The 72,089-nt window shown below is 36.3% G+C and overlaps 1 protein-coding gene, 3 long non-coding RNA genes and 1 pseudogene across 4 annotated transcripts; 2 read left to right on the top strand and 3 right to left on the bottom strand.

The window, feature by feature from the left end:
- Positions 1 to 14,814: 14,814 nt before the first annotated feature.
- On the bottom strand, positions 14,815 to 17,399 carry LOC113332369. The gene is made up of 4 exons (XR_003351461.1): positions 17,041 to 17,399; positions 16,340 to 16,428; positions 15,537 to 15,756; positions 14,815 to 14,990 (listed from the first exon to the last, which is right to left on the bottom strand). It is a non-coding gene; the product is annotated as an uncharacterized LOC113332369 (long non-coding RNA).
- Positions 17,400 to 17,830: 431 nt separating this feature from the next.
- On the top strand, positions 17,831 to 21,737 carry LOC113332313 (annotated as a pseudogene).
- Positions 21,738 to 40,992: 19,255 nt separating this feature from the next.
- LOC113332410 lies at positions 40,993 to 41,715 on the top strand. The gene is made up of 2 exons (XR_003351497.1): positions 40,993 to 41,182; positions 41,447 to 41,715. It is a non-coding gene; the product is annotated as an uncharacterized LOC113332410 (long non-coding RNA).
- Positions 41,716 to 55,008: 13,293 nt separating this feature from the next.
- On the bottom strand, positions 55,009 to 55,629 carry LOC113332411. Its single transcript, XR_003351498.1, has 2 exons — positions 55,393 to 55,629; positions 55,009 to 55,302 (listed from the first exon to the last, which is right to left on the bottom strand). It is a non-coding gene; the product is annotated as an uncharacterized LOC113332411 (long non-coding RNA).
- A 9,953-nt stretch (positions 55,630 to 65,582) lies between these two features.
- LOC113332314 (thionin-like protein 2) lies at positions 65,583 to 65,885 on the bottom strand. The gene has a single exon (XM_026578869.1). The coding sequence runs from the start codon at positions 65,883 to 65,885 to the stop codon at positions 65,583 to 65,585; it is 303 nt and encodes a 100-aa protein (XP_026434654.1).
- Positions 65,886 to 72,089: the final 6,204 nt, after the last annotated feature.

Raw genomic sequence — 72,089 nt, forward strand, 5'->3', positions numbered from 1 at the left:
CATGATAGTTTTCCCAACAAAAGTATAATCAGAACCATACACCCCTTCGTCAGTTACCACCCAAACATATGCTCGAAAAAAAAGAAACAAGAGCAATATCAAAACCCCAAAAGCATTCTCCAGTTGTTTTGTTTTGGTCGTTCAGTTTAAGTACGTGGTTGGGGAACTAGAAAAATCTCATGAAGATTACACGCTTAATTTCATTTCTCAGCTTAGTCTTATAAACCAAAGCGCCTTTTATGTGTGCTTATGGAGTGTGGATGATGCTTATGGAGTCATGGACCTCAAATTGGCCCAGTAAACTAAAACTACAAAATGTATGCCCGTCCACGAGCTCTTAAAACCAAGGTAGTTGATTTCGAATTTCGGTTTGTCTCGGTCCCGAGCGAGACACTGGTACAACGTTGTCTCGGGAAGATTCCGTTTTCTAATCTCGATGTAATTTCGGTTCCAACTTTTATACATATAATTTCCAGATATGTTAAGATATAATGAAATAATATCCAAAAGAAACAAATATTCATTAAGAAAATACAAAAGTGCGAACACTTTACTGATTATTCCTAGAAGTCTGTTTTGAACCAAATAGAAAACAAAAGAGAGTACTGATTGTTCCTAGAAGTTTTTTTTGAGCAAAAAAGAAAACAAAATAGAGAGAAGTACCACAAAGATATTACAATTCTAACCAAGATAATTTGAATCATCATAGATATCATCATCTAGAGTAACTCCATCATTCTCGACACCACCGAGTAACCCGTTTTGAGTGTCCAACATCAATTCATCAGTATCATATCCATCATACTCCGAGCTAGTTGGATACATAGACTTACTTCGAGAGCTACTAGCACCTCTACTACCAACAGTCCCACGTTCTTCACTAACTGTCTCTTGCAAATCATCAAAAGTTACATTATCACCATGCACCTCCAAGTCATCCAAATTTCGTAACTCCAACCATTCATCATTTTCATCATGCTCCTCCAGAAAAATAGGATCATGAGCTTTATCATTATCGTCATATCGTTGGATTTCTATGTAACAACGCTGCAACCATTCATCATTTTCATCTGCTGTGTTATGCGATTTCGTTTTTTCGAGTGCAACTGAAATACATAAGTATAAGATAAGTAAGTAATTCAACTAAAACACTAAATAGTAAGCACAAGCTAATTTGTTTGTTGCTTGTTGTCATAAGAACATAGGGGTCTGTGAGCATGTTATGTTCCTAGTTCAATCGACCTACTATACAGAGCACTTAAGGGCAATAAGTTATAGTCAAGGCTAACAGTAATACAACACTCCGCAATCAAGTAATTCAAAATATAAGTACTGGAATTGCAGGGTTCGTGCATATTCAGAATATTATTAATCAGTGTAAAAGATTAGAATACTTACATTTTGAAATGTGCTCCAGTTTCGCTCACATGGGGAAGCAGAACAAGTGAGACTCAATACTTTGATTGCAAATTTTTGTAGTATTGACCCACATGTATCAAACACTGTCACAACTCTGAAGTGAACTCAATCTCTAATGACCTCATCGGCAAATCAACAAGAACCCATGAAAAACAAATTCAGTAATTAAACAAAGAAGACTTCAATTGAAATTGAAAACCCTAATCTCAGATTAACACCACAAAACCTAATCTCAGTAGAACTCATAGTATGATACAAAAGCATAGAAGAGTTCTCAAAATATACAAAGATATCTTCGATTAACACCAGAAACCCAAATCTTAATAAAAATATACAAAGTTCTCAGTACATACCTTGCTTCGATCATGTGAGGGAGACTGAAGAGGAAACGAAGTGAAAGTGAAAAAGAAAATGACGCGATTTAGGGATTATAGAATTTTCTACCGTAGAGTTTACTGAAATACCCTATATCGGTTGAATCGTACGGACTGAATTTCGGCCGGGACAACCGATATTTCCGGCGGAAATTACATGTTTCGCTGTGCTTTAATCCGAAACCGGAAATATCGGGGGAATTTCGGCCGAGATGGCCGAAATTGACTACATTGCTTAAAACCTAATCTTGAACACTCAATCACAACCGTCTACATTAGATCTGCCCGTCCACAAGTACGGTCAGTCAAAGCACATAAACCACCCGTTGGATCAATAAATCGACGATGGGCAATTAACCCTAGTTCACCCCGGGCAGATTTAACCCATATAAATAGAATAGTTAGCTATTGCGTTATCATTTCCGCCTCCATCTCCTTTGTAGAAGGAATGAAAGGAAAAACCCAACCCTTCAAAAGATCTGCTGTGGTGCTGATGATGCAGATCCAACAAAATCATGGCAGCAGACTGGGATTCAATAGCTTCATCGACAACAAAATGTATTATAAAATTGATCGGAGAATTGGTCTTGTGTGGAAGTTTTAAAGAATCATAAATTCATTCACTTGTTCTTCTTCTATATATCACTATTTTCTTCTTCGTTTGCCACTTCCACTTAGTCGGGTATTGTAGTTGCGTTTTTTATATCTAGGTGAGAAATCTGTAATCTTATTATTCTGATCTTTTTTTTTCTTTTTTTTTTTTTTTTTTTTTTTTTTTTTTTTTTTTTTTTTTTTTTTTTTTGCGAAATTGTGTCCAAGTGTTAGTAATGCTATAAAAGATACATGTGCAGATAGATCAAATTGTAAATAACTTACTTGGAAGATACATGAATGGATGTGCTTTCTTTTATCGAAAAATTTACCGAGTGCAATACTGTTATTGTTCTAGAATATATTGGAATGCACCTAGTCAAGATTCAAAGTATGCTGCCAAGTCTAAGAACAAGAGCCTATGGGGAAATATGAGAAGGAAGCTGATTCTGGACCATATGAGTTGTCGGAGACAGTGACTTGTGCTTCCCTTGTGGCACTGAAGTACATTCCTTTCATTTCGACTTCTCTAATTCAGCATTCACAGTAGTAGAAGATAACTATGTCACTGATGACAGTGGTAATGGTGTTATTCACTGGGCTCCTGAATTTGAAGAAGAGGATGAAAAAACACAAATGTAGCAGTTGATGGCTATGGTTTCTTTACAAACAGCGCTTTTTATTTTTGTGGGTAAGTCAAGGATGCAGATAAACGCATTGTCATTGTTGCTGTGAAGGCAAAGGCTTGTCAACTCTCAGACAATTACACATTCTTATCCTTTCCGTTGGATTACAAAGAGACTTACAAGGAAAAAAGTTTCCAACCGGCTGGAAAATACAAAAGAATGGGCTGTAAGCAGAAGTAGATTCCATGCGTTACTGCTCTTCCTATCTCGATTAGTTCCTTTTTATCAACTCACATTCCAGAAGTCATCAATTGTTTTGGATCATTAGATTAACTATGGGAAGTCTAGTTCATTTTCTGCAAGAAATGGAGGCATCGGCAAGAAATGGAGGCATATAGGTTATACACGGTGGTACCTTATCTCTTGAAGTTCATCAACAATCGTACGAATAGCTATGTAAGAATATCTAACGTACGAGAGCGCCACAACAAACACTATCGAAAGCACCTCTTAGACAGATGGTGGTTATCAAAACTTCTGGAAAGCTGAGAGAGTATGTGCTTCAGGAGCTAAATATATAGTTTGTTGTTCCATGCCTGTAAGATATGCTTCTTTGCTTGCAGAACCTGACTTCAGTGGTTTAGGTAAACGACTAGGAAAATCCATGAGAATCACTAAAGATAAGGTTCAGGCATTGACTCCTGCAGGCAGACATTTTAAGCTTTGAGAGTGTTGATGAGGTTACTACTGATGAGCACTGCTTAAAGCTTACTGATATTAAGGTTACCCAGGTCTTCAAGCGTCCAGAGAACATGGGTGATGGATGCCACCGCAGACAGTGATGTCTTGGATATCTTGGATTTGTGCCCAAAAATTAAGAAATAGAGTTTGTCTAGAACCCATGGATATGGGGGAGATGTACTATGAATTATTATATTAGATGATGATAAACCATTGCAGAATGTTGTCAACTCGCTCTATATCAGGGGTGCACTAGGTTCTCCTTTGCTTCCTTGAGATATTACCCTGCTGCATACTGTCATAATTGGTGAAGAAAGTTTTCATGATAGTTCTGAGTCTGCATTTGTTATTCAATTGGTGAAGCACTGGTGTTTCATATGCCATTGCTACTCGATGCTCTGAAAATGCTTTGAAGCGAGGCAACACTGACATGAATATGCAGTATATGCTGACAGGTTAGTGAATTTCTTATGTATGAAACTGTGAATAGATAATCTATATTAAAGGGCATAAGTTTTGTAGCTCCTTTACGAATAATTGTATTATGCTTGTGTTTTTTGATGGTGGAAGGAGTTTCTATTTTGTAGATATTGCAAAGGGATTCTTTTATGCTTGGACTCTGGATGGAATGCTCAAGTCCACGACCTCTAACCTTGATACTTTGGTCTACATCGATATTTCATTGACTAGCCATCGATATTCCAGGATAGTTATAAGTACTTTGAGTCCATCGGAAACTAACCTTGTAGCCTGCTGCACAGTTATGCAATACTATGTGACCCCTTAAAAATCTTATCTTACACTTCAGTCAGTGAATACGGTACTGTCATTTGATGAAAAAAATAAAAATTGAAATCATCGGTGATACCCTTTTGTTGATGGTGGTTTTTGAACAAGGGGTAAAACCGTAAAACCTCACGTATAGCATGACGTCACCGGTGACGCTAGCACATTTATTAGAGCATTTAACACGCTTATGTCAACATTATCAGGGTACCCTTTTTCAAATACTAAATTAGGGTTTCGATGCGCGAAACCCTAAGTTCACACATACCGCACAACCATTACGCAAAATGCATGGCAAACATGCCAAATGCACGTAGAACATCGCGTAGAACATAGCACGTACCGTGCAATCACTGCGCAAAAGCATGGCAATCATGCCACTCACACATGTCACGCAACATGCCAAATGCACGTATCGTGCAAACATCGCGCAAAACATAGCAATTGCACGTACCATGCAATCATTGCGCAAAAGCATGGCAAACATGCCAAATACACGCACCGTGCACTCATCACACAAAACATAGAAATTGCATGTACCATGCGATCATTGTGCAAAATATGGCAACCATGCCAAACCTACAAATAACGCGCAACTGTTGCGCTAAATATGGCAACCACGCCAAACCGCAAAGCAACGCGCAATCACCACGTTAACCATGCCAAAAATCCAAAACACACCACCATTGCAAAAAATGGCAACCATGCCAAAAACGCGCGCCATTGGCACATGCCATGCAGCCTGGCATGCCAAGTCGTGCAACTTAGGGCCAAAGCCGCCACACGCGCCATTGGCATATGTCGTGCAACCCTTGCAACCTGGCATGCCAAGCCGTGCAACCTAGGGCCAAAGCCGCCACACGCGCCATTGGCACATGCCGTGCAACCCTTGCAACCTAGCATGGCAAGTCGTGCCTAGGGCCAAAGCCGCCACACGTGCCATTGGCACATGCCGTGCAACCCTTGCAACCTGGCATGCCAAGCCGTGCCACCTATGGCCAAAGCCGCCACACACGCTATTGGCACATGCCGTGCAACCCTTGCAACCTGGCATGCCAAGCCGTGCAACCTAGGGCCAAAGACGCTACACGCGCCATTGACACATGTCGTGCAACCCTCGCAACCTGGCATGCCAAGTCGTGCAACCTAGGGCCAAGGCATACCATACATGCCATTGGCACATGTCGTGCAACGCTTGCACTTCGGCATTTTCACTTTCACCCGACGTGCAACCTAGGGACAAGGCATACCACACATGTCGTGCAACCTAGGGCCAAGGCATACCACACATGCCATGCAACACTTGCACTTTGGCACTTCCACTTGCACCCTACGTGCAACCCAGGGCCGAGGCATGCCACATGCCGTGCAACCCTTGCACTTTGGCATGCCACGCCTACATCAAAGGCCACGATTCCTCTTATGCAAAATCTCAACCGTCGAAGGTTGCCACTGAGCCGGCAAGTCTCTTAAGCTCAACTTATCGAACACCAGCGACATGCTACATGTTTTCCAAGAAAAACACTCGAGGCATCAAAACGTATGTCACAAACTGGGGGATGCTCATTATGGTTTTGGTTTGGCGGCCTACATCGCGCGGGATACACAAATGCCCGTTTCAAGAAAGTGTAATAAGAAAAAAACGGTTAGTAAATGCAGGAAGTAATGGTGAAATGCTCTTTCATTATGGAACATCAATTCCATCAAATTCCATCAATACCAGGCGTTACCACCTCTTCCCATTTAACTCATCCGTTTCTTTTCTTACGGGGCCAGAGTACGTTTCACTTGGACTTGTATAAATAGGTTTTACCTATTTCCACCAAGACACAAGTTTTTGGTCAGGGAGAAATACAACACTCAGAAAAGCAACTCTTGCTAGCTTTCTCAAAGCTTTCATCTTCTGATACAAGTCAAGTACTACTCTTCCAGAACTGCTCTGGTCTCAACACTCTCTTCTCTTCCCTCCCTAAACCAGCCCTTCTCCTCCTCTTTGTGACCGAAGCAAATCCGGAACGACCATTTCTTGGTTTAGGCCAGATTTGTGCAGATTGATCTCTCGAATCTAAAGTACTCCCGAGCAGTACATTTGTTTAGGGTTTAGATTTGTTTCTCACCCACTCACCGAAATTACCAAAATCAGCAGAAACGATTTTCACCCATAAACACCTTTAAACCTTGTTGGATAGACTAATTTGTAATCTAGATTTAACTTGCGAAGTGTGAATCAGGTTTTGTACTATCAATTGTTGGAAATGTCTAGAGTAAACTAGAGTAAGCTAAATCTAGAAAAGTCTGTAATGTGAACAGATGTGAACCTGGTCATTTGTTTCCAGAGTTATCTAGTCTACTCGGTTAAGTAAAAGATAGAGATGGTAAGACCAGTCAAAATAGTGTAACGGAGAATTATCTAGAAACTGTCCAGGTCGGTAAATGTAGCCTATAAAAAGGCAATGAATGTATCTGTAACAAACTGAGCAAGAAATGCTAATAAAAAAAGAGTTTACAGAAAAATTAAAGTCTTGCTCCAATATCCAAGTACAACTCTATCAAACCATGAGAGTTCCAAACATCTAAATCCTTCAGACCTAAATCTTTTATCTAACCCTTAGTGCTAGTATAGTTTTCATGCCTCCAATCCAAACTATGCCTCCCTCCCTCCTTCACTCATCTGTGGTGTAGAGCAATCCTCCTAACCCTAAATACAAATAGCCAAAACACGTCTTTTATCACCGGCGCAAAATCTTAGACGGCTTTGAGTGCGGTATTTTAGTGGTCAGTTCAATGTAGAAAGACATAATGAGGTGATCTACTAGTTTGATATGTTAGTATTTTTCATAAGAGTAGATGCAGCACTAACAACGTTCTGAAAAGATTGAGTCCTCCCAAACCTGAGGACTTTTGAGTCTTACCACATATTACAGCCAGATTAATCAGATCTGAATTGTATCTTGGATTAACAACCTTACATGGTTTATGCATTACATTTAATTTTATGGATTATGTGACGCAATTACCAATAAATAAATAAAATTATCAAGTAGCGGAGAATATGTGGATGTGATTTTTGTTCTTTCTTTGTTTCATTTTTACATTCGTGAAGTGTACGGGTAATCTGGATGTATGTGTATATCTAAAGCCAGAACTTATTTCAATATATTCGATTTGGAAAACAGATAGATACCCAGCCATATAATTCAATAAAGCAGCACCTGATGGGTGAGAAATGAAAAAAGAAAAAGTTGTCAACAAATTTGCCTTAGAAATGGTTGATCATCAAGCTGAGTTCCATGAAAAAAGATACCAATGTTATCCACTACATACACGATTTGGTTCCATGAAAAAAGGAACCAGTATTCTAAATGGTAATATTCACGCGACATTGCTAATTAACAGCCATGGTAATCATGATTACAACAAATGACAGCACCACCTTGAGCAAGCTAGTGCCTACATTAAACACACTACAAAATACTTTAAGTACGAACTATTTCGAAATCATAAATGGAAAATGATCATTAAGTGTCCCTTGAGAAACTTAATCAACAGCTTAAATGATTAATTGCTTTCCAATAGGATCAGGACCGGACACGCTCAATTTTAGCTTAATCTTGTAAACGTAGCATCATTTAAGTGTGGATGATGGTCACCGAGTCATGGTCCCCAAATTGACCGTGTAACTCAAATTACATTAGGACAAACTCTTCGAAATTTTTTTTTAGCCTTTTAATACTCTCTAAGAAAAATCCATGAGACTAATTAAAGACAAGGTTCAGGCAATAGGTTATCTAGATCTTAAGTCGTCCGGAGAACATGGTGAGAAGGTTATGGATGCCGCCAGAGACGGTGATGTCTTGGCGATCTTTGATTCGTTCCCAGATAAGTCGTCGTTTGAGGCAGTAGTTATTGTTATGAACAGAATCCAAAAATTACGAAGTAAAGCTGGTCTAGAACCCACAGATATGATGGGGGTGTACTATGAATAATTTGATGATGATAAACCATTGCAGAATGTCACATTGCAGAATGTTGTGAACTCACAGGAGTTCTATATCAGGGGTGCACTAGGTTCTCCTTTGCTTCCTTGAGATGTTACCCTGCCGCATACAGTCATAATTTGTGAAGAAAGTTCTCATAATAAAGTCATAAGCCTGGTGTTCAACTCAGATGCCATTGCTATTCCATGCTCTGGAAACGCTTTGAAGCGAGGCTACACTTGCATGAGTATGCAATATGCCGATAGGTTCGATGAATTTCTTATGTGTGAAACTGTGAATCTGTAATCTCTATCAAACGGCTCAAGTTTTTGTAGCTCCTTTTCGAATCGTTGTATGATGCTTGGGTGTTTTGATGGTGGAAGGAGTTTGTATTTTGTAGATTTGTTAGCGAAAATGTCTTTCAGAGGGATTCTTTCTATACGAGACTTATATAACACACTTCTCTAAATCATTTTCTTTACGGCCTCTAACCCTGATGCTTGTTGGCCTTCCGTATATATAGCTATTGCAACACACACATCGACTATCTCGTGAATGTAGTTGCCCTAATGAAGCCTTTTAAGTGGGGAAGTGATTGTTGTTTTTCATACAGTTTCATGCACCCTTTTCTGTTTTTATGACGCATTGATTTGGTGAGTGCAGGAGCGATGTTTTATCGAGACTGTTGGATAGATAGTTCGTCAATCTCTTTCCAGGATTGTTCTAGTAAATAAAAATAAAAAGGTTGAGTCCATCAGAAACTAATCTTGTATCCTGCAAAGTTATGCAATACTATATGACACCTTAAAATTCTTATATTGCACATCATTCAGTGAATACGTTACAGTCGTTCGATGAAATAAATAAAATTGAAATGAATGGTGATACCCCTTAAACCTAAATCTTCTAACCCTTATAAATAGTACTGCTATAGGTTTCTGTCTACTAATGCCTCCAAACTGCGCCTCCCTCGTCTGTGTACAGAAAAAGCAAATCCTAACCCTAAATCATGGAAGAAAAAGTGGTTCAATGCATCATCACCAACAAGAAGCATTATGACTTCTACTCTGAAGATCTAAATCTTAGAGGAAAAAGAAAGGCTAGAAACATTCTGAAATAATAAGTCCTCCTGAGGAATTTGGGTCTTACTACCTCCAACCAGATTAAGCAGATCTAAATTGTATCTTGGATTAACAACTTTACATAGTTTATTACATTAAAACCATAAATTAGTAAAATTATTGGTAGTAAAGGAGATTGGATATAATTTTATTCGTTATTTATTTATTTTACATTCATGAGATGTAACCTAAATGAACTATCCCTGATCTTTCAATCTGTCAAACTTTGCTTAAAACCATCCCTCTTTAATGGTATAAAGATCGGTTGGAATGTGTGGTGATGATTGAAGATAGTGGTGCAAATGGCGGTAATCCACAGACGTATTCAAGCTGCGGCTTCAGTAAAAGGGCTGTGAAATTGTGTTGGTTCTCGATCTTGGAAGATTAAGCTATTTTGAGCTTAGTTGGGATGCTTCGTCGGAGACTTTTTCAGGCAGGATTATGCAGCGGCAATGCTAATGCTCGTAGCAGTGTTCTGAAAACCGGCCCGGACCGGTCGGTCAGCCCAATAAACCGGTGACCCAGTCATCTTTCTGGACAGGTCCAAATAGGTTGACAGGTCCGGGTCGATTCTGAACGGTTCTCAAATGGGCTGACTCGTTTCTTTTCTTGCAAAAAGGATTTAGTGTGAGTAGGGAGAGTTGATCCCGTGACGCGACCAATTACTCCTTCAAGTCACCCCTAACCACTGAGCCAACTGTTTTTTGATGATTATTATGTATATATATATATATGATATATAATTGATTTAAACAACAAAGCATGAACAAAAACATGTACATATGTGACCCGTGAATCCGAGTTGAACGACAGGTTGAATCATTTGACTCTAACCCAGTAACTTTTCTGGTTTGAAGTTCGGGCCGGTTTTCAGAACATTGGCTCATAATGGTGGTTTATAGGGTTTGTGAAAATTAGGCTTTGGGCATGGGCTCAATTTTAGGTTTCGGGTAGGGTTAAGATAAGGATATGTGTTGAATTGTGTAATTGACCAATTTAGCCTCCGGTGTAGGGTGGGTTTTCCATGTTGTACTCATTTATGGGTTTGTAAATGTTAGGCTTTAAATTAGTCGGGGGATATTTTGATGGATATCTTTCTAGACAGTTTTTTAACTGTCTTTTAGTGGGTTTTTATGTTTAACCTAATTCCACCAATAAATGGGCGAGAAATTAAAATGTTGTCGCCGAATTTTGCCTTAGAATTTCATACAAGTTGCTCAGAAATGCTTAACATGAGGAGTATTATCAGTATTGCTTTAGCTTCTTCATTACATTGTTCTACATGGACAAAATAGATAGAGTTCACATACTATAATCCTTAAATTTCTTTGCCTATAAAATGCTGAAAGCCTAAAAATTTCTCTTTCAGTAGTGCATTAAACTTGGAAATCTAAATTGCTTAATGCTGCTTTTCGATGGACAGAGCTTCTCCCTAGACTCTCCAACCAACTCCTTGCCATTCGCACTATCTACTCCCGCCAGAATTTCTTATAAACAGATTTGCGTTAATTCACTTTACCAATGTGGGATTAATTATTTTACCTTATTCACATTATAAATGAATATGGTAACTAACTTATTCGGGCTAGATTTTGGTGCGGGCCATGTACACGGGCCTCTCTTTATTCCACAGGCCCAGTTATCAAAAATAGAACCACAATAACTTGCCTCGCCTAGGGCATCTGATTATTTTCTAAGATGACGTTGCGTTCATGGTTCATGCAACACTGCGATTAAAACTCTGTCAAATGGGTTCGTTAGTAGACTTTCTTTTAGTTGATGAAATGGGTTTCTTTTGGATTCGCACAAAGTCGGAAGTTGAAATCTGATCTCTGCTCAGCCTTGTGCTGTCAGGTATGGGGTTTGGACAACTTCATTGTGGTCTAAACTAAACTAGACTTATGCTCTGTCTAGCGTTACTTTCTATGGTTTTAAAATTTCACCGGCAGGCATGTTACTCCAATGGAGTAAAATAAACCAAGTGTTTTCTGGTTTGTGCTCTCAATCTGTCTATAAATGGGAAGTTCCAAAAACTGAGATAACATCAACACTCTTCTTTTTATCAAAACCACACAAGAAAAAAACAACGATACAAGAATCAATTCATTCACGGAAATGAATAACCAGATATACGACGGTGATGAGCCCATTCTAGAGATTGATTCCCAAGGTAATAATTAACAGTTTTGTGTAAATTTATAGCTTTATTTTGTTTTCCTACAAAATTTCTGAATTATATTCTGAATTGCAATTCTAAAGATACTACTAGATGAAACATGGCTTAAAACAGATGAGGAAGAAGCAGATCTTGAACCAGATGGTGGAAAAACGGAGGCGAAAATTATTAACAAGCAGGAGGCTCCGATGGAAGAGAGCCCATTTGAGGTATTGCTGGAGCTCGAGGATGAGCGTGGATCTTGTGACAACCTTGGATATCAGTGGAAGCATGAGCGGAACTAAATTAGTAAAAATGAAACCTGCCATGCAATTCTTGGTCCAGAAACTTAGCCGTACTAATCGTTTATCTGTCGTCACATTCAACTCTAACGGCAACAGGTTATGCCCACTACGCCAAATAACTGAAAATTCTCGAGCTGAGATTACAGATCAAGTCAACGATTTAGTAGCCAGGTCTTCCACATACGGAAGCTGGCCTTAAAATGGCCTTAAATATAAAATGGATGTAAAAATTTACAAGTGCAGCAGCTTTTTGGTTCAAATGTTAAACATCAAAAGTTGTTTCTCAACTGATTACACTCTTGGATAACATTCTGAGACATAGCAAATAAACTACCACTAGCTAATTCATGTACATTCTTGAATAAGTAACGTAACATTGCTGTGCACAGCAATTTGTGTAACTATAAAATGAATTAATGCAAAATTCTGGATTAATGCGAGCAGGATAAAACATGTGCAAGGACAACAGATCATTCGGGATTAATGAACTCATTGAAGCAAGCACATAACTATCACATAACAATCCATTCCAAGACACTCGGATAAACTTACTAGAATAAACATCTAAATCATCCTTCACTAACATCCCTAAGCATTGCCACAGATAATCCGAAGTTAATTATAACCTTGGAAGTTGGCTGACAACTCATGTCGATCCAAAATATAAACGCCTGAACTACTTAGCAGCATCTCTGCACAACAAAGTCGTCAAATACAGTAGTCTAAAATCAATTCTGAGAAGAACTCCAAATTCTGCCGTTGGAGACAAATCAAGATCATGTGTAGCTAGAAGAACTTCAGTGTTCATATAATACGAGCCAAACCATCTAAAATTTCAATGTTCCAATGTGTTTCATTAGGGAATTCCATAAATCCATAAGATCCAAATTTCTGAAATCCTCAAATTGTGTATAATAAAGACATGTGGTCTCCTCATAAGAGGGTACACATGAGATGTCAGGACCATATGGAAGCTTCCGATAAGCTCATGGGTTTAATCAAAAATCTATTGGCTGCATTCACGGCCAGTTTCATATATCCAGTAACTAAACATATAAGTCCAACATTAGTATGCTCGGGCTTTCAGATCAAATCAAAAATATCAGTAGTTAACCAGGTGGTACAAAGATCATGCAAAGCCAAGTAGAATGTCTACCCACCACGAATACACTATCATACCATATTAAACGGCAAAATAACTTACGTACCAATGTCAAATTTTCCCAAGTCTGAAAATGATAGTAAACAGCTCCAATTCCTCTCTGGCCCTGGATTACCGGTGTCACGAGGATCTCGGCATCCAAGATCGAAAAACTTCAAACTTGAGTTGTGAGAGGGATAACGAAATTTTACAAGAATCCATTATCTGAGTTTTTGAAGGAAAATTTGAGTCTGAACTATAAAATGTCTCAAGTCTCCTGACGGCTGAAGAAAGATAGGGTAACTTATACTTTTAGTTTTAGGGTATAAAGAAGATCCAACGGTCAGATATGTTTGAGAAAATACCGGTTTTTTTTTTTATGTTTCAGACCTTGTTTCGGCCCATATATCCGTTTTATCACTTTCCTGAATGCGGATTTCCCTACTTATTAGGGAAAAAACGGGTGTTTTTCAAACCTTTTTAATTAGCAAGTGCTTCAAGAAGTTACTCTTCTCTAGAATTGTGTACCCAGAGCCAGGGCATCATAATTCTCAGCAAAAAAGTTCTTTCTTTTTGTATACCTTTTCTATAAGAAACATGAACACATTTAACATTTTCTTTATTGGATGGAGAAAAGCTTCTCAATATTGCAAGAAACTGATAAATAATTATTGGATGGAGAAAAGCTTCTCATTGCAGGGAACTGACAAATAAAACAGCTTCAACGCCGAATAAACTTATTGAACTAGAGGAAGTCATTCTTCAGCTTCCTAAGAATGGTCAAGAGCGCATTATGAACTACTTGACCATTTCTATGAATCCATTTTGATACATTTGGTAAAACAGGGATTTCCCCAGTGACATCAATGAAGCAGCAACAAGTTTGATATATGCTTCTGCAAAATGTGGTGGTGATCTGCCTGAGTTGCCAAAGCTAAGTAGTTTGGGGACCAATATGGAAACAGGTTAAATCTCGGTTAATTCAAAAGCTTTCAGAAATAGCTTGAAAAAATTGCCTTGAAATGGATCCTCCTTTACAAACTGATATTAGGTGTCGGCATAATCCAAGAAAGAAACAAACGAGTTATTTATTTTATTCGACAATGCCGAGCAGAGGAACTTCAATTTGAGGAGGAAATGGGGGACAACTTTCAATCTCAGCAGCGTGACAGCACCGGTTCTTCCTCTTCTTGCAGCAGCTATGTCCATCCAAACCTACCCCAGTATGATGATTTAGTGGCCAAATTCTCAGCCATCAAGACTGTTGGATATATAATCCAAACACGACTTTAGTGAATTAAGAATATGATTGTTAGTTAACTGTATAGTTAATCCTTGTATTCAGGATATGGTGAATAAGTTTTAGATCCTACCTACAAGTTAGGAGTTGTGGTTACATGAATGACCACGTTTTAATATTGCATGTAGTTAGTGTCCTAGTAATTAGGGAACCATGAAGTTGCGCCTGTTAGTGTGGTGAGGAAATGCTTAGCCATTTGTAAGCCTGTAAAAGGCACCATCAATGTTAATGAAAATATGCAGTAGAAATATTTTAATCAAAATGTAGTTCCAATTTGTTTTGAGTGTTTCAATCTCTCTCACTCCTCTCTGTGCTATGTTGGGATTTTCCCACGGAGACAACATTCAGGAAGTAGTAGCAGTTCCTCCTCTTCTTGCAGCAGCCATATCCATCCAAAACTTCCCACGATTTAGTGGCCAAATTCGCAGCTATCAAGAGACAACATTCAGGGAAACTGAAATGTTGTAGGAGTAGTCATTTTCATTATGTTGTAAACTATCAAAGACATCTATAAATAAGCGAATTTCAATGGATGAATTGCTGAAAAGCACCATTGTATAACATCACAAAAGGAACAAATAAGAGAAGACAATAACATAGGTGGAAACTAACACAACTCTTAATTACTCCAACTACCAAAAATCATAACTGGGTAGGAAAGGAGTTTCATGGAGAGTCGTTTCTAAAGGGGTTAAACGTCCATGTGAGAACCAACCTTCACTCTAACGTGGTGGAACTTAACTTTCGGAACAGGACAAAATGAACAATGTAATTATGATACAGGGAGGGAGACAAGATGCAGTGTAGTGTATGATTGATCTAAGAGAACTTGATCTAGATGCTAGTATACCTCGATGTGACATTCATATACACAGAACATGCATTCATTTATAAATATCTATGCAATAAACAATTGGTCAAGAGGATGGTCGGTGAAAGATTCTACAAAGAAAAAAATGTTTGTGCAATGTAATACAAATTAGATATGGAAGTTGCTCACCATAAAAGTTGACTATCCATCATAAAGCACCAAGTAACAGCCTTCACCATCCATCGCCGCCATGGTGCAAACTGTCTGTCTCCAGGGAGGTCCTTCTGGTCCTTGAAACCAATCTTTATAATGGCAATGACGAAAAATAAAAAAATTCCCAAACTCACGCAGCACAACATCAGTTTCAAACTACTCCCTCCCTTTTTGGAGCCTGGTGAAATGATCAATCCTTAAAACAAAACAAAACAAAAAAATAACCAACAATGATGGTGTACCCCAAATTACAGAAATTTCAAAGCTAATCACAATTTCACATACAACATCAAGGCTATAATAATAAGTCACACAATTCCTTCAAGAAACCCAATAATCATAGAGTTAAATAAAACATGGGGTTTTCCCCATGAGCAGCAACTTCTCTGAGGACCCATGAAACAATAAGAGAGAAAGCAAAAAAAACCACAATAAGCAACCCGAGCATAAATTGTACTGATACAACTGTTCTGCAATCTGCCAGTGCACACGCTGCACAGCATGAATCCAGGCAAGCACGATGCTGCCCACATATTTATTCTCTTTAATTTAATTCCCCCTTTATTGAAAAAATCCAAACTAAAACAAACCAGAACCCCTATGGGGCGCAAAATTTAGCAGGTTGTTTTCGAGAGGTCAGTGAATTGCACTTAGGGGTGATGCTGGAGAATCATGATTCTCATGAGAATGAGAGGTGTGGCTGTGTGCAAAATTTATGGGTGCTCGGAGAGTGTTGTGAAATGCGGACAAGCATGGAGGAAGGTTAAAGAGGAAAATACCTTTCCAGAGATATTTTTTTGAGAAATCTTCAATTATTTGAGCCGATACATCCACATCAACCAACAATTTATTGTGGGAGTTCTTTAACCTGAAGGAGACAAAAAGAATAACATTTCATCAGGAATAATCCAATTGTTATCACAATACTCTCATTCTTTCAGAGAGATTAAAATAAATGTACAAATTACCATGGTAAATCTATAATTAGAACTCTGTTCGGAAATGCTTCACTTAATATAGCCCTTTCTAAATACATGGATTCGTTAGCAATCAAAACCTTACACACCGTTAAGATATTCATCAAAATTTTGACCATAAGCAAATGTAAGAAGCTTAAGAGCGTTACAAGAATTAAATTGTACATATTCGAACAAGTACCTAATTCTCATTTTGATAGAGAGCTCCACTGGACTCTACATAATCTCATAAATTTACAAACCACAAATTTCCCTTTCCTAAACTGCCAGCTTGTGCTTTTCTACAACTGAAATTCTAGATTAACAAAGAGTTGCTAGTAACAACTACCCCATTCAAAATCACTGGGCATCTGGTAGTAAGCAAAAAACTAACACCCATTTGATTCACAAGGTGATCCATACTCCCCAATATCTTCTTCTTCTCAGATTGCCTTATCATACAGATAGGATATCACATAAATGCATATTGAATTTTTTCTAAATTTAGTGAATGATGTGAATACCTGAATAGCACTAAGAAATGCAGTGTTTGTCAGGATCAAAACCCATACCCTTATTCTCTGGTACAAAAAGCCCTTGATTGAAGGGCACCTTGATTGGCTTAAAACCTTAAACCCAAACTTCAATATTTCTCAATTAGTTCTGAAGGAAGAAGTATCTGTCACTAACAACAATGTTTTTGATGAAATTGAAATTATCCAGTTTTGATTTAAGGATTTTATAAGTATCATCATATGAAAGGATCAGTGGAAGGCGTAAGAATCTACAAATGAAGAAGAAGAAATGGGTTTTGTCATGTGAGCATGGAGAATCTTTATCTCGACACCTGATAGAGAACGAAACATTGATGAAGAAATTTGAAAATTTAGGGTTTTGGAATGGCAGCTCAACTCCTCTAACTGAGAGGATATGATGGAGAAACTGAGAGGATGCGACGAAGAATTTTGTGTGGCAAAAGATCAAGGACCGAACCGGGCTTGGAAGTTTTATATGGGCCTGACTTGTTTACAGAAAACCCGGGTCAGCAATTACGGTCAGAAATAGAATAGGAGACGTGAACCTTATATCCAAGTGATTTCCTCATTCTGTCCAAACCCTAACCCTAAAACATAACAGGGGATATATAAGAAGCAGTCTAAATGACTTGTGTCCAAACACTAACCTAAACAATCAACATAGGCAGCAACTTTAACAGGTCTCCTCATTTTTTTTCTTCAAATTTCACAGATCTCCTCATTTTTTATCGCTACTACTAGATCTCAGAAGGCAAAATCTACTGTTGTTATACGCACTATGGAGTCATCACACGAGATTCAAGAAACATCAGTTAACCAAGAAACAATTGTAGATCACTCACCAATAGTAGAAGCAGAAGAAACAATTGTAGATCATTCACCTATTGAAGAAGTTCAACTAGTTGTTCCTGAAACAGATGACCCTTCTTTACCAGTAATGACATTTAGGGTATGGGTTCTTGGTACACTTTCTTGTACCATACTGATTTTTCTAAATACATTCTTCACCTATAGAACTCACCCTTTAGTAATATCTGCAATCTTAATGCAAATCCTAGTCCTACCAATTGGTAGATTCATGGCTAGCGTACTTCCAAAAAGGAATATATCAATTTTAAGAAAAAAAATAGTTTAAATCCAGGACCTTTTAACATGAAAGAACATGTTATTATCACCATCTTTGCAAATTGTGGTGTTTCAAGTGGTGGTGGTAATGCTTATTCTATTGGTGCTACTCTGATGAAAGCTTTTTATAAACAAAACATGAGCTTCCTTTGTGCTCTTCTTATTGTCTTGACTACTCAGGTATTTTCATTCCTTGTCTTATTTTCTTGGGACAATATTTTTTTTTCTTTCCGTTTAAATTTGGTGCATGTTGTCTTAATCTTCTTTTGGTTTTGGGATATTATTGTATTTAACTAGCTTAAATGCAATAATTGTACTTTGCTGCAGATATTGGGGTATGGATGGGCAGGGTTGTTGAAGAGGTATATGGTAGATCCAGCTGAAATGTGGTGGCCATCAAACCTTTCTCAGGTTTCTTTATTCAGGTACTCGGTTCCCGCTTCAAATATGAGACGCTTTATAAGAAATTCATGTTTGATTTGCAGATCTGTTCTTTTTTGCTCATATAATTCTAAATATTTGATCACAGTTAAAAGTTACTAATTATAATTATTACTAATTCACATAGCTCTTCATGAGAAGGATCCAAATTCCAGGGGCCTAACAAGAATGAAATTCTTCTTCATTTTCATGGCGGCAAGTTTCTTTTACTACGCATTACCTGGTTATCTTTTCAAAACCTTGAGTTTCTTTTCCTGGGTGTGTCGGGTATGGCCCCATAGCATTACTGCTCATCAGATTGGATCTGGTCAAAATGGACTTGGTATAGGTGCTTTCACTCTTGATTGGGCAGGAATTTCATCTTACCATGGAAGTCCACTTATTACACCATGGGTTTCAATTCTTAATATTGCAGTTGGATTCATTATGTTCGTTTACATAATCATTCCTATCTGTTATTGGAAATATAATACATTTGATTACAGAAAGTTCCCTATGTTTTCAAATAAACTTTTCACTTCTACTGGTCAAATATATGATACCCACAAGATCCTGAATCCACAATATGAACTCAATGTTGCGGCTTATGAAAATTATGGCAAATTATATCTCGGCCCGTTATTCGCTCTTTCAATTGGGTCCGGATTTGCAAGATTTTCAGCTACTATCGTTCATGTTGCGCTCTTTCATGGCAGGTATATATATATTTTACGTAGTTCATGGGTTTTTTGCCCAAAGAAGCTAATCTACTGTTTCGTGATTTCCTATGTTTTCAAATAATTTGATGCTTCTCTATCAAATTTATTGTTTCGTTTCATGGGTTCTTTGCATAAATAAGCTAATCTGTCGTTGTGTTGTACAATTCTGGTATTTGTATCTTGTACAATTCTGGTATTCGCATAAGAAAGCTAATCTGTCAGTTGTAAAGACTAAGCTGGTTTCTGAGCTTCTTAGAGTTTCAAATGTACTCAGGACTAGGAGTAATCGCTAAGATGATTCATTGCTTTCAATGTTTTAACAATTACTAAGCCAAAAGAATATAAAAAATTACTAGATTTTTGTTTTTGCACTTGTATTTGTATCTTGTGAACTGAAATTGGCTGATTCTACGTAGTTTCTTTTTAATACTTTTGTATCTTGTGAACTGAAATTGGCTGATACTTTTGGCTGATTCTAATATATTGTTGGTATTTTATCTCGACTGATTTCCAATCTTGCAGTGCCATTTGGAAACAGACACATCAGCATGGAAAAATGTGAATGTGAGACTGGACATACATGCAAAACTAATGAAGGCTTACGAAGAAGTCCCTCAGTGGTGGTATCTCATTCTCTTGGGAGGAAGCATTGGTTTGTCTCTCTTAATGTCTTTCATTTGGCCAATAGATATTCAGCTTTCTTGGTGGGGGATGATTTTCGCATTCGTATTGGCATTTGTTGTTACCTTACCCATTGGAGTCATTCAAGCAACTACCAACCAAGTATTCACTTCCCTTCTCTTTAAAATCTTCCCTTTTTTCCATTGATTTCCGGTATAAAAAATAAGACATCAGTAAAACCAAATCTTGCACTAACTATTGGATGTTTTTGTGGTTATGTTGCAGCAACCCGGATACGACATAATAGCACAATTTATGTTTGGCTATATCCTAAAAGGACAACCCATTGCTAGCCTTCTTTTCAAAATATATGGCCGTATTAGTACTGTTCATGCACTCTCGTTTTTATCTGATCTAAAACTTGGTCACTACATGAAAATTTCACCTAACATCTTGTTTGTTTGCAGCTGACTCTGCGTCTGGATCTGAGTCAACCTCTGACTCGGGCCGAGTCAGCAGTCAGATCGTTTGTTTTGTATTTTGAGTCAGATCTGACTCGACCTATGACTCAGACATAACCCCTGACTCGGACCCATTTGAGTCAGGTAACAAAATACCCCTGACTCACGGGACCAAACCACTGACTCACATTTTTTTGAGTCAGATGAGTCAGATCTGACTCAAAACAAACATATCGAGTCAGATCCAGATGAGTCAGGTGATTTCACTCAGATCCAGATGACTCAGATCCAGCAACCACCAACCAAGTATTCACATTCAATCTCTTTTAGATTTTCCCTCTTTCCATTGATTTTCAGTACAAAAAATAAGACATCAGTAAAATCAGATCTTGCACTAACTATTGGATGTTTTTGTGGTTATGTTGCAGCAACCGGGATATGACATAATAGCACAATTTATGTTTGGCTATATCCTAAAACAAAAACCCATTGCAAGTCTTCTTTTCAAAATATATGGACGTATTAGTACTGTTCATGCACTCTCGTTTTTATCCGATCTAAAACTTGGTCACTACATGAAAATTCCACCTAAGTGTATGTACACCGCACAGGTATGAAACTTCAAGCATATCAGAAATAAGGCAATGTTATAGTGTGTGCATAATGTAAAAGCTTTACTAACTAAAGATGTCTTTATATGATGAAGCTTGCTGGAACAATTATAGCCGGTATTGTGAACCTGGGAGTTGCATGGTGGATGCTTGAGAATATCGAAAACATATGTGATGTTGATGGTCTGCATCCAGATGGTCCATGGACTTGTCCAAAATACAAAACCACCTTCAATGCTTCTGTTATATGGGGTCTAATTGGACCAGAGAGATTATTCGGACCAGGTGGAATGTATCGAAACTTAGTGTGGTTATACCTCGTTGGAGCTGTTTTGCCAGTACCAATTTGGGTGATGAGCAAAATCTTTCCTGAGAAGAAATGGATTTCATTGATAAATGTACCGTTGATATGTTATGGATTCGCTGGCATGCCTCCAGCAACCCCAACAAACATTGCTTGTTGGCTAATCACAGGGATGGTATTCAACTACTTTGTGTTCAAGTGCAAGAAAGGATGGTGGCAGAAATACAACTACGTTTTGTCGGCAGCATTGGATACGGGGACAGCCTTCATGGGCGTGCTAATTTTCTTCGCACTACAAAATCGGAATGTGAATGTAAAGTGGTGGGGAACTGGAACGCGAACCGACCTTGATCACTGTCCCTTGGCTACTTGCCCAACTGAACCTGGTATTGAGGTTATAGGGTGCCAGTTTTTAAGTAAGTAGGTTAATAATACTTTGGATGATCAATGAGCTTTATATTGGCTTTATCTTTAAATTTGAATGGTAGTAAGAATAGGTTAGTGAAGTGAAGCAGAGTCTTCGCCTTGAACATTGATTATCTATTAGTTTGATTATATTTGTTTACAAGTAATACTTTTTATGAAAATTAGCAGTTTATAGAATGGTTTGGACTTTACAATTCATCCCTAAATTTTCAAACTTCTTCTATTGTTTGTTGCCTTTTTAAAACTTTAATAGTGATACAAGATCCACAAACTGTATAGCCAAGCAATACAACCCGTCCAAATTAACATCATGATGTATTCTTTGTCGATAAATTATAATCAAACTCAGCTATATGAAAACATAAACTCAAAATGTAGGCATGAGTTCGTTAATTAAGCTGATCACTCCATTTGCTTGCTTTCACACACAGTTCTCCTTCAACAGTTTCGAAGGTGAAAGATTTTTTCAACTTTTTCCTCATCTCAGCAGTCAATTTGTCATAAATAATATCTCCCGGCTGCATACGTGGATGTATATGGACATTCTTGTTGGTGGGATCAGATTTACTAAGAGATAATAAACTAGTCAACTTACAATTTTTCAGCAAAAAAAGAGCAGATCTTAGACTGTATGCTCTTTCATGCCTTATCTTCCAACCATTTGTCGGCGTTTAGCAGATAGGGTTGCGTTGTCTTTAGCTTCAGATTATACTTGTGCCGTTCACTCTTGAAGTGTTTATGACATTGCTTAGTATCCCCTAGGCACATATGCATCACAGGCGCGATATTTTCAACTCCTGCACTGCTCTTATCGGCTGCATTTCCTGTGGAAATCGGCAGTGTCTGTCATACCTAACTTTATTTGATCTCATCCAACTCTGCAGTGTTTAAGTGGTACTGGATGATGATGAATTCGTTAAGTAGTCATCATAATTGACTACAAACGGGAGAAGTCATTTACTAACATTACAGAAATTACTTAAGATTATTAAACTTACGAAATAGAAGATGAGATTGATGAAGCACTCTAATCATTCAGTGAATGTTTTACAGGCCAGACGCCTTTTTGAGCAACAACTGTTAGATAGTTGAACTGAATTGTCAGCTGGCATTGGATGAAAATCTTCACCAAAAAAAGAAAAATCCCCTACTGTTGCCAGTTAAATCTTCTTGTTCAAAAGAACACAAAAGTTTTTTATTTATTTTTTTATTTTTTTGATCAATAAGAACAAAAAAGTTAGTGGTGGTGGTGGGGGTTCAGGTTCAGGGCTATTTTAATACGACCCGGGCTTCTCTCTCATGGTTTCTCCGGAGATTTTTCCCCGGCGTCTGAAACCCGGGCTTGATTTCCAGGATTACCATGATCGATCTAGGAGCTTCTGTTGGTTTTTATTTCGATTTGCTTTCCTGCCTTGATTTTCCTCTTCTTCTTTTTCATTATTTGAGCATTATTTTCTGTTTTTGCCTAGGGTTTTAGTTCCTTTTTCCTTTTTAGGGTTTATTTCTTTTCTTCGATATCACTATGTCCAGGGCTCCTAGACCCCTCGGACTCCTGCAACTCCATCGTGTGCTGGCTCTTCATCAAGCACGGACACAACAAGGTAGGGGTTCTGCCATTGCCCTTTCAAGACCTACCATAGTTGTGGAGATGGCGTAAATGGCAGAGGGTATGCCAAGGGATCATTTGCGAAACACTTATTGGACATGCATCTATCTTCTGAAGACAGCAAATCATTTTGCAGAGATTTGATCTCCAATAACCTGAATGTATATCGTGCGTGGGAGAAAACTCTCACTTGTCTTCGTATGTGGATGTGCTGTAAGTGTATGCAATTACACGCTTGGAAGATGCCGTGCAAAGGCAGGGATGGAACTGTGCATGGTGAAGTGATCGCTGGCCCTCTCAACGACGCTGATGAAGCTGAATTTCTCCTCCATGGGTTTGTTAAACCAGCCGAGGTAAGTGATACTTGTTTGGGTCCTTCAACTGAGGTTGTGCTCATCGACACTGAAGTAACCGGTCCTCAGCAGTGCAGTAGTAACGTTGCAGTCCTTTCCACGGATCTTCTAAATTCTATGTTGCAAAGGCAGTTTACCACTGTTTCAAGTATCCGCATAAGTGCAGGTTTGCTTTCTCGCGTGAACTGAAGTCTTGCCTCGATAGAATCATCGTCAGCCCGGCAATCTTTCGGCATGGATTCAGTTGCTGCTCCTTCCAATCTGTACATTGTCTCTATTCCGTCCAAAGAGTTCTGCCGAAGCAAAATCAGGAAATAGGAAGAGGCTGCAGGTTGCTGCCATCAACCATGCACTGGCAGTTTGAAAAGAGTCCGGTGGATGCTATGCCTTGTCCCATAAATTACTACAACAGCCTGTTCATGTTGGTTCTGGGAAGACGGACTTGGAGATAGACAAGAAACAGGGAGCTACCAATGTGATGGCCTGCCGGAGAAAGATAGAATGTGGTCACTTTGCAGCTGCTATACGGGTGCTTTCCTCTTCTGGGTTAGCTCCTCGCTGTGAGCAAACTTATCTCGACTTGCAAGATAAACATCCGCCTGCGCCTCCACCTGCCATTCCCGTTGATGACATCTTGGTCGACCCTATTACTGTAGATTCTCGTGCTATGTTGGGAGCCATCAAAAGCTTCCCAAAGGGTACTTCATGTGGGCGTGATGGTCTTCAGGCCCAATAAATGGTTGATGTAATGAGTGGAACTGCGGCAGCAGTGGCAGATAATTTGCTTGCTTCGATAACAGGGGTTGTCAACCTTTGGTTGGATGGTAGATGTCCTGAGATTCTAGGTGAGTTCATTGCCAGTGCGCGCCTAACTCCTTTACTTAAACCTGGAGGTGGTATCCGAACTATTGCTGTGGGTACGGTTTGGCGAAGAATGGTCTCCAAAGTAGCTGCCTTCTCGGTCGGTAAGGACATGACTTCTTACCTAAGTGATTACCAGTTTGGAGTCGGTGTGCCTGTTGGTGGGGAGGGTATTTTACACGCTGTAAATTGTTTACTGGATATGAAGGGGCATTCTGATAAAATGTCAATGTTGCTTATCGACTTTTCCAATGCTTTTAACATGGTGAGCAGATCTCAGCTCATCAAGGAGGTTCGCTTACATTGTCCAGGTATTTCTCGCTGGGTATAATTTTGTTACTTGCGTCCTGCTAAGCTTTATTATGACCAACATATTTTGTCGTCTGCACTTGGAGTTCAACAAGGTGACCCCCTCGGTCCCTTGTTGTTTGCATTGACACTTCAGCCTCTAGTGAAGTCCATTGCTTCTCGCGCACTCTTGACTTACACGCTTGGTACCTTGATGATGGTACTATTATTGGTGATACTTTGGAGGTGGCCAAGGCCTTGAACATAATACAAACCGAAGGACCAAGTAGGGGTTTGTATCTTAATGTGAAGAAAACATAAGTCTTTTGGCCTTCTATTGATCCTAGAAGCATGACTGATTGTGTTTCTCCCCTTATATTGGTAGACCCTCTAATGGTGTTAAGCTTTTGGGTGGGCCGGTGAGTTTAGATTTGAACTTCATTAGCGACATGATGTTGACTAGGGTGAATAAGACTGTTCAACTGATGACGGCAATCAAAAACCTCAAAGACCCACAAAGTGAGATGCTATTACTTCGCAATTGCACTGACGTGTCTCGTTTATACTTTGCAATGCGCACTACCAATCCAGCAGCCTTGCAGCCAGCCACTGATCTTTTTGATGACCATTTACTTAAGTACTTACGTTTACTCATTACTGGGGATGGTGCTGGTTTTGGTCCTCTACAGTAGAGATTAGCTACTTTTCCCATCAAAGACGGTGGTCTTGGCATTTATACCATGGCCGATACTCGTGTCTATTGTTACCTCGCTTCTCAGAGTCAGACAACTTCAGTCCAGAAGATGATCCTTGGTAACTTATTCTCAGCAAACACAAGCCCTTCTCATCAATTGTCTCTTCAGAACTTCATCCAGGTATGCGGATTACCTTCTTCTTATTGTGTTGATGATACTACCCCCCCTTCCATGCACAACCTGGCAGTCACTTATTTTGATGCAATCAAGAAGCAAATCCCAGACCAATTTCATATGTCTGCAAGAGATTCCATTTTGTGGCAGTGTAACCGTGTCAAACATGCTCAAGATTATTTATTGGCGTACTTATTAGCGGGCTTAACCAGTGCCTCGGCCCTAGACAGTTCCGAGCTGTGTTATAGACTTGGTATCCCTTTGTTTGCTGAGAATGGTCTATGCTCAAGCTGCAACCGGCCCATGGACATCTTTGGAGACCATGCGCTTCACTGTGCTAAGGATATTAGGAGCAAGTTTCGACATGATGTTGTTCGTGATGTGGTGTTTGACATTTGCTACAAGGCTAACCTACCTGCACGTAAGGAAGTATCTCTTGGTATTCAGTCGGATGATGACATAGATTTCAGGCCTAGGGACATTCTTGTTATCAAATGGGAAAATGGCCGTGATGTTTGTATGGATGTCACTGGTGTCTCTCCCTTCACAGGTGATGGTGTGCGCTCATTTGTCCCAGGGAAGGCAATTTCTAAGGCAGTATCAAGAAAGCGCACTAAGTACTTGGACAAGTGCACTTCTTTGGGTTATGATCTGGGTGTTTTAGGCTTTTCCACTTTAGGTGAGCTTGGTGACGATACTTTGTGTTTTTTCAAGCGTCTTAAGAATTGTCTTGTTCATAATGATGACAAAGAAATGGATATATATTGATTCCAGTTTCATTTTTAAATTCCTTTTTTCAGTACTCAAAATACGTAATACGAAGTCTATTGAATTATGTACATTAACATGTATGTAACTTGTTTGGTTCGGAATTTCTAGTGCCGTGCTACTTATTAAATGAATTCAAACATTAAAAATCTCTCTAAGCTATTGTCATTTGATATTAGTTATCTGCTTAGGCCTGGTGTGTGCTGACATTTTAACTACTAATGCATCACATAATAGGATTCACGGTGACAGTTATATTTAGAAAATTCTACCGTTTATGAGAACGATGAGCCAAAACTTGGAATGGGTTAGTAAATCAGATTGAGATGAAACTGGATTTTTATTTATTTTTCTAGTAACTTTAATTTTTGATTTTTTGTTAGAGGGAGCAAAATATGAGGAGAGCAAAAACCGGAGTTGGCTCATCGACTCATACCTAGTCAATATATTTATCTTATTAAGACTAAATTGCCCTACTACATGCACCTACCATGTAAAACTTCTGTTTGTTCCCAAAACAACCACACCAGGCCACCACCACGATCAGTTATATCACCAACACCACAATCAATTGCATCGCGGACACCATGGTAGCATGGTTTTCATTCTTGCATGAATAAGTCCAATAGAGATTTTGAATCCAAATCACTCTAAATTATCTTAATCATTTACCCAAATAGTCGCGCCCTTCTTTCATCCATGCGATTTCTGAACTAAATTGGGCGTGTTTGTTAGCAAGTGACTGGATTATGGATCTTTGAGATTCGGGTTATTGACTAATTGATGTCAGGATTATAGATATTAGCAAGTGACTGCTTGTTTTTCATTTTTAATTCTTCATTTTCTTTTGATTTCTCTTATGTGGGTAGCGAGAACTCGTCATGGTTAAAAAACTAACGGTGGTGGTGAAGAACTTGTTTTTTTATCTGTAGTCATCGATGGAAGAGTTGGCGACAGTGGTATGTTTGGCGGATGGGAATCAGTTTTGTTTTTTGGGATCCAGTGATTTGGCAGCGGATCTGGTTCATGTGTATTTCGTAAGGGCAGTCTGGTCCGAGTTGAGAAAGTTTACCAAATAGGTTCTAATCAGTGAGTGGACTATGATTTATACACTCCTCAGGTCATTTTTTGCTCTCCGTCTAACAAAAATCTTAATTTTTCCTCTCTTAAATAAAAATGAGAAAGAAAAGGGTTCTATAAATTTTATATTACACGTCATCTCCGTTGTATACTATGATGCACCGATACTGATACAGGGATACTGATACGGTGTCACTGATACGGAGATTCGTCATTTTTCATAAAATGGGGATACGTGGGATACGTGTATTTATCAAAAAAATATTTAATATAATAATAATTCACTCTACTAAAAAATCATAAAATAAAAAAATCTGATAGATACTATTTTGATTTTTAAAGTGAGCAAATATTAAATTTTCAGCATTTTGGATTTCATCCTTTCTTATGTTAATTGAATGGATAAAATCACATGTACTCTGATTTCTCTCTAAAACAACATGAAAAACATGACTGCCCAATAAGCCTTAAATTTTTCTAGCACCATTTTATTTTTAAGCACCATAAAAATAAATAGCAAGTCTTTTTCTCTTTATAGTCAACAAGTTATTATGATTAGATATAATTATTCAATATGATCATGATTGCAAATAACTACAAATATTTAGAATTTTAGATTTGAGGAGGGATCCCCTCACACTTTTATTATCACACTATCTCACACGTTGGGCGTCATTTTTGCGAATAAAACCAAACCGCAGCCGATTTGAAGCTAATATTTTGGGTATATGTTCGTCTTACCAAATTCTACATGCCTACCAAAAATGAGCATATTCCGGGACATATAACACCACCATCTACTACTTTGAAAATGAGTCTTTGAAAATCAACGGATTTTTGGCCGTCAAATTTAAGACTGGTAGATTGTGAGGTTTTATATTTCGGAATGTGCTCATTTTTGGTAGGCATGTAGAACTTGGTAAGAGGAACATATCCCCAAAATATTAGTTTCAAATCTATTACAGTTTGATTTTTATTTGCATAAATGATGTCTAACGCGTGAGATAGTGTGATAATAAAAGTGTGAGGGGATCCTTCCTCGATAGATTTTATGTATAAATTTATAAATATATAGATTTTGTATAAAAAAAAAATATGTTAGATTGTAGGAAGTATCCCCATATAGAGTATCTGAGAGGTATCCCAGAGTATCCCCTACCCTTTTTCTAATTAAAAAAAAGTGACACTTTAAATGGAGTATCTGATACGTATCCCCAGGTATCCCCAAGTATCTGATACTGATACGACGCCGATACGGATACGCCACCAGTTTTGAAGTATCCGTGCTTCATAGGTTGTAATCGACGAGTAGTTTAATTTCACCCAAATATATATTCAAATTATTTTTAGTATTAAGATCGCAATTAATCAGAGATGTTGACCAGGAGATTTTCTTTATTTTCTTGAGATTTTTTTTATTTTTCTGAAGCACAAGTAATTTCTATTAGACGGGAATTACACGAAGAGTATGTGATACACATAATGAAGGCCTTTACAATTTGGTGTAACAATTGTAGGGTTTATATTATGGGTTCGATAAACCTCAACGATCGAGCATGTATTGTAGTTGATAGTGTACCTAATAGAATTCCATAAGTTGCTTGATTTGCGAGCCCTTTCACGCTTGGTGCCTTTTGTGATAGTTATATTTTATAATGTAACGACAGATTTTCCCCATCTGCTACTTGATTCATGAGATGAATGAAATTGTTTTTGAAAGGGTTTTGTTGAGAATATTGATCAGTTTGCTACCAACGTTATATTTCGAATTTTAATATTTCAACATTGAATTTAAAACTCATCAAACCCTTAAAATAAAGGAAAAAACAAAAGAAATAACCTTTGTATTGCAAATGTAATTAATGATTATGCAACTTATTCAATTTACTAATAAAATAAAAAAGTCTAATATAATTTATTTTCTTACTTGGTGCATTCTTTACCACAATGGACATCATAACAATCTTTAAATTCTTGTCCACTAAGATCTTGAGGGGTGCTTTTGTTGATACAATTCATGGCCGCACAACCAAGCTTGCAGTAGTTAGGAACGGTAACCTTATTGTGGTTAGGTGATGTACATTGATTTTTACACATAAAGGGACAAGAAGCTGCATATACCCATTCTTCACAATCTGCCAAGCATGAGTTAAAACATTGTTTGTAATCATCCGCAATACTCTTTCCTACGAACATTCCAAGTATTAGCATTACCATTACGAAAATCATCTTCATGTTCTTCGCTTCCATTTTCTATTATGTCTTTTTGCGTGCTTGTTTCTCCTGAATTTTTGGTGAGATGACTGCTCTTCCGAAAGGCTAATTTATAGTTTTATAAATGTGTCCTTGCAATAAATTAAAAATATCTTTTGGGAGCTTTAAAAATAGAAATTGAATCATTTTTCTAGATTGCATGACGTCATACATTAATATTTGTAAGGAATATAAATCTTATTTGGGGCAGTAAAACGATAATATTCGAAAATTGATTAGTTACATATAATTAAAAAAAATAATACTGATTCCCAAAAATACTAAAAATAGAAAATATATTCACTTTTGTTTGCTTAAATATAAAAAATCGAAAATATTGCTTTAAGAACAGGGAATATTTAGAAAATATAGTCCATGCAGATCTTAACATAAAATATCCCGAGTTTATACTTTCACGAAATGATACAAAATTTTGAAATTTTAGGGTTTGAATTTTGAATGCGGGTAGGCTTTAATGGGCCTTTTTTAAAGCAATTTTATTTCCAAAGGTGTAAAAATTTGGGGTTTTTATCTATGGGGATCCATCAAAATCCACTTCCCTAAAGATTGTTAGTTATATCATGGGGCGGAGATTTATGCAACTTCGTGAAGATTTCATACTTCAATCAGATTATGGATATAGTCTGTTTCAGTGAATTATGTTGGTTTTAGAGATGTATGACCTGTATATATACTAGTTAGATAAGAATTAGGATCAGTAACCGGTTATGACCATCCCTAGTTAATCCTTCTTCTGATAAGATTCTATTACTTGCTAATAAAGATTAAGAAAAATCACCATTTAGGAATCTTAGTGCCCTGTTACTAATCACCAATCTAAGCAGTCATGTAATCAATTCAGGAAAAGGTTCACATATTTGAGTTTATATTATTTATACACTGATTTGCAAAATGATACTTGCACATAATTTCTCAGTAGAAGGAGGAGGTTTTTTCACAGGTCTAGTAGTTTATCTTTTATCACTCTATAAATAAGAGTGTTTCATATTGATGTAACTATCCCAGTAAGCTTGGAGATCAATCCAATTCACCATACGGGGTTTCTCAGTGGATGTAGTCGTTACTGCCGAACCACTTTAATCTCATGTCATCTTTATTTCCGTTTCATTCTTTCTATTCAATCGATGATCCGTCTCTATGATACTCATAATTTATTACCGCCCCCCTCTTCTTTTCTGTTTTACGCCGTCTCTAACACAACCACCTTCACCGGCACATGATTTTCTTGTTGATGATCATCAACAACAAGTACTACATACTCAGCACTTTGATATCTCCTCTCATTTGTAAGTAATATAGCTCTAACTTTTTCTGTATTTCATTTTAATTTTTTACCTGAGCATAATTTGTAGATGTTTCTCGATCTTCAGTTGATGATCATATGAAATAATTATGTGTAATAAAGAAGTAATCATGGCTCCAGTCATGAAGAAAGATGTAACCGGCATGAAACAACTGATCACAAATTTGACAGAGAAGGTATGTGTTATTGATAAGAAATCGTCAATCTAATATGTATTCGTAAGGAGATTGTTGGATTTCCTTCTTCCACGTTTATCTTGATAAATCTTTCGTGACATATATTTAGAAGCATAGAGAAAAAAAAGTTATTGTGGATTTAAAAGACTTCGATAATTTCATATTTGTCAATTACAGGGGCCTGAAATTGAAGCCGAAAAAAGAGAGGAGGTTGAGAATTGGTGAATCAAAAACACAAATACAAATGGGCTATCAAATTTTGTCACTAGGGGTGAGTTTCATACACATATGATTATCTAAAAATCAGAAAAAACATTTTGAGTTTGGTAGATGATTAGATAAGATTCACGTTGAATTGAGTTTTGACTTGGTGTTGTTTATTGGCTAGCAAATGAGTGTTGTTCTTCACTTTATTGATTTTTTGGTATATACCTGTGAGAAATTTAGAGTGTAACCTGCGAGATCTGGAATGTTATTGTAAGTTGAATGTAGCTGAAACCTTTTAATTTTTCTCGGAATGAGTTTTCAAAGCAATCAATTAACAATAGATTAGGTAGACTTCGTTTGTTGCATCTGATCCTGTAATACATGTTTGCATTAAAACTATCATCCATTTATATTGTTTGATGAGTTTGTGTTTGCTTACATTTGTTGATAGAAGGTCTAGTCACTTTTTGGGTGGTATGTTTAGTATTTGATATCTTTTGAAATCATGCATATTTACTACCTTGTCTTAGCTCTTACACTTTTTAAAGAATCATGGAATTCAAAAATCCATATTATTTTAGCTACATTAATTATGCTACATAATTTATGGTACTTTAATGAGTATATAGCATAATGAAAAAATCTTGAAATAATATGCACAAATTCTTCTTGAATTCACATTGCTATGAAATCACATTGGTTTAGCAAAATTCTCTTGTGAAGATGCTGTATCAGCCTCATGTAGTGTGACACCAGCCAACTTTAGTATACATTTAGATTTACTAACCCTTTTATCCACTTTGTAGATAATGATACCAGGAGCAAGGTAGATGTAGAAAATAATGTTTTTGTAAATATAAAACTGCAAGAGATGTCCAAGTATACTCAAAATGTGTGGTCAATGTTAAACCAAGACAGTATATATACATTATGTGTTCCCATCCTTCGGTGTACAATCTCTTTATTTTCCTTCTCTTAAACCTAGTCATTTGTCTGTAATAGTAATTCAGCATGCCATTCTACTCTTGAGATCACATTGTTGGACTTGGATTCCTTCTTATCTTAGGTGCACTATATATCAAGACAATGACGACATCGGTAATATTTTTCAGATAAACTTCATATCTTATTCTTATTGGGCAAAGTAAGATTTTCCGGCCAACAATGAAATTGGAGGGATTTTGCAGAATTATATATGTTTATCTATAAATTTATCAGCAAACTAAAATAACAATCTGTTCCGAGAAAATCCAAAACGGAGAAAAACATGCACCAGGTTAACTGAGGGTGCGGGTTAACTGAGGGTGCAGAAAAGTTATTATATTGCAAGAAATTCCGGTCGATGAATTGCCTACATTTTCGGAGACAGTAATGTATCCCTAGCCAGACTACAGAACCAAAGTGTTAAAAAAAAAACATTATACTTTCACACATCCGTGGTTTAGTTTTCTCTTCCGGCCTCTCCCTCTCTGTTTTACGCCGCCTCACCACCATCACAGAAATTACTCCGCCTCAAACACCACCACTAACACAGATCAATAGATTATTGCTTGTGATGTTCATGATGATCAACAACAACAACAATTACATACGAAGCATAATGATATCTCCTCTCTGATGTAAGTAATATAGATCTTACGTTTTTAATTTTATTTTTAGAATTAATATGACGTTTCTTGTTTCATTGTTTATGCAAGGTATCTGGAAGTCCAGTCGGTTTTCTTAATGGAGCTCAAACCAGTTTTTTATTTCCCTTCATGTCACATGAATGGGCAACCTATTGTGTTTTCTGCTGATGTAAGTTTAATTTCTCTTGTTCCTCCCTTGCTAATTAATCCTTACATGCACGGTCTTCTATGTGTAACCTAACAAAATTTGTGGATGGATGATTTCATTTGATATATCTGTAGATCCACATCAATTGTAGGATAAAGACTTCGAAATTTATAGCAATTTAGAAAATATTAAGGATTCAAAACACTGTCCTGAATTCATATTTGTCAATTGATTGCAGTTTCCTGGATTCCTGGATTTAAGGCTGATGAAAAGGAAGAGGTTGCGACTTTGTCGCAAGAACACAACGGCCATGAGGTATCAAATTTTGTCAGTACTGGTGAGTTTCATTAGGTAGACATTATTCGTAAGATGTTATGCAATAATACATGTTTCCATTTTCATTGATAAAAGGTTTAGTCACTTTACGTGTGGTATGTTTAGTATTTGATATCGTTCGAAATCATGCATATTTTCGGCGTGTTTGTTAGCAAGTGACTGGATTATGGATCTTTGAGATTCACTCAATGACATCTACATTGATGTACATTGGCGTGTTTGTTAGCGTTTTTGTTAGCAAGTGACTGGATTATGGATCATTGATGTAACAGTCACTCAAGTGACTGGTACATCAATGACATCTACTTCACTCAGGTTTCATTTCCCAAATCTGGACCAACACAGTGGCGACATCAAGTTACAAATGCTTGGACGTGGTTTATCCATTCTCTTCGTACTTCCATGATCTATATACAAGAACCATCAAGCAGAAATATAAAAGGATAACTAATATCATTGATGTACTAGAATGAGAGGTTAGCAGTAAACTACAGAATCAAATAACTTAAAATTACTATTACACGATAGAACTAGTGAGTACCACATAGCCGACTCAACTCGTACCTTCCTCGAACACCTCACCGCACATTTTAGCTGAACCATATCTCTCTAAAATTCCACATTTATACCGATCAAAAAAAAAATTCCACATTTATTTACATTACATTAAATTTCGAAAAACATTACATTTTCAGAGAAACGTTCGCTGTGGAACTGATACCAGTAAATTCACACTTCATAATTTTGAATAACCCATCTATGATTTCAATTTCTTAGTTTTTCAATGTGCATGACTCGGTTTTAAATTGGACAGATCAGTGCTCATAAGAATAAGGTAAACATTGGTTAATAACTGGATCCTCATGCCCAAGTTTTAAGTCAGAGATAACAATTCGGCTAGATGCACATTCTCTGTTCATTCTCGGGCTAATACTAAACAAGCAAAAGAATACAATAACATCAAAAGTGAAAATATCACAAACCTTAAGTGAGTTTTGCACTCATTAATGAACCTCATTCGTACAATGATTGAATTGTTGAAACTCTCTTGTAAGTAAGGTAAATGCGTCCCACCGAGGTTGAGGTTTATATCAACAAACCACCACGTAAGTTCACTTGCTTCCGGTGAGGAATGGAATGTACTTGTATTTGATCATCTGTAGAAATTGACGCTTCATCGTAAGGAAAAATAACACCGTGTAAAGCCTAAATCCAACAGATAAAATGACGGTTAGTAGTAAGTTCATACGCCAGGATTCTGTAGCATTATAACCAAATAACATTAGAAGCAGTGAAGGACAAACGTAAGTAGAAAATAAACGATTTCATATACTGAGTTGGATAATTGGAAATTGATTACCATCGTCAGTTTATGACATCTATACTACCTAAAAGCAAAGATATCTGAAAATTGGAAAATTACAGCCACAAAAACATTCACCACATGGCCCACATCATTGTTCAAAAAGTGTGCACTATCTTTGTCAGCATAATTAAATAAGTTCTCGTCAACACAAGTATCCTAATTGTTGTAAGCAAACCAATGAGGATAAAAATCATTCAAGGAAAATATAAAACCACCATTAAACGCATATAACCATAGTTAAAGCTAAAATTCACATGTGGTTTTACCATCCACTGAAGAAATAACTTCAAAGAAACAATAATCAACTGTAACAACAGATATAACCAACTGTTTCAAAATTATATCACTTAATTACCAAATTTGGGGCAGCCCAACCAACTTCAGCAGAGAGAATTACCATAATCTACAATCAAATTAATACACATTTAGAAGCAAAAAATCTAGTATGACGTTTGTTCGATTCCTAGAACATACGAAGAAAAGCACCATATACTTACAGTACCAGGCACGCTAAGAGGAACCTCAAACTCCTGCGTTTTCTATACCCAATTTAGACTACATGAATTCAATTGATGATCAATAAACACAACAATGGATCTCTATAATGCAACACAAAAGAGAGAGTTAAGAAACGAATAAAAGAGTACATTGTTATCAAAGAAATATAGAAGATGATCCGGTGAATTCATAAACTTGTCCAAACGAGACCAAAAATACTGGTCAGAGTACCCTCCACTTTTGCAATTGTAGATCTCACTGACCCAAAAGTATTCTGCTTTCCATATTCACAGACATCACTTTCAACCTACATCCAGATCAGAAAAAAAAAACTTAATCAAAAACCACAAATCACAATTAAATCAAAAAATGAGGAAAAAAGTAGAAACATGGATTGAGAATATGGTAGAAAAAATTAGCAACCTTGTTTGCAACCATTATAGCTCTTCTCTTAAGCAATTTAAAAACTGCAGTAGGTTAAAATAAAGTAGCAATTACCCGGAAAAAAAAAGAGTTGAAAAAGCAAAACCCATATTCAGGATTGTGAAAAAGGATGTACTTCAGGTCGTTCACGAGGTGAAAAATTCAAGTGTTTAAATATCAGAGGAAGTGGTTAATTGCTAAAATCTGAAATCTTGATGACTAAGATCCCCAATTTGATTTTTAATTTCCTTTACGAAAACCCCTCATTTTCCAGTTCGATTAAAACCCTCAGTGCCATTTTTTTGATGGTCAAGAAATGTGTATTGAGGACGTGAAAGCATAGGTGGTTATGGCGGTGGTTGGAGTTAGAAAACATAGTGGGGAAGAATGGGAGAGGAAGAGCGGAGAAGGGGCAAATTAGGAGGTTAGGTTTAAAAAAATAATGGGATCGTGCAGTTCGACTTCAGATTATATCTTTACATGACATCCCATCTCTGCCGTTATTTGTAGATCCTACTTTTCCCCCCAGGAATCCTATGGTGTCTATAACTATACTCGTACGATACTGCTTTATGTTAATAATATGGCGGTAATTAGAAAAACTGTTACCAATGACTTTCCAATTAGATAACAGTTTTATATCAAAACTATTGCAATATCTTAAAAATAGTAACAGTTTTTAACTGTTATCATACATCACATTATAGTAACAGTTTTCTATGAAAACTGCCACCACAAAATCATTCAGTAACAGTTTCAGAACTGTCATGATTGTATCCCACTGTTAGTGTGAGTTTTAGAAAGAAACTGTTACCTATATCTACCTATCAATTCTTTGGTGACAATTTATTAGTAAACTGTCATCGTTTTGACCTTTGAACTGTCACCAAAGCCCATATTTGTACTAGTGGAAAATCCATATTATACTATCTTATTTATGTTAATTTGATGAGTGTATCGCATATAGAAAACATCTTGGAATATAGTGTGCACCAATTCTTCTTGAAGAATCATCTATTCACAATGTTATGAAATCACAATGAGTACTAATCGTCCTTTCTCTAATGATGATTTGGTCAACTTTCCTGCAGGGGGGAGAATACAATGTGTCTAGTACTCCTGGTAGAGTTGATAGAGGGTGATAAAGCACCTGGTAAACACCGATTTCACCAGGATAATCCAAGGGGTTTAATCTGGATTTTCATTCTGAATAAGATTCGTTCTTCACAGATATTAGGGTGAGTTTTTCTGTTCTTAACACTTGGTTTTGTGGTTTTTCCCTCTTCCTGTTTTGTGTATTGACTTGTATAAACACAAAGATGTGACCCGAAAACACAGATACTTAGACGATCTTGTTAGTGAAGTTGGTGCTGTTTTCGAAAACAACCATGTCATTTTTGGTAGAGTTGCAATTTAAACTGTCTACTGTGTTTAGATTGCAACCTTGTTCCTGTTAAATTGTTTAAAGCTAAAGAAAAATATCTAAGGGAATGTATCTTGCAGATTGGCTTTGGTATATATGTGTCCCTGAAAATTACTTTTAGACAAGTGGAGAATTTGAATTTTAGACGTTTAGATTGGAAACTGAAGAAAGAATATAACCCTGTTATACTGTTATCAGATAGGTCTAGAGAGTATGTAATTGAAGGAAAACTGTAGAAGAGATTGGTTCAGAAAAGTTCTATTGTGAACATGTTGCATCAGCCTCATGTAGATTGACACCACCCAACTTTAGTACACTTAGTTTCACTATCCCTTTTACCCACTTTGTAGATGATGATACAAGGGCCAAGGTAGATGTAGCAAATATTCCTTTTGCAGGCAGAGTGGGATTTCTGATGACCCGGTTTCATGGTTGTTGTCTATTGTAATCGTGTTTCCAAGGTCTATGGAGAAAACATGAAAGGAATCGTTGAAACATCTAATTCCATGACAATTACATCAGTTCCAATGATGTCTGCCATCTTGCCATGGAGACAGGTGATTCGCAGGGTCTTCAAGTAGTGATTTAAAGCTTAAAAGAGCAATGAGAGGCTACTAGTGATTGACTGATGAAAAGAAAGATTATGAAATGAGGGTAATTGGATATTGAATTTTTTTCATGACAAACTAGTTTTTTTAATAGCTTATGTGATTGACATATGAATTTTCTTCAACTTGTATCAATTTTGAATTCAATTTTTGGTACCTAGTGCCTCCCATTGACTCACAATTGAACAGAGCTTCACTTAGGAGGAACACTATAGTTTTTTTGTCATATTGTGTTAGTATTTTAGTCATTGAATGTGTTGTTGCTGAATTTAGAACAACTTGGTTAGTCAGCACAATGTTAACTTCAGATTTGTTTTGGAACTCACTTAGTCAACAATCCCTTGGAAGAGCTGTTTTTTCTACTATTTCAGAGACGCAGAGCACTTGGCTTGAAAGAGAAATTTCTGAAGACGAGATCCTGTCAACTATCAAATCATTCGAGCTGAATAAGTCTCCAGGGACCGACGGGTTTCCGATTGAATTTTACAAAGTTTCTTGGGAAGTTATTAAAGACGATTTTATGAAAGTGGTGGAGGAATTTAATGAGATTGGGGGTGTCAATTGGCGCTTAAACTGCACTTTTCTTTCATTGATTCCGAAAAAGAAAGACGATGTTCAGTTGAAGGATTTTCGGCCTATTAGCCTGGTCAGTACTATGTATAAGATCTTTTCAAAAGTTCTCGCCAATAGATTAAAGGTGGTTATCCTAAATCTGATTTCTCAATCTCAAGGTGCTTTTCTAGCCGAGAGACAGATATTAGACAAAATCTTAATTTCAAATGAGCTAATTGACTCTAGAAAGATAAAGGGAAAAGAAGGGATTGTGTGAAAGTTGGATATGGAAAAGGCTTACGACCATGTTCTCTGGGGCTCCGTAGAAGGTGTGCTTAAGAAGATGGGGTTCGGTTGGAAATGGAGAAGATGGGTTAGAAATTGCATTTCAAATGCTAGGTTTTCAGTTATCATCAATGGGGCAATGAAAGGGTTTTTTAAATCTTCTCAGGGTCTCCGGCAGGGAGATCCTCTATCTCCGTTCTTATTCCTATTGGTGGCTGAAGTTTTTAATAAACTCATGAATAATGCAAAGTCTGAAGGTTGTCTAAAAGGCTTTTATGTGAAAGAAAATGGTATGGAAGTTTCTCATCTTTAATTCGCGGATGACACAATTGTATTCCTAGATGCGAAGGTAGAAGAAGTTCAAAAGCTTATGGAGGTGTTAGAGAGTTTCAAGGACAAAACAGGTCTGAAAGTTAACCTCGCTAAGAGTGCCATGATGGGTATTGGGGTTCAGCAGGAATGTATTCAAGAATGCGCAGGATTAGCAGGGTGTGCAGTTGGAGAGTTTCCAATTTCTTATCTTGGGATTTCTATTGGGGCGTCTACTAGACTAAGATCTGTTTGGAATGTTGTGATTGAAAGAATGATTCTAAAGCTAGCTCCTTGGAAGGAAAGGTACCTCTCGAAAGCCGGAAGGGTTGAGCTCATCAATAGCGCGTTAGCATCCATCACTTTGTATTATCTTTCTCTTTTTCAAATTCCTATTTCAGTAGCGAAGAAATTAGAAAAAATGATGCGGAATTTTCTTTTGGGAGATACTATTAACAAGAAAAGCCTTCATTGGAGGTCGTGGAAAAAAGTTTCTGTCCCTAAGAGTGAAGGTGGTTTGGGTATCAGAAATTTAAAGGTTACCAACGACGCTTTGTTAACAAAGTGGTTGTGGAGATATGGAGAGGAGAAGATGAGTTTGTGGAGGAAAATCATTTTTGAGAAATTCGGCGGCATCGAAGAAGTTTGGTTACCTAAAGACTCAAAAAGAACTTATGGGTGGGTGTTATGGCGGGGTATTCTCAATCAGTCTGTTGTCCTTAAAAATGGGTCCAAAATTTCAACAGGTAGAGGAAATAAGACAAATTTTTTGGATGATGTTTGGTGTCATGAAAAAACTCTTAGAGAGTTATTTACAAAGCTATGGAAAATCAACAGAAAGAAGGAAGCTACAGTTGAAGATATCTACATCGGTGATGGGGCTGGACCGTCTTGGAACATTGATCCTTTTAGAAGGCTTAAGGATCAGGAAATTCAAGAAGTTACAGAATTCTTTAGACTTTTAGACGATCGAGGAGCTCTTGTTGCAACCGATGATAAACGGGAGTGGACTGACAGCCCCAAAGGTATGTTCTCTGTTAGTTCTTGCTATGCTTGGCTTATGCATGATCAAGGACAAATCACACCTACAAAATTTCCATCTAAATACATTTGGAAAAAGACAATCCCTCCTAAGGTTAGTTTCTTGGTTTGGGCTGCTGCAAATAGAGTTGTTCCCGCTCTTTCTATGTTGTCGAGAAGGGGTATGACAGTGGTGAATTTATGTGGGTTCTGTGATAATAATGAGGAATCGGTTGAGCATTTGTTTCTCCACTGCCCTTTCATTTGGAAGATTTGGAACATTTTCTTCAACAGCTGGGTTTTTCCTGGGTTCATCCCACAACCATTATTGATTTCTTATGGAAGTGGAAATTGAAGATTTCGACCAAACCCCTTCTGTTCTTGCGATATTGTCTTCCGTTTGCTTTGTGGTGGGTGGTGTGGTTGGAAAGAAATGACATTCAAATAGCGAATAAGCAAGGGAGGAAAACCTTAAACTCTCTTATTATAGATATAAAGTTGTTGTTGCTTAGTTGGTATGTTAATGTTGATTCATTTAAAAAGATGAAGTTAGATGACTTAGTTTTTTATTGGAAAATCTTGTTTAGAGAATAGTCAGTTGTAAGTTCTCTTTTCTCTCGTGTATCTTTCGAGGGTGCTGTCTTGGCACTTTCTTTTCTAATTCCATCTTATCTTTTTCAAAAAAAAAAAAAAACTTAGTCAAATAAAAAATTGTTGAATAGGACCCGCTCCAAATTAGTAATGGGCCAGGTTAAAGAAAATGAGACCCGCGCATCCATCCCCTCCTCCAGTCCTAGCTCCTATTTAAGCGATTGCGTTTAGGGTTCATTTCTCTCCTCCTTAGATTTAGATTCATTCTTACGGCCTCTCACTCTATTCCTTCCTGTTTTACGCCGCCTCCAAAACAACCACCTCCACTGGCATACTAAGCACACTGATTTCTTCTCTAAAAGGTATATAATGTGTCTTTCCAAGTGAATGATATCAGCTTATGAAACTCGTTGATGAATCTATAAGCAACTTCTCGGGTGTCAGTTGAATGGGACTCTTTTACCTGGTGGTGTAAGTTCAATTTCTTTGATCCTTTGACATTCCTTTACTAACCCTCTATTTCCCCTAGTTGTTAGACGAACCATTAGATCTACTGTCTTCTATGTTTAACCTAATTTAATTTGTAGATGGATGATTCCATTTGATAATATATGTCTGTAGATCTTCAATTGTAGGATAATGCTTTCATGAGCTAGACTTAGAAATTAAGAGCAAAATTAAAAAAGTATCGTGGATTCAAAAGACATGTCCTGATTTCGTATTAGTCAAATGCAGGGGGATCGGATGAGACGGATAAAGCTGAGACATTGAATCAGAAAGAACTGTTTGAATTTGGTGGATGGTTTGATGGTTAGATACATAAGATGCACATCGGCCTTACTTTTAATCTTTTTCAGAATATACGTGTGAGAAAGAGTGGTCACAATCTACAAATTTAGAATGTAATTTGCGAATTTTGGAATGTAGCTGATGCATGATAAGGTACTAGTTAATTTGTTATATAATGGTAAATGAAGTACGATGAGTAAAATCTTTTATTTTTTTCTAGAATGAGTTTCTATACCAACGAATTAACAATTGAGAGATAGATAAGTATTTCATATCATTCATTTGTTTTAGGTTTTACACTTTCTACCAAACCAGCAAATTCTAAATTCCAAAAAAAAAGTTTCCCTGTGAGTATGACTATGAGCTATCCTTCAGTAGGGTCAATACAAATGTTTTGTTCATGACACTTGGGTTTGTGTTTTATTTCCTTTTCTTGTTTTGTAACTCACTAGTTGTTGGCCTGCAGGTGGTACAAAGAAAAAGACGTGACTCGAAAATACATACACTTAGATGACCCTGTTAGTGAAGTCAGTGCTGTTGCCAAAAACAACCATGTAATTCTTTGTAGAGCTGTGATCTAATCAGTCTACTATGTATGTGTACTTGTTTAAGAATATCAGCAAAGTCACGAATCGATATACACTCGTATAATGTGACTCAAAGAGGGAAAAGGGATTCTAGAGATTAGCAAACGTAAGCAAAAAGAAGTTGTTTTTACTTTCCCCTACTTTTTGATTCCTCATATAAGAAATGTTTAGTTGAAGGTACAGTGTAAAATCTAGTCTGCAAATATCTTAATTGTGTAAAAAATGAGAAATGGAAGAAAAAAAAAACAAAGTTGTATGACCTTTTGTTTCTTGTTTGCACATCGTATGATGAAATCTATAATGAAGCTTTTAACCTTTTTCACCTGAACTAGAGCAAAAAGTGCGTAATACTAATTGCTTTCCATTATTTCACAATTGAACTGAGCTTCAGTTAGGAGGCACACTCTATGGTTTTTTGTCATATTGTGTTTGTCCAAACGCAGCTGTAGTGAGTAGTGACTTGTGAGTTTTTTAGTCTTTGAATGTGTTGTTGCTGAATTTAGAACCATTTGGTTAGTCAGCACAATGTTAACTTGAGATTCATCCACAAGGATAGATATTTATCTGAACTTGGTTTACATTGTCATCGTCTATTTTCTGGAGCTACTTTAGGATACAAAATCTGCAGCTACTTTAGGCTTTGGTTACTGAAATTTTAGTAAAATTCATATCGGGGAATCTGTATTTAGCACCACTTGTTTAAGAGTTTAATGCTTTAATAGGTCTTACGAAATTCTTAGCTGAATTAGAACCCTGAGATGTTATTTAAGAGACGTCTGCACAAATGAAGTGCAAATGTTATATAAATGCTTATAAGTTGGATTTAGTTATACGAAATTGTGGAATACTCGACTTTTACCAGATTCCCCTCTACGCAAGTACTTAAACTATTTATGCAGGTAAAGTAATGCAACGCATTTGAGGTTATTTGGTCCTTTATAAGGAAGTTTAACCCGATGAATCAGGTGTTCAGAACTGGAGACATATCTTGCAGGTTTGAGGGTGTTAAATGCTGAATTTAACAGATAATTATATGTTTCCAGCATGCTGTGGATCTATAAAGGAAGTCACAGTGTTACCAAATTATCAGGGTCAATATTTGAAGGGTCTTGAAGTAAGAATTTGAAGCTCAAGAGTGACTGAGTGAACTTACAAGTAGTTATCCTATTTCAAGCTCATTTTTTTCCATTTGGCTGTGTCTTTCTATTTTGGCGGGTGTGCGTGTCCCAACATTATGATCTGAAGTTGAAAGAAATTAGTGGAGCATAGAAGACCAGCAAGTTAAAAAAATTGGATCCTGACAGGACTAGATATCTGTTCAATCTTGCCAAGGTACTGCAATTTAATGGTGTAATATGTAGACTGAACGTTGAGTAAGTCTAAGAAACAATACCAACAGCTTGGACTACAATCTCATTATATTCATTCTCTGAAACCTAGTAGTTATTGGTTCGCTTAACGGTAGTTCTGCATACATTCCATTCTACTCTCTAGATCACATTGTTGGACTTGGATCAATTTATCAATGGCAGTGGTTTTTTTTAATCTTTTTTTTTTTTTTTTTTTGCCGCTTCCAGCATAGAATGTGAATCTAAAACTTGTCAGCAAATATAAAGTTTAAACTTGCACAAAATAACTAGTAGTGTAAAGTGTAAACAAGTGTAATAATGTCTTTATTTCTTGGTCTCTTTACCCTCCTACTATATAACCAATCTGCGTTAGGGTTTTCCTCCCACATCCTTAGTTTAGTTTCTTCTTCCAGCCTCTCACTCTCTCCTCTCTATTTTACGTCGCTTCACCACCAGCACAGATCTTACGCAGCCTCAAACACCACCACAGATCCATAGATTATGGCTCGTGATGTTCATGATGATCATCAATAACAGCAATTACATACCCAGCACGATGATATCTCCTCTCAGCAATTACATACCCAGTAATTACATTTGCTACAATTTCTTTCTTTTTTTTTTTGCCCTAGAATTAATTTTTTGGAAAATATAAAATTCATTCAAGATAGTGCTGAGAAAGCACTTAAAACTTACAACAAAAACATGCCAGAAACTATAAAGATACACGAAAGCTTTTTCCTATTACAAGATACCACCTATTATCGTTTAAATGCCCGCCAATCATGGATGAAATCTGCAAACTTGAATTGCTTAAAGGAGATATGAACACTACTTGCCCAACTGAATAGAGAAGCTTTCACTTGAAGGATAACCCGCTCCACTGATTCTTCTTTGTTATAGAAGATTCTTTGGTTCCTTTCCTTCCAAATTTGTTTCCATACAGTGAAAGGCAAGGAAAATTTTAGGAATTCAATAGGTTCAGTGTTGAGTTTCAGCTGCCATGAGATAAGAAGCTCCATACACGAATCTGGCAGTCGTCATCTTGACTCCAACAGGTTTAGGAAATGCTCCCACAATTTCTTTGCAAATACACAATGGATAAATATGTGTGATATTGTTTCGGGTTCTTAGTGACACAGACAACAATTGATGTTTGTAATTGCCATGCCTCTTCGAAGAAGACGATCAACAGTTGGTAAACCATTCATTGCTGCAGCCCAAACTAGGAACGACACTTTCGGTGGGATGGCTGAATTCCATACATACTTTGACGGCATTAAGGTAAATCGTTTCATGTTTCATTGTAAGGAATCTGCTATAAATCCAATCAGAAATCATTTGGACGCCCTGAGAGCAAGTTTTTATCTCCCTTGACGTTACATGAATGGTGTGCAAATTCGACCTCTTATTTTTCTTTTTTGGTGTAAGTTTAATTTCCTTTTTTACTATCTTAGATGCACTGTCTTCTATTTGTGGTTTAACAAAATTTGTAAATGGATGATTTCATTTGTGTTATATCTATAGATATCAATTGTAGGATAAAATCTTTCATGATTTAGAGCAAAGTCAAAAGTTATTGTGGATTTAAAAGACTTTCCCTGAACTCATATTTATCAATTGCAGGTGCCTGAAATTTGCACTGTGAAAATAGAAGAAGTTGACACTATGTTGCGACTTGCGAGAGCTTTTGAATTTGGTCTGCAGTGGTGAGTTTCATATATGTATGACTGTCTAAGAATTAGACAGAACTGTTTGAATTTGGTAGATGGTAGATGCATGATTAGATAAGATGCACATCGACACTGTGTTGTCATTCGCTCATGCAAACTACGTCAGGTAATTAGGAAATGTTTCAATAAACGAAAACTTGAAGCGACACGCTATCCTAGTAAAGCGTAAAGCGCAGCTTCAATACGTTGTTGAAGCGTTGCTTCACAAAATAAAATAAAAATAAGTACTTTTAGATATTTATGTGAAAATGAATAACCAAAAACCAACATAATAATCCATGATAAAGGGAATAAATAAACAAACTATAGCTAATTAAGCATATGCAGTAACATAATAATCCACCATGACCATGATAAAGGGAACATAACAAACAAACAAACTAGTTAACTAAGCCTATGCCGTACTGAGTCTACTGACTTCTTCTACTACCCTAAAGTACTAAGCGCAGCCATTGCAGATTAAAAGCACAGATATGTAGAATAACAGAAGTAGAAGAAGAAGAGAAAGAAAATGTTTTAGAATAGAAGATGAAACGTTTGGAGTTTTGGAGTCTCAAAATAGTTGGCTTGTTGAGACTTAAGTAGTTTTTAGGGTTTTTTAATATTAAAACCTAGGAAGGCAACGTTGGGACTAGTTTTTGGATTTAATTTCCAGTTTTTTCTACAGAATTTACGTTTTTTTCTCTGGAATATATATTTTGGATTTAAATCCCTGTTTTTTCTCTAAAATATACCTTTTTTTCTCTGGAATATATAACCTAGTATTGATACCGACGTTTTAAAGCGGTTTTCTATTGAAGCGCAATTGAAGCGCAAAAAAACGCGCTTCAAAACGTTTTTTAAAACACTAATTAGGTGATTATTAATGCAACACTCTTGAGGTTATTTGGCCTTTTATAACGGAGTTTATCCCAATGAACACGTTTTTAGAAATTGAGTTGTATCTTGCTGGTTTGATTTTGTTAAACGCTGAATTTTAAAAGACAATTCTTTGTTTGCAGCATGCTGTGGAGCCATAAGGAAGTCAGATTGTTACCAAATTAGCAGGGTCAAATGCCATGAAAACAAGCGATTTGAAGGGTTTTGCACGAAGGATTTAAATCTCAAGAGTGACGGAGTGAACTTACAACTTGGATATGCATAATGTAGCTTTTGTTTTTCCTTTTAGCGGTGTCTGTTTCTTTTTTGGTGTGTGCCAGCATTATGTTTTGAAGTTGAAAGAAATTGGCGGTGCATAGAAGACCAGCAACTTAATAAAATTTAAGTGCTGGACAGGATTTTATATTTGTTCATGCATACGCTAAACCAACACAGTATATATATTCCCATTGGGTGTTTTGTAATGTTGCACCAACATGGATTGTGACATCTGACCCTGTTTAAATGCAGTGAACTCTCTAAGGAAAGTACAATTACACTTGCATTCGACGTACACAAAAGTGTATGATGTATTTACTCAGAATGATATCTTTCAGTCTATTGATGTGTGATTTAAGAGTGTTATCTTTCAGATTATTAGTTGGGAAATAATCCACCCGTCTCTTATAATTCCAGACTTTTGGTACCGGGTAAACAGTAGCATTTGATTCAATTGGTCACATAAAGGCATAGGGTTTAAAATCTGGTGAATGAGAAAAAGCCTTCATCCCGTGGATCTTCATTTTTGAGCTCTCCCAAAAGCAATCTCTCCTGTGTTGGAATTTTATTATAAACTTTGGAGATATACGAGCATATTTGTGTTGCTAGTACAGAGATCATATGAAGTAAGACTCGAATCTCTCAAAACTCTTAATCTCATTACTTCTTGCTTGGTAACAAATGGTTACACTTCTGCCTATTTATAGGCTTGCTCAACCGACCAGCACATTTACTGACTAACGCTTTATAACTTTCACTCTTCCATAACAAATCTGTAGGTTTTGCGTGCTATCTCTTTCGAATTATACTCGAAGAAACAATACCGAGAGCTTGGTCTACCATCACTTTCTTTTCCTTCCCTTAAACTTAGTCGCTGGTTTCGTGCTGTAATAGAAATTCAGTATACACTGTAATGTTACCAATATATCGAGACAGTGATGACAACCACCTCCTGTAGCCGTAGAAATTAGTAATGGACCGGGTTAAAGAAAACGAGACCCGCATCCATTTCCCTCCTTCAGTCCTCCTATTTAAGCGATTGCGTTTAGGGTTCGTTTCTCTCCTCAGACTTGGATTCATTCTTACCGCCGCCTCTCACTCACTTCGTCTCTCTTGTTTGCTATCTCTAAAACAACCACCATCAATATATTATGGCCTCAGATGTAGATGATCAATTAGCAACTATGTACTCAGCACAATGATTTCTCCTCTCAAACTTGACTAATAAATCCTCAAAAGAGGTCAATTCCAATTTTTCAAGCTCGTGAATGGAAGTAAAAAAATCAAACAACCATTTGTATCGAAGAAAAACTGATTTTTGCATAATTTAAGAGATGTCCACAATGATGAAGTGCAAATGTTATTTGGATGCTGTAAAGATATGAGACCTCGATATAGAGGTCCTCTCTTTGCTTAGTTAGATTTAAAGATACAAAACTGTAGACCTGCAGGTAACTAAGGCAAGTACTTATCCAATGCATGCCAGGAAAGATAATGCAAGGCACTTGAGGTTATTTGGTTCTTTATAACGTAGTTTGTCCCGATGGATACATGTTTAGAACTTGAGATGTATTTTGCAGATTTGGTTTTGTTGATCGCAGAATTTTAGCATACAAATTTTTACTTGTAGCGTGTTGGGAACAATAAAGGAAGTCAAATAATTACCAAGCTAGCAGGGTCCACGAAAACACTCGATTGAAACAGTATTGCAGAAATACCAGGAGCGGTTTAAAGCTCAAGACTGACCGAGTGAACTTACACATGTGAAAAGAAATTAGTGGAATCCTCCATGGTCAAGATGTATACTCAAAATGTGTCGTCAATGTTGAATTTCCCATCCAGTGGTGCAACATATGTCGGAATTAGGATGGACGATGGATACACTAAACCAACACAGTAAATATACATGGTGTATTTATATTACTAGACCAACTTGGACCGTGAAATCTCATCTGATCCCAGCTAAAATGCAGCAAACTCGATAAAGAAAGTAAAATTATACTTACACCGTCCAGCTACTTCAATCTATATCCACTTCACGGGTGTGTGTGTGATGTCTTCGTTCTGAGCTACTCAATTTATGCACATAGGATAAGAATGGGCTCATTTTCATTTATCTTCTTCCACGGCCATTGACAAGATATTGGGATTGATGACACAGTAATGGAGTTATGTATTGGTGTAGGACAGAACTATACAGTGGTCCAGGATAACTGTTTTTCTGTCAGTTATTCATACGTGTGTTTGACACACTTCTTGTTATCCGTACACTCTACTTCTCAATGAAATTTGTCTACCGGTTTCACTGCCAGTCTGTAATGTTAAAATGCAGTAAATTCGGTAAAGAAAGTAAAATTACAGTTGCTACTACACGTACACCAATCTTTCAATTGCGATTCCATCCAGTTTATGGTTTCTAGGAATTACCAATAGGTACTAATATAGTAGTCTTAGTTAGTGGCAGGTCCACCCACTAAACCCCAGTAACCAGAGGTCCATAATTAAAACAAAAAAAGAAAATGGACCCAATTTTTTAAGCCTAGGTCCTGTACACGTGCGGAACACATGAAACGTATTATTATAATTCCCAAAACACCCTCGAGTATATAAAACACAATAATGTGATTCATTTTCATTTTTCTTTAAACCTTTTCTTTCAGAAACATCTCCTCCTCTTTTCATTTTCCTTTAAACCTTTTCTTTCAGAAACATCTCCTCCTCCTTCTCGAGGGTTTTCCTTCCCAGTTCTCAGATTTTCTCTTTAATGGCGGCCGGTTAAACATTGTGATTCCAGATATAAGCTGTTTCTACGCTAAACAAGTCTCTCGATCTTCACTGCTGCTTTCTTTCTACTAGTGCTTCCAATTAATAGCTCTGTCTTGGTAAGTCAACACTTCAGTTTAGTAATCTTTGCTTGAATGTACAATTTTACATAATCACTTGAATTATCTTGATCTTGCATTGTTTGGTGATTTTTTCGATCTGTACATATATATGGTCCTTTTTGATGTTTTGATTTTTCGATCTCCATGCTTGATTAGTTTATTTTCGTGAAAATAGGTCAGATCTAGATGGATCCTCACATTTTTTGTTTATTTCGTTATGAGATTTGCCTGTACTAGTTTCTTTTTGTTAGTTTTAGATTTTTTTCACTTTGTTTTTCTTTATGAACCATCAATACATATATGATGTACTGGTAGTTTTTGATGAAAATAGTTCAGATCATGCTTGTTTGTTGTTACAAATTGTTTGGATCAGCAGTACATATATGGAATACTGATAAAAATTGCTTTAATTTTGTTGTATTTATAGTTTTTTAATTTTTTTTTACTTGATCTAGAAGTACATATATGCAATACTGAGATTTAACTGTTTTGATTTTGTTGTATTTGTAGATTTATAAGTTTTTTTTGACATGCAGTTGATTTTTACTTATGAATCATAGGTACATATATGGAATACTGAAAAGAACTTCCTTAATTTGATTATCTTTTTGTTTTTCGCTTCAAAACCACGCTTGTTTGTAGATTCAGATGTTATTATCCACAAGTACATATGTCAGATACTGATATGAAGTGCTCTTTGTTGTGTTTGATTCATAGTTTTGTCACCTTTTTAGTCTTATCCTTCAGTAAGTATGTTAAATACGGTAATATGTCTTTCGATTCTCTTATTTTTCATATATCTGTCACCTATTCTTGTCATGCAGTTGATTTGTAATTCAAGAATCTTTAGTACATATGTCACATAATGATAGTAAGTGCTCTTTGTTGTGTTTGATTCAGTACGTGTGTGAAATACTGAAATAGATTCTAGTTTTGTTGATGTGTTTTACGCGGTACGTATTCATATACAGGTTTGTACTCGCCATTTTCACTACTGTCGGGAGTGGTCTAGTCTAGATTATTGGTCTTGGTCAATATTTTAGGTGATAATAGTACCCTCAAACAAGATACTTATACCTTCTCAATTACTAACTAGAGTTTGCTGGAAGTACATACCAACACTTCTCATGATAATAAAATGGAAGGTTAATCATCACTAGTCGCATATAGTTTCTTATATTGTTGTTTTTGATTTCATCTTCATTGGAAATCACCAATTATAGAACAAGTAACGCATCTGTTTGAAAATTGATGGTAAACACATACCCTGCACACCCCCGAAATTTGACCACAGGTCATGATGTTAAATGTTCCCAATGTAATTACGTGGGCAAAATGGAGCAGGGTATGAGGATCAAATTCAGTCTTGTACTCTGGTTAATGGTTTTATATCTTGTAGTTTGAGCTCTTCCATCATATTTGTAGGCTTGTGATACCCCATGCCTAAACTAGTAAGGTACACATTGGAATATTCCTTGGTGGAGATGTTGGGCCCCTGGTAGGCTGGTACCAAATTAAGGACCGTCTTTCTGTGAGAATGTTCAGCGTATAACAATGATTATCCTTGGGGAGAATCAGCTCATTATATAATTTGTATTTCCAACATCTAATCATTGGATGATTTGGTGACTGAATATCATCTGATCATTGGAAGGGTTATTGACTCTAGAATGTATAGAATATCTACGTGTAGAATATCTTCACCAGATAGTGGATCTTGAAATGGTTCAAGTTAAACCCACATGTTTATCAGTAAAACATCAGTAGCATGTGGCCCTTAGGTATGCAGTGGATACTACGACTTATTTGAGTTGTTGATTAAGCTGCTGATAGGGCATGAAAATTGCTTTTTCTCTGACCTTGGGATATGTTATGTCAATGGAAAAGATGGTATAATACTTCCAAATTTTGAACTATGCAAATCTGAACTTACTCATTTTCACTATTTGTTTCAGAGAAAGATCATCAATTGCTCTGAGGGATGAGAAGATATTGGATCTGGAAGAACAGGTAATTGTTATCATTTGTAGCTTCATTCATGATTTGTCTTTCAGTTGTCATTACACTCGTAGTTGAAGTAATGTTTTTCATTGGTATTTCCAGATAAGAGATCTTACGGTGTATGTTGAAGCTCAGAAAAACTTTGGAATGATTCTTACAGATTTGTACTCTACCTGGAAGCAGTGCAACAAATATGTACTCAAATTTGTAAGCATTCAGATATATAATCGGATTTGTAAGCAGTACGACAGATATGTACTCAGATTTCTAAGCAGTGCGACAGATATGTACTCAAATTTTTAAGCAGTGTACCAGATATGTACTCAAATTTGTAAGCAGTGTAGACACACACGTTTGGTAGTAATGGGCATTATGGACATTTCCAAGTTTTAATTAATTTTGTACGTCCGAATAAAAAAAAATCCGGTTGGACCCTACTATAAATAACCTCTTTCGGTGTATGGTGGTCTATTAAAATGATCCCATAATTGGGAGTGGGACTCTGGGAGCAAAGTCTACCACCACTTTGTTTATTAATGGGCCGGGTTAAAGAAAATGAGGCCCGCATCCATCCCCCTCCTATAGTCCTCCTATTTAAGGGATTGCGATTAGGGTTCATTTCTCTCCTCCTCCGATAGATTCATTCTTGCCGCCCCTCGCAATCCTCCTCCCTGTTCTGCGCCATCTCCAAATCAACTTCTAGTTCCCTGCTGACGCCACCTAACCGGGGAGGCTGTGCAATCTAGTTCCTTCTGAACTTCCCTTACCACTTGCTTGTATGTTTAACTTAATATAATTTGTAGATTCCATTTGACATTTATGTCTGTAGTTCTTTAATTGTAGGATAATATTGTGGTTTTAAAAGACTTGTCTTGATTTCGTATTTGCCAACTGCAGGTTCCCGGACAAGAGCCTGAATAAAATTTTGAGACTGTCACCCACAAAAACACCCCAGGCATGAGGTATCGAATTTTGTCTATGGTGGCGAGTTTCATAAATATATACCTATCTAAAACTTAGACAGAAATTTAATGGACAACCTATTATGATTTCATTTGATATATCTGTAGATCCTCATCAATTGTAGGATAAAGACTTTATTGTGGATTTAAAACACTTGTCTTGAATTCATACTTTTCAACCGTAGTTTCCTGGATTTAGCGCTAGCGCTGAGAAAAAAGAAGAGGTTAAGACTTTGTCGCAAGAACACAACGGCCATGGGGTATCAAATTTTGTCAGTACTAGAAAAATTTTGTCGCAAGAGGTTGAGACTTGGCCAAATCCTATAGAGCAAAAGTCTTGCCCGGCAAAACTCATGAGCAGGAAAAATATCTTTGAGAATCATATCCTACAAATATTCGATGAAATTATGTTGAAGACAATATGTTGGACTCTCCACTCCTGTACATCAACTACCTATACAAAATGGTAGTGCAAGACCTATAAATGCTTAGAGTGAAATCCAAGGTTGAAGTGTGAGAAGTCAATTCAGGGGGGTATACAGCATGCCAACAAATAAACAACATATCCCATTACAGTCAGTCAGTAAAAACGATAATAACCGGATGCACAAACTGGTATCACCGTCTTCTTCCCACTTATAAGAACCCTCTATTCACCGAAGTGAAGACGGTTCATACATGTTACTGACCAATTCCCAAAATTGAATTTAATCACTTCCAAAGAATACGATCTTGAGAAAAAACTCACCAAAATGTAACGGTTCATAGAGGTTACTGACCAATTCCCAACATTGAATTTAACCGCTTCCAAAGAATATCTTGGCTGTGAATTTAGACCTAACACCTGCATAAAAAAAACATAAAAATACATCAAATGTATGACATAGATATGAAAATTGATATACATTACTCTCTCTCTAATTTAATTAAAATATTTTATAATATCATATTTCTTTTAAAAAAATCATTCAAAATCAATTAGAATGCAAAAATAAAATAATATCGGGTGGCTTTCGACTGCCTAACCGTTGGTATGGAAAGACTTTTACTAGACAAATTTGTCCGTCACTGCTTGCGACTCCTACGTTTCAACCTCCTTGAACTTAGATTTACAGGTGTTTTGAGCTTGGCAAAACATTTGACTCAAATAAATGAAATTTCGAGCTTCATATGTGTTCTTACTGTTTCATGGAATTAGCAATCCAAAATGTTTTTTGGCGCTTTAAAATTTTCATAAGTTGTCTTTTTGCACCGACTTCCTTTCAGGTTCTCATACTTTTTGTCCTAATGTTCCTCTGAATACACTTGTGCTTGGGTTGTCGATTTTGCATATGAAAGCTGCCAATTTTAACCATTAAAACCCATTCAATTTTACACACCTGCTTGCAGACGCAATGGAGACCAAGGGTCAGCACTGTGAGGTCCATGAATTTGGTAGTCTCAAAGTCACATGAAGGATCAGTAAAAAGGGGAGGTAATGCTTATGTTGCCCCCTTCACTACTTAACCAGATTTCACGTAGATTATTTATGTGATTCTCGTATCTAATTCTGATATTCATCTCATGTGATAACTCTGATTACATTTCTCGAAGCTTTCAGTTCAGCTGAAGGAGTCCAAATCGTAATGATACTACTTCAATAGAAGTAGCTTATACGTTACTGCTGATGCCAGCAAAGTAATCTGGAAACTTCGGTTTAACTGCTTCTCAATATCCGAAAGGTGCCACCGAATGCTCAGGATTTTTAGACTAAATGTAGTTTGTGTTATCTTTTTGGATTTTATGTAAATTTGTTTATATTCCGGTTATAAATGTTGATTGGCGTTTGCTAGATAATATTTGGTTTCTAGATTTTTCTGGTTTTGTGCTTTGGACGAAGTTAACTGAGAATGTAGCTGGTGTAGTAGGGGTTTGGGTTGCATAGTAGGTTCATGTAAAATTATACTCCTCATGGAAGAAGTTTATAATTGAGCAAAATTAATTACTCTGCTTATCTGGTCTTTATAATGCGATGCAAGTATCTGTGATGAATGTTGCTAGTAGGTTTATGTAATTCTTCATATATCTTTTTTTTATCTTATTTCTTAACTGGGTAAAGCACAATTTAGACTGTCAATCAAAAAGTCTTATCCAGCTTATTATGTACAGTTCACTCATCCTAAGTAAAATATTGGTTACTTCAAGATACTGTAATAACTACTGCAATAATCAAATGAAGCTACTACAGAGTTTCAATCATAATTTATATATCTTCTTTTAGTAAACAATGTAAGAATTGACTTTTATATTTCACAAAATCTCAGTATTCATACATGCAGATAAGATACCCGGAAGTACTATACTAGTTCAGCAAAAATCGCTATTACAGCAAGAATAGCTAATGAAACAAAAAAACTTAAAAACTTGTGTTAATTCTACGCAGCCCCAGGGACGGGCCTAGCAAGGGGCTAACCCGGGCAATAGCCCGTCCCTAAATTTAGCTGGATACAAATTTTGTACAAAGAATTATTTCAAAATTAGCATTTAGCCCCCCTTTATTTGTAATTACTCCTTATAGTTGTACGATAAATAATTTTTCGCCCAAAATCTTTTTTAAAACTTAGAATTTTCTTTGTCACATCCGTTAACTTTCTCATTCTTCTTCTATAAACTATAAAGTTTGTGGATTTTAATCTTGTAGTTATCTATTTATCTAGTATTTTATATGCAAATCCCTTGCCCCAGATGTATAAGCATCATCAATCAATGCATTCCCGTGCTGTAAACTAGTCTTGTTAATAGGTATATTTGACAAGCATTATCATCACTTGGCTTCGTATAATTTGATCAGAGGTTTCCATTAAGCACTAGAACATGAATGTAATTTAACTATTATCAAACACCAAGGACATAGAAAATTATCTGAACTGATCTTTCTATGTTCAGATATGAATACAAACTTAAGATATCACTAATTCGATGATTACCAAAATAACATCTTAAAATTTTCTGCAGATCTACATTTCAGCAGTATTGGCATGTCGATGGCGGTAATATCCCGCAACAGGACACCCAATTTTGGGTAATTAATCTATTTCTCCGGCTTAAGAATCTGTAATTGAGCAGTAGTACTTTGCCTGATGACTACAAAGATCTGATGTAGTAGTCTCTGCTTAGAAAAACCCACGATATGAATGTTAACATTCCGGGCTAAGAAATTGAAAATATCAAAACATCACTATTAATTTAAAGATCTTACCAGAATATAGAGTTTGTCACAGAAGATTATCTAGTTTTGAGAGAACAAATCATCATGCCGATTTGAATGATCTGTGTTTCTCTTTGATCCCCAAGGTATATGTAAAGCTTCCAACATATAACCAAAATTACTCCGATCATCATGAGAATCCATTTGATCTTGGAAACAAAGCAGAACTCAGCTTAATAGCTTTTCCCTCAACACCACCTCTACACTCACTGAGCGCCTCCACTCTCCTCTTTGCGTAAAACTTTTGCCGAAACTTTAGGGTTTGGTTACATTTATATAAAAAAATATATGCAATTTACTAAAACACCCTTGAACTAGGATTTGTTGCAGCCTATTGTATAAGCCCGGTTATTACGATGTCTATGACTCGTACCAATTACACTGTTTTCTACGATGAAACTATAGGTTATGGTGCAGGTGATAAGGTTGTATCTCTCGTCATTATTACAAATAACCCTGTAGAATTAGGAACTCTGGTTAGGAATACTTGGGATGTGTTGGGAATATATTTTTAAAATATTTTATCCCAATAATATTTTTATTTGCAAAATTAAGTCTTTATTAAAAGTACTTAATTTTTTCTATAATTAATTTGACCGTTTCATATTTCTGCTTTTAATGGTGTTAACACCACACCATTATAACTTTGAGGGTTTCATATTGTGGAGTTAATGGTGTTAACTACACCATAATTATATTTGATTAAATTATGTTAAAATCTTTTAATATAAAAAGAGATTTTGGTTGGAAAAACAAATTGAGAGAGTTGAGTTCTTCTTTATGTTATTTTTTTCAAAGGAAATATTTTTGTGAAAGAAAACAATATGTGAACATCATTTGTTTTCTATAAGAGATTCTGAGTAATAATGAAGTGTAATAGTCTCACATTCCTCACGGTGCAAGAGTGATTGTGAATGAGATATTAAACTTGGCTGTTTTACAATGTTACCTATCCTATATTTGATTTGCGAGCACTCTTTGGTGATAGTTATGTTTTACAATGTTACCTATCTTCTATTTGATTCATGAGTTGAATGAAATTGATTTTGAAAGGCTTAAAATTTAAATTATTATCGAGAATATTGATCAGTTTACTACCAACATTATATTCAATTTCCATATATATTATAATAAGAAAACAAACCGAAACAAGTAACCATCATATTGCAAAGGTAATTAATAATTATGCAACTTATTCAATTCATTAATTATATAACAAAGTCTCATATAATTTGTTTTCTTACTTGGTGTATTCTTTACCAAAGTGAATACTGGAATAATCTTTTACTTCTTGTCCACTAAGATCTTGAGGAGTGCTCGTAACCTTATTGTGGCGTGATGCACTTTCATCCTTACAACGAGTTGGACAAGTAGATGCTCCTACTGCCCATTCTTCACAATATGCCAAGCATTCAGCCTGAACACCAACCGTAATCATCCGCTACATTCTTTGCTACGAAAATTCCCAGTATTAGCATTGCCATTACGAAAATCATCTTCATATTCTTCGTTTCCATTTTATATTACGTCTCTTTGCACGCTTTGTTTCTCTTGGATCTTTGATGAGATGGTTACTTTCCGATGACTAATTTAAAAGTTTATAAATATATTCTTGCAATAAATTTAAAATCTCTTGGGATCTTTAAAAATGGAAAATAAATTAATTTTCTTTATTGTGTGACGTCGTACATTAGCATTTGTAAGGACGTGGAAATCTTATTTGTGGCAGTAAAATGAGAATATCAGACAATGCTCTAAAAACCGGCGTGGACATCAAACCGGAAAAATTACTGGATCATGGGTCATGTGGTTCAATTCGTGGGTCAACCCCGATCACTGGGTCATACGCAGATTAGTTTATGTCGGAAGTAGCATACAACTTCCACTGTATTATAAAAAAACAAAAACAAAAACAAACTTTTTTCCAAATCATGCAGTGCTTAGATGATAGCTATTCCCAATTCTGAATGTCCCACTTGTCAAGTCAATAAAACCATAAACAAATAAAAAAATAACGATAAAATTGGGGGTTCTTAAACTTTTTTGTCTCCCTGCTTTTCTGTTTTGTATCTAAAAATAAGGTTTTCCCCATTTTTCATCCCCACTTTTCCTATTTCTCATCCAAATTAAATCGCATCCCCAATTATCATATGCACCACCCAAATAAATTTTCAGAAATCCTAAATCCTATTTTTTAACTTTTTATTTAGACCCGGAAGTTAAAACCACAATAATAATTAAAGTTGATCTCAATCTCCATCTCCACCCTCCGACCACCATGTTTAATCATCTTCTCTTCTATTTTTTCTTGTAATTGTAAATCTTTGTCTTGCATCAAAAGATGCCTCCCAAAAAAAATTAGGAATTGCACATAGGAAAATCAAAACCAAAGGGGGTAAACACTAAACCTAATTTTTTTTAACTATTTTGACTATCATTGTATATAAAATCCATGTTTACAATTACATCGACTGAGTTGGTTATGAACAATTAGATTATTTAATTATTTTAAGTTTTCGCATGAACTAGCCTTCGATTATACGAACGAATGTGGGCGACTCTGATCTGCCTTATGGGTTCCCATATAATACCCGTCAGTTGTCTAGCTGCAAAAGGGCAGTTACTACCCTTCTTTTCTTCCTAAAATCCTTTCTGGCAGTTAGAGAGTGGGGGATTAGAAAAAGGGAAAAACAGACAGAGTTAGCTATCATGAATTAGAAAAACATGTATTGATAGGTTCTTATGAGTGAATGAAACTCAAGTAAGAATTGTGCAGTTTTCTCCCCAGAATATTGGGTTTCTGCAAAATTTATTTAATACAAAAAGACCTTGTGTTATTGTTGTCTTGGATCATATTGTATGTATTGGTATTTCTCTTTGAACATCAGATGCCTTACAATTGAGTGTTATTGGTTTAAGTTTTCTGTATAGAATTGCCTTGCAGCTGTTTAGTTACTTTCCGCAGAGAAGGTCAAAGTTGATCAGACTCCTATTGTTGAGACCTTTATAGTTTATAATCGTCCAGTTCTTGACGACTGATGGTGGTTCAGACAGAGACGATCAAGTGATCCTACAAGTGCAATTTCGTTGATGGTGGAATCTTATACGAAGCATGATTTAAATTTCCACCACCACCCCTAGCACACCACAGAAACTACATCCTTTATCATCATAATTTACATGGGCATGATTAAAATTTTCAAGCACAAGCGCAAGTTGTTATGGAACACTTGATGTGATCTTTTAATGGCTTCGTATAATAAAAAGGGGAAATTGACTAAGAACAAATACAAATAAAAATGGTAATAATCATAATTATATCAAGGGGAAATTGGGAATATGTTCCATTTTCACTAATTAGTTTGGGGATCTATCCCATAACAGAAAATATCAAGGAATCTATCTTAAATAGAGAAGAAAACCGTTAAATGGTTAGTATCCCACATGTGTGGTGTTACATGTGTGTGCAATTTCCCCTTTTACCCTAATCATTTATAGGAGAATAGATGATCCAAAAATAGAGAAACAAAGAGGAACTTAAAAGGGGAAAACGGAGGCAGAGAGAAATCTAGAGACCAAGGGAAAGAAATAGGTAGATAGCAGTGACGGATGTGGGGTGGGTTACCTAAGTTGTAGCCCACCCCAAATCCAACAAAACCTTACTTACGCCATGGAATTGTTTACAGAAAATGAAAAAGCCCAGGTAGAAATTTGGACAGTCCACTACTATCTGGAGAAAGCGAAATAAAATTGTTGTATCTCGAACAAAATCCAGCGGCATATAATGCATGTATAGGTTTGTTACGTTTTTAATCAAGATCCAACGGTATTGTAGATTACATGCAGTTAGTCACATGAGAGGAGAGTAAAACACGCATCTCAAACTATATACTTGTCCTATATTGATTCAACCACGTATTTGTACTTATGATAATACGAATATGTCCTAAAAATGAAAATCTAGCATTTATTCATTCTTTCTATATATATGTAATTGAAAATGTTAAAATTCATTGATTCAACCGCGTATATCCAGATTAGTTACATTATATAGCACTTATTCATTGTTTCAATGTAATTGAAAATCTTAAAATGCATATTTTACCATTAGATAATCATTTTAATATTTTCGCAAACCAGAAAATAACTTAAGAAACTGGAAAAAATGGACGGCTTTCAACCGCAAATCAAATCAAGATTATTATTATCAATATACAAATTTGAATTTTTGTTTCCGTATCTGCTTCTCGTATATATAATGTAACGCCATTATAGATATACCGTTGTTTACAAGGTAAACAAATTTGATTCTCATCTTTGAACTTGAAGGGAAGAACATAGTATTATGCACAGTGTTCAATTTAGGTATTTCCCAGCAGTTGAGACGAATGAAATTGAGTAATCCATGAAAAAGAAAATCAGAAAATGGGTTATATAGCCAAAAAGACACCTTTTCTGGGCCAAATGGAGTGGTAGGAATTCGGCCTGGGTTAAATGACCAAAAGAATCTTTTAATGTGGAGAGACGTTACTACCCTTCATATCACATTACTTGACATCATTTCTTCTCGTCTTCTTCGTCGAACAAAAACAAGATCTGAAAAGCTACCAGCTCTCGTTCTCCATCGCCGTCATCACCACCGTGGAAAATCAAACTCTCTCTTCAAAAAAATTTCATCACCACCACCAGCACCACCACCAATTCCACCACACCAAAAATCCTCATCAGTATCAACACCAAGTCGACTCAATCAGAAGTATTTATCACCACCACCACCAAAAACCCGGATCAAATCTTCTCTTAATCGCCACCACAAAAAGGGTAATTACTATTTCTATCTACAAATTTTAGGTTTTCTTTCGTTTCATTTTTTTTTTACTGATTTGAAATCGGATTCACCTGCTTCATAATTTCTCCCTAATCTTATCCCATGCTCAATATTAGGGAAAATTTACTTATTACCCATTTAAAATTGGACAAAGCTGGAATCATCCATCTAGATTCAATTAAATTTGGTCAAAATTGTTGTCAATGAGAAATTTGTTACGAAATCAGCGTGTATGCTGCGAAATTGGTTTCTGTGATGTGAAATTGTGTTGATTCCAGGATGAAACCGGCTTCATCCAGGTTTAATCTGCAGTTTCAGCTGATTTAAAGTAGGATGAAACTTGGTGCAATAAGCATATTGCCTGTGTATACATTCCATTTTACAAAATTGATTGAATTCATATACCTAGATGCACTAAAGAGAAGAAAAAGTTATATTTTATTCAAAATCGGTTTCCTCATGTTTTAGGTTTAGTTCAATTTTCTTTCATCCATGTTTGCTGGTGATGAAACTGATTTCATCCCTTTTGAATTTGTTTTGATACAAGTTTAAAATAGGATGAAACTAGTTTCATCTTGCTTTAGAATTGAGTTGAATTTGTTTTCATAAAAATTTAAACTAGGATGAAACCAGTTTAATCCTTTCTAAGATTGAGTAAAATTTGTTTTCATCCGTGTTTTAACCAGGATGAAATCATTTTCATCTAATTCAATATAGGGTTGAACTTTGTTTCATCCATATTTAACTAGGATGAAACTGGTTTCATTATATGCTGGTCGGGCAGAATTTGTTTTTGCTTATGTTTAAACTTAGATGAAACTGGTTTCATCCAGTTTTGGATTGTGTTGAGTTAGGTTTCCCCCATGTTGAAACTAGGATGAAAATGGTTTCATCCTGTTTTAGATTGGGTTGAGATGGTTTCATCATTTCAAACTGGTATATGTATGTTATTGTAGTATGATTTCACCCTGTTTTTTTTTCTTTTGTTCTTTATCTTTAATAGAAACTGGATGAAATTGATTTCACTCATGTTTCAATCAAAAACTCAGTTGAAGATGATTTCACCATGTTTTTTTTTTCTTTTTTTCTTTATCTTTAAAGTTCGTGAAATGGAACTATTGGTATGCTGAGTATGGAGACTGTAATATATTTGTTTTTTTGTCAAAATATGCAGGATGAAAACTAGTTTCATATAATTTATTCATTGATATACCATTTTCGTCAGAATACTCAACTAGAAACCAATTTCATCTAGTTGTAAACTTTCATATAGTTGTATTTTCGCCAAATGTGCAGGATGAAACCAATTTCATATAACTTACATATTGATATACCTTAATTTCGTAAGAATACTCAGGATGAAACCAATTTCATATAGTTGTAAACTATAATATAATTGTTTTCTTGTCAAAATATGCAGGATGAAAACTAATTTCATCTAGTTATAGACTATGATATAATTTTATTTTCATCGGAATATGCTGGATGAAATCAGTTTCATCTCGTTTTGAAGGTGCAGCTGCAGGATTGGACCGAGCTTGGTTGCAGTTGAAACTGAGACTAAGAAGATGTTGTTCTTGCTGATAAACAAATGAATTCGAGGTTGAGCTGCTGTTGTTGGAAGATTATGATGATGAATTAAGAACGGGTTTGGTTCAGATTCAATGAAGATGGGTTTCTGAAATTTGTTGTCTTGATGTTGCTATTGAACTACATGTCTGGATTGTTAAGAATCTGTATTGATATGGCTGGCTCTTGAACACAGTGAAGATGGTAATGGGGTTGATGCAGGTTAGCTTGGGCTGTAAACTGGTGGTATTGAGGTACAGGTGGGATTTGAACTGAGTTTGTTGGTAGTGATTTCAAGAACAAGGAGTAGTGGTGGTTGTAGTTTTGTGAAGTTTCATTGGTGGTTAAAATGGGTTTTGAGTCTGCAATGGAAATATGATGTTGCAGGTGAACAAGAAATGTTCTGCAGCTAATGGTCTGAACGGAGTTGTAATGGCTGATTATGAGGTTGAGGCTGTAAATGAATGTGCTATCGAATACAGTGTCTAGAGCTCTGTGAGATTTGGACAGAAATGGAGTAAATGGGATTCTCTGTGTTGATGGATGAGGATTGCGTATGAATTGCAGGCCAAGCATTGGAGCTGGAGCATGAAAGATGAATGTTAGGAGATATTGCAGAGATTGGAGCAGAGACTGATAAGAAGATGCAGGTACAAGCAATGGAAGGTTGTTATGATAATGCATGGACTGAGATTGCATCTGTTGGCCAGAGAAGATGATGGTGTTTACTGTGAAGCTGAACTGAGGCAATTGAGGGAAATGTGTGAATGAAATGCAGCTGGTAGCTATAATAACGAAGCTGGTGATACTGAGATAGCAGGCAAGAAGCTACAAATGGGTCTCTGTAATTGGAAGTTATGATGATGTTGTCGCAGAATGAGAAGGTTTCAGTACAGATGCAGATGGATAATGGTTCGAATCTGAGAACTGGTGATATAAGGTGGTGCATAACAAGGATTTTCTTCTTATTCTTGGTGTCTAGTGAAGTTGTGGCAGCTGGAGTTACAGGGGATTGAAGATTAAATGGTTATGATGTTGTTGATTACAAGGAATGCAGTCGTATGTGAAGATGTTGTTTACAAGAGACCAAGTTCAGTTTGAAAGACAAGCTAGAAGACTAGATTTTGGTCAAGTTTTTATGTAATCAGTCAGGCAAAGGAACTGGCGCTTTTCCATGGTTCAATGGTTGCGTTTGGCAGTTAAGGAGTATTTTAGATGATTGATATTTTTTTGTTTTTATTTTCCTGGGTCAAATATCCTTTTTGGCTAAATGAACAATATTTTTCTGTTTAATGTCCATATAAACTGTATCTAAACCTAGCAGTCTGTTTCACCCAAGAAATGTTTGTTTTGGTCTTTTTGACCAATTTTGTGAAAAAAATTTGGCCCACCGAATAGAAATTCCTGGTTTACTAGATAGAGTGAAATAGTGCAGAAAGAAGATAACACCAAACAAGAAATGTGTCTCTAAGCCAAATGTGACGCCTGCGAAGAGTCCACATTGGTGTCCAGTGCTGCAAGATTTTGCTTCTGTCAACTTTTACTTGAGGTGTAATTGCTTTTGGTCATTATAAGAAAAACACCGTAATTGATGCTGAAGTTAAGGTATTTCAGTTTGTGAATTATATCGGCAAGTCCAACATTTTTGCAATTTGGTAACATGACCTTGCGTGTAGATGCATATAAGAGTGATATAGTAACGAGAGCATGCCGATTTTTTCATACATGTCTTGCTTCATGTGAGAGGGAGAGGAAGAGGGATAAAGTATGTTAATCCAACAGGAAAGGGAAACACTGTGCTTAAAAAAAGATGATCGAAGTCCCTATAGAACATTTTATATAAACTAAAATTACAACAAACGTTATGCAACAACAAAGTAGATAGTGCAGCTGTTGCAACTTTGCTATTTAGCAGCTGTCGCAACATTATGAATGACCATGATGTTGATTTGAGCAGCTGTCGCAACATTATGAATGACCATGATGTTGATTTGTTGATGAAAAAAACCAAACCAAACAGATATTTGAGTTCTTCTCCCTCTTCCTTTTTCTTGGTTTCTTGATTTCTCTCTATCAATGATATTCCCCTTAAGTTTATGCGGTCTGTTTCTCTCTCTACAGAGAAGATAATTAAAGTGTCGTCGTTTAGTTCATGAAGGTGAAAACATCACTCTAACGTATACCCAAATATGCGGGATACCAAGCATTTAACAATTTTTTTTCTTTCCAGGATAGATTCCTTAACAGTTTTCGTTATGGAATAGGTCCCCAGACGAATTCGTGAAAACGGGATCTATTCCGAATTTTCCCTAATATCAAGTTAGACTTTTATAGGTGATAAATAGGAAAAACAAGATTTTAAACGTAGATTTATTTCACAAATTGAGAGTGGGATGGGAAACAGGAAAAACGGGATGAGAAATAGGGAAAACCAAAAATAATTTATAGTTTCTCATTTTCTTCTTCTATTCTCCCTGTTTTTTGTAACAAGTCGATAACAATTTCCCTTTTATATTTACTTGTTCTTCTGTAAATTCTTTTACGATGGATTTGTATTGATTTTGTTTCTCTTCATACGAGTGTGTGTTGATGAAGGATTTGAAGAAATTGTTTTGTGATTTTGATTCTTAGCTTGATGATGAATGAGAGGAGGAGATTGAAAATTTATGCTTTACAGAAAGGGAAAAAAGATATATTGGAAGATAAACCTCACTTTTCTTTCGATCGGAAATCTTAAAATTCATTATACATCATGTCTGTGTGAAATTATTTCCATGTTTGGATAATATGTTGGATTTGAATAACTTAATAGATTCTTTTTATCGACCCATTTAATCGGATATGGTTGGCTGAATCACGGGTTAACCCGTCCGGGTCTCTGTTTCTCACAAAATAAGCCGGTTTTTAGTGAAATTATTGAGTCACTGTTGTATGGGCCCGGAAACGTGACTGGGTCAACTGGGCTAACGGGCCGGACCGGTTTTCAGAACACTGATATCCGATTGATCACATATAATAAAGAAAATATTGTCTTCGTCTCAGCAAAAATACTAAAAACAGCTCTGGCTTGAAAGATAATGGACCATCCCAACTACTTGGGTCCCTACCAATTAGCCCCAAATATTGACCAGCACTAGAGTTCCATTTGGTTTCGTGTATGTCTTGCGTCATGTTATGTGGTATCGCGAATGCTACAGGAGGATGAAACCTTGAAGTATGAAGATCGAAATATAATCCAGAGACAATGATGATGAGATTTTTTTTATTTTCTGAAGCACATCTATTAGACAGGAATTACACGACGGGTGTGTGTACACATAAGGAAGGCCATTACAATTTCGTGTAACAAGTGTAGGTTTTATATTTTTGGCTGTGTGAACCTCACCGAATGAGCCTGTATAGTAGTCGATAGTGTCCCTAAGTGACTTCCTAAGTGCTGGATAATGTCATTCGTGAAAATTATGTTACGTCTTTCGTGATAGTTATGTTTTATAATGTCACGACGGATTCGCACCATCTGCTACTCGAATCTTGATATGAATGAAATTGTTTTCGAAAGAGTTTTGTCAAGAATATTGATCAGTTTGCTACCAATATTATATTTCGAATTTTGATATTTCAACATTGAATTTAAATCATCCCACCCAAAAAAATAAAAATAAAATAAAATAAGGGAAAAACCAAAGGAAAAAAAAAAGAACCATTGTATTGCAAAGATAATTAATTATTATGCATCATATTCAATTCGTTAATGAAATAAGAAAGTCTTATATAATTTGTTTTCTTACCTCGTGCATTCATTACCACAGTGAACATTGTAACAATCTTTTGCTTCTTTTCCATTAAGATTTTGAGGATTGTTTTTGTTACAATTCATGGCTGCACAACCAAGCTTGCAGTAGTTACGAGCAGTAACCGCGGTAACCTTATTGTGGTCTGGCGATTTACATTCTCTCTCACACTCATCAGGACAAAGAGATGCTCCTACCCATTCTTGACAGTATGCCAGGCATGTTACATAACACCGATCGTAATCATTCCCAGCAACACTCTTTCCTACAAACATTCCCAATATTAGCATTGCCATCACGAAAATCATCTTCATATTCTTCGCTTTCATTTTCTATTATGTCTCGTTCCGCGATTCGTTTCTCTTAGAATCTTTGATGAGATTACTGCTCCGAAGGCTAATTTATAGTTCTATAAGTGTATCCTTGCAATAAATTAAAAATATCTCTTTGGGCACTTTAAAAATGGAAAATGAATTAATTTTCTTTATTGGATGACGTCATAAATTAGCATTTGTAAGGAAATGAAAATCTTATTTGTGAAAGTAAAATGAAAATATCTGCAAATCAATTGATTACATATAATTAAGAAGATAATATTCTATTTGTTTCAGCAAAAATACTAAAATAGAAAATATATTCACTTTCTAGTTTAATATAAAAATATCGAAAATATTAATTTTTTTTAAACGCAGAATAATTAGAAAATTTAGTTAAGTCCATGCGGATCTTAGTTAATCTCTTAAAAATAAACCAACACTTTCCTAAATAATACAGGTATTGACAGCTGTAGACATCCTTGAGCAAGATTGCCGTTGTAGTTTTTTATCCTTAGTGTCGACTCCCAGCAATGTGTTCCGTCCACGCTTCTGGATAAATTGATTCCACCCTACACCGGTCGGCGGACGGCCACCACAGTGTCAATCAATTTGAAAACTTCATTTAAAAGAAGAAAAAAATGGCGTATTGGCATACATTAAAAAACAAACACCACAACTTTGATTTCAAAGCCTTCAAAATTGAATCAGGAATCAGGAGCTTGCACAAAATAAAGCAAGCGAATAAAATGACGGATACACCTTCTTCTGGATTGAGGTTTTATCTCCAAGATCCTTATTTATGAAACGTGAATAAGCAACGTGTATCAAAGGGCCTAAATGTCTTGCTGGGGGATTCTTTGTATATGTAAACTGATGTTATGCACTTCTCCAGATAAGTTTCTTTGCCTTCTCATTTGTACCAGTTTATAATTAAGCGCGAAGAAGTGACATTGATTTTATTTTCTTGACATATATCAGAGGACGTCTAATTGTGTAAAAGCATGGGTTTCAAGGATCTGGCCGTTCAAAGTGAACCTACAATCAAACGCGCAAGCACCACTCCCTGCGATGCTCAATTCCATGACCTCTAATCTTGTCACTGCATCTTGATTTGTTTGGTTTGAAATGTTTGAGATTATTGTATGGAAGGAATTTAAAGCTGTTAAAAGAACTGAAGAAGGATGGAAATTGAATAGGTGAGTCCATTAAGAGCAGGATGGAAATTGAATAGGTGAGTCCATTAAGAGCAGGATGGAAATTGAATAGGTGAGTCCATTAAGATTTCTTATTCTTCGTACATAGTATTTGTTTTGATGAGAATTCATTGATGAAATCATAAGTTTTAGAAACAGAACTGGAATTAGACAACAAAACTACTCGGTTTTGTGACTTTGATTTACAGCAACTATTTTTCATGAGACACTTGCAACATAGGAGAATCAGTGGTTTTATACTGGGCAGCCTTCATGGGCGTATTAATCTTCTTCGCGCTACAGAATGAGAATGTGAATGTAAACTGGTGGGGAACGAAGAAGTTGATCACTGTCCCTTAGCTACTTGCCCAACTGAACCTGGTATTGTGGTTAATGGTTTCGCAGGTTTTAAGTAAGTATGGTTAGGAATAGTTTGGATGATCAATGAGCTCAAAGTGTGTTGAAAGCTTTATATTGGCTTTAGCTTTAAATTTGAATTGTAGTAAGAATAGCTTAGTGAAGTGAAGCAGAGTCTTCCCCATGAACATTGATTATCTGTTAGATTTGATTATACTTGTTTTCAAATAATACTATTTATGAATATTAACCATCTCTAGAGTTCCCTTTGGTATCCTCTATATACAGTGGTCACAAAGTTACGTACTCTTTACATTAGATGGTTTTATCATCTGTTAAATACAAGCAGTGGTGAATCATTTGAGTGCTCTTTTGCTTCCACGAAATCCCTTTCCTCTGTCTGAATTACCATGAGGAGTCTTTCTTGCCATATCCCATTGACGTAGCAACCTTCTTGAATGAGTGGAAACTCGTGTCCTCGACACAAACATTTTATTGTTAGACCTGTAAATAACTCAAGTTAACAAGCCAAAGTTAACAAGCCACTTACTGACTGCTATCTTTGTAGTGCGCAGTTAGTCTTGGAATTTATAATCAAGTAATTTAACTGATAGAAACAACGAGGTAGAGCTGATTATAACTTCCAGGGAATCTAAGCAAATCGATTCATACAGGATTCAAGGTGCTGGATTCAACTCTAAAGTTGAATATTTTCTAATGAATTATTAAGTTCAAGTGATTCAGACTATTTTAAAGCTGAATTTTCGAGCATAAATACCTCATCTGCGAGAAGAACCAAATTTTCTTTCTTGCAGAATTCAATAATTGCCCGCGAGTTTTCCTCCGCAAGAACCTAAAAGCATGAAAAAGAATGTGACGAAAATCTTTAAGAAACTTGTAGCAAACGCCAGCAAATGAGTAAAGCAGAACAAGCTATCGAGAGGATTTCTACTTGGGTTAGCTTTAAAGGGCTAATTGTATGGAAGGAAAATGAAGGTTGTTATACCTGACCAGTTGGATTGCCTGGATTTATTATCAGTACCAAACACCGAATAGTGATGCCTTTTGATCTGTCATCTACCAACTGTTCTTTAAGTTCAGAAACTTCTAATCCCCAACCGGTAGCCTCATCGAGTAAGGCACCTGCAGAAAGCAATTAAAACCATCAGTAATTTATAATAAGACTGTAACTAGACAATCTGACATAATGTTTTCAAATTAAAACACGTCTCGACTCTCAGACTACTGCGTTAACATTTCGTAACTCTTGGAGAAGATTACTCTATAATGTGGGTGTAGAAACATACAAGAGAACCACCACACAGAGTAATTGAAGCAGAGTACAAAGGTTACTGAGCGATGGGGCAAAGAACACCATCTTTCTCTGAGCTGATCAATAACTGCATGTCCAAATGAACCTGAGATGCAAACAAGGAAACAAATATAACATTTTTTTAGGAGATACGTAGTATGCATAAGATGTTATGCAGTGTATTAGGAAATAATATATGAAAGTCTATATTTATGAGATATGAACATTAAGTTGTGAGAGTTATATTAGGAAAGTGTCTATGTTTACAATTTGATCTTAGTTAGGAAAGTACCTTGAGTGGTCGTCAAGTTTGTGAACAATATAAATAGGTCGTTGAGCCATGAAAGTTAATATACCAAGAATTATTATCAATGTAGACGTTCAATGCTTCCGCGTTTATGCTCTCCTCTCTCATCTCATCTCACTTTCCTAATATAACTTTCACAACTTAATGTTCATATCTCCTAAATATAGACTTTCATATATTATTTCCTAATACACTGCATAACATCTTATGCATACTAAGTATCTCCTAATACCCTCCCTCAAGATGGAGAATGTAGATCACGAATGCCCATCTTGGACAAAAGAAATTTAACTTCGGTTTTCTTCTTTCTTCTTCTTTTTTTCAACGCTTTTGCGAAAAAAATCTTCAGACCGTAGTTTAAGGACATTTCGGTCCCCTTCATAGTTTAAGGACATTACGGTCCCCTTCGTAGTTTAAGGACGTTTCGGTCCCCTTCGGAAGTTTAAGGACATTACGGTTCCCTTCATAGTTTAAGGACATTACGGTCCCCTTCAGAAGTTTTAGGACATTACGGTCCCCTTCGTAGTTTAAGGACATTACGGTCCCCTTCGGAAGTTTAAGGACATTACGGTCCCCTATGGAAGTTTAAGGACATTCCGGTCCCATCTTCGTAGTTTAAGGACGTTTCGGTCCCCTTCGTAGTTTAAGGACGTTCCGGTCCCCTTCGTAGTTTTAGAACATTTCGGTTCCATCTTCGTAGAATACTTCTTGTACTCTTGGTTTCTTCGATAGAATACTTTTTGTACTCTCTCGACAACTCATAGGATTTTAACCTACTATTGTTGTTCTTTTTCTCATCACCTCTTGGTGATTGTTTTTTTTTCTTCACAACATGAATGTTGTTTCTTCTTCTCTCTTGTTCCAGTCACGCACTTCTTGCGAAACTTTCACACTTCTTTGTTCTTCAAGATTCTCTCACAATCCTGTCGTCTTTACAAAGTCTGCCACACTTTGTAGGATATCCAAGTTTCTGCCACAAACTCTTCAACCACACTTCACTTCTTCCAACATGTTTAACAGCTTTCTGCAATACCTCTGACAGAACTGTCACACTTGCTTCTGTTACGCTTCTGTAATGATTCTTCTTTGTAACACCCAAACTGTTACAAATTTTCAATAACACTTTCTTTCTTTTTTCTTTTTTCTTTTTTTTTCTTTTTCTTTTCCGCCGGACGTGAAACCCTAACTGCTTCTTTGTCCAAACTTTGAACTCGAGCTTCCCTGTTTTGCTACTCGAACTTCTACATCTCATCTCATGAGTACCAACTCCATGGCTGAATCTTCATCATCCATTCACTGTCAAGCTCCAACTTCATTAGGAGATACGTAGTATGCATAAGATGTTATGCAGTGTATTAGGAAATAATATATGAAAGTCTATATTTAGGAGATATGAACATTAAGTTGTGAGAGTTATTTTAGGAAAGTGTCTATGTTTAGAGTTTGATCTTAGTTAGGAAAGTACCTTGAGTGGTCGTCAAGTTTGTGAACAATATAAATAGGTCGTTGAGCCATGAAAGTTAATATACCAAGAATTATTATCAATGTACACGTTCAATGCTTCCGCGTTTATGCTCTCCTCTCTCTTGCTCGATCCTTAACACATTTTCTGTTACTCCAACTTTTTAAATACATTTAGGAGAGGTGAGATCGTGTTTTAACTGCAGGGCTTGCACCATCAGTGAGAAATATATCATTTGGATCGGCGCTATTCCACACTAAGGTTGCAAGATCAGTCCAATCACAATCCGGATTCTGCTGCTGTTGATGACAAGAAGAATGTTGATGAGAAGAAGAAGAAGAATCTTGATTAATACAAGGAGATATAATACGAATAACACAATCACCCTCATTATACCCACCAATTTGAATTAGCGTCCATTTGAAATAACAGAACCAGAAGAACACAAGTATCAGTCTGAACCATTAGTGGTGATATTGAATTATAAGAAATATCAAAAAAAATCAAAGGATTCGCTGTACAATCAGTTGTTAGAGCAACATCATCGGAATCAAATCTGCAAAAACCAAATAGTAATGATAGATTAAAATCACAACTTTATTATTATTCAATTTACTTGCATATGCATCGCTGATATCCGAATACTCGGTTTTAAAACGACCATTTTTCCACCATTACTAATGGGTGGTAGCGGGAATGATTGAAATTTGAGAAGAAATAAAGAAAAAATAAGAAAAATAAGAAGTTGATGATGATAAACAAGAATGGGTGACTCTTCCGTCATCAAGAACGGGTTAATTTTCTGATTCTGGGTTTATTTTCTCTCTTGTTGTATATTTATTTATACTAGTTGTTGAAAGTGTAATGTAAACAGAAAAGGAAGTAAATTTAACAGCATGGGACTGACTGACTGACTGAAGTTGAAAAATTCAGAGTTCGAAAAAGAATGGAATAAATCGAATGGGGCGCCGCCTCAGTCAAGTGAAAAAGAATACCTCATCTGAAGGTTTAAAAGGTCATCATCTATCATTTCCTCTGCATCCTGTATAATTTAGAACAGGAAATTCATATTGCTCAAGGCCGCTGACCAAGAAATCTCTATCATCTGCATCCTGAGATACGATGGAGTGCAACAAAATGTTCCAACAACCTTCTATACTAAATCTGAACTTCATCAATAGCATACGTAACCTACCAAGTTACACTCAGCTTTTTGAATGAATCTTGATATCTCCCGTAGTTGTAACTTGATATCACCAAGTTAAACCCCAGGGATGATATATGTAACTTGTTGCGGCTTAGAAGAAGGCATGACCCCATTTATTTCAAAATTTTGCAAATGTAATACACAATCAGAAACAACGGAAAAGAATGAAACAAATTGAATTCAACACCTGGTGTAGTTGTCATAAATCTGACAATTACATTCCACTATCAATAAATGAGAATTTAGGTAATCATCTTCTTATTATATGAAATGTAGATAGAATTACAAGGATTGATCAACTATTACAATGATCTATTTGCCCTAGATTTACTTTCTCTCTCTTTA

This window comes from Papaver somniferum, unplaced genomic scaffold, assembly GCF_003573695.1.
Source record: "Papaver somniferum cultivar HN1 unplaced genomic scaffold, ASM357369v1 unplaced-scaffold_131, whole genome shotgun sequence".
NCBI lineage: Eukaryota > Viridiplantae > Streptophyta > Magnoliopsida > Ranunculales > Papaveraceae > Papaver > Papaver somniferum.

What these genes read in the sequence shown, in the direction of transcription:
- LOC113332314 (XM_026578869.1), bottom strand. Translation starts at nt 65,885, where the DNA reads ATGGCAATGCTAATATTGGGAATGTTTGTAGGAAAGAGTGTTGCTGGG.